This window comes from Carettochelys insculpta, chromosome 29, assembly GCF_033958435.1.
Source record: "Carettochelys insculpta isolate YL-2023 chromosome 29, ASM3395843v1, whole genome shotgun sequence".
Classification (NCBI taxonomy): Eukaryota; Metazoa; Chordata; order Testudines; family Carettochelyidae; genus Carettochelys; species Carettochelys insculpta.
This window is the reverse complement of record NC_134165.1, coordinates 152324-223327: the sequence shown is the minus strand read 5'-3', so window position 1 is coordinate 223327 and position 71004 is coordinate 152324. Positions and strand designations below refer to the sequence as shown.

At 45.1% G+C, this 71004-nt stretch overlaps 1 protein-coding gene and 1 long non-coding RNA gene across 2 annotated transcripts; one reads left to right on the top strand and one right to left on the bottom strand.

Annotated features, from left to right (window-relative positions):
* The first annotated feature begins 35483 nt into the window (after positions 1-35483).
* Positions 35484-40161, top strand: LOC142003390 (uncharacterized). The gene is made up of 2 exons (XR_012642821.1): positions 35484-36250; positions 39171-40161. It is a non-coding gene; the product is annotated as an uncharacterized LOC142003390 (long non-coding RNA).
* A 643-nt stretch (positions 40162-40804) lies between these two features.
* Positions 40805-70407, bottom strand: GMIP (GEM interacting protein). The gene is made up of 21 exons (XM_074980379.1): positions 70152-70407; positions 68903-68996; positions 66159-66234; positions 65258-65315; positions 63403-63528; positions 61311-61375; positions 58507-58617; positions 56862-56942; positions 56074-56262; positions 54251-54388; positions 53271-53461; positions 52446-52570; positions 50419-50505; positions 50121-50219; positions 49355-49494; positions 48547-48735; positions 47979-48116; positions 46454-46650; positions 44834-45122; positions 42588-42708; positions 40805-42064 (listed from the first exon to the last, which is right to left on the bottom strand). The coding sequence occupies exons 1-21, from the start codon at positions 70405-70407 to the stop codon at positions 41535-41537; spliced, it is 3300 nt and encodes a 1099-aa protein (XP_074836480.1). The 3' UTR covers positions 40805-41534.
* Positions 70408-71004: the final 597 nt, after the last annotated feature.

Sequence of the window (71004 nt, the reverse complement as noted above, 5' to 3'; positions counted from 1 at the left end):
TAACGTCTAAGTCTAGGACCAACCCAGGAAAGAAGCTAGGTCTCCTGCCTCCAGTGCCAGAATCCAAAGGCTGCTCTTCTTCCCAAAGGCTGCATTTTGAAAATCTTTCACCGTTGCCTATCATTTGGGCAAGTTGTAGTACGTACAGAACTACGGCATTTGCAGCACACACTTGAGATCCTAGTTTGCACCTCTTAAAAAAAAATGGACACAAGATCATTTCGTGCAAACCAGGCCAAGGAGATGAGAACCCCACAGATTGCACCATTTTAGTGTGATGGGTTATTCCCAATACAGTGGATCAGGGCAGTTTTTTAGCATGTTGTGTACTTTATCCCCGCAAAGCTACTCAGCGGAGAAGCACTAAGTAACCTGATCTCAGAATGGACTAAAGAAGTGATTACATTCTGCTGCTCAGCAGAGAACCGGTGGAGAAGTGTTTCCAAAAATAATAGATGTTTGTATCTATTTTATTACTCTTTCATTTTTCAAAGCAAAGTTCATTGTTTTAATAGATTTTTGCATTTTCAAACAATCTTAAAGCCAAGATTTTGTGCAACCTGCATAGTTGTGATTGTTCATGGCAAACTGCAGTTACCTATCACTGCCATCCCTCTCCTGGAATCTTAGGAATTTTGGAAATCTCCTGGAAGAAGCTCCTCCCACCTCACACACACTACAAGTAACAACTCAGCTCAAATGAAAGCTTCCAAAAGTCTGAAAGGCCCTGAGATTCCCAGCTGTAACAGGAAAGGTCCTTACCTCCCAAGAGCATCTCTCTTTGCATCACCTTCCATCTGAAAGTTTTAGAAGTCTGGTAATCACAGCAACCCCATTCATTGAAATGCAGCTACCTCTGGAGTGGAACACACCAACTATTAAACATACAATGACACTACATGGCAGTTTATGATAGGAAGTGGCAAGGAACGCTACACCCACCTGTAACCTTGTCTGAAATGAAAATGTGCTTCAGTTCCAGCAATCAGCAGCCCCCCCTTTGCTGTACTTACTCCAGAAAAAAAAATACCAAGGAAAGATGTGATTAGAAATTGTCTTCCCTGCACTTGGACTTAGCACTGCTGTAGTTGCATCAGTGGCTGGATTTTGATGGTTGAAATCAGGTCAAATTCCAGTTGTAGACAAGGCCTAAAATTCCAGGGTGGAGGGGAGAAGGAGTTATATTCAGCAGAACATGATCAGCCCAGATTGGACTTCAGTCAAGACAACCTTGTCAGAGAAATGGTTTCAAAACACACCAGGAATAAATGAGCATGAGAATGGACCAACTGGACAAGGGTGACTCAGATACAGCTTGGTAACTCAGCCAGTACCTTGTGATGTCTCTTAGGTAACTACTGTGAGAGTGATTTGAAAATGTCCAGCATTTTAATAACACTTGGCACAATTCCTGCATACCAAAGTACCAGTGCTCCCTGTAAGTTGTGCACCTCTGCAGCCTCTCAAAAGAGATTTTAAATGCCAATGGGCTGATGCACAGAACAGCCACAGGTAGATTTTGTTTCCACTGGTGGTGCACATTCACTCATGCGTGGGTGTACATAAAAATTATTCTGCGCATGAAAAGAAAAGTTTAGTGGGAACACTGCCCAGCACCCTCTCAGCAGAAAGCATTTGTGCAGCAGCAGCTGAGAGGAAACAGCCTGGAGGGAGGGAAAGAGGGTTGTTAGTGCCGTCGTTTCATTTGGAGACAGGATGGTCTGGAGCCCCTGCATCTCACCTCCTAATTCACACAGGAAGGAGAAGACAGAGTATCCTCTAAGCAGAGAGGCATGTTTGCAGGCAGGAGCAGCCTTTGGGAGTAAGAGGGCAGCTGGGTCTTTGCATGATGTCATGTATGAGAAGCCACAGTAAGGCTGAGCTCAAGTTGGTCACTGTTTATGAAACCGGTCTCAATCTCCTTTTTAACTAAAGATAATTTTCTCTGGCGCTTTGCACTATTGTCAATACAAACAAAATGAGGTGGAAGCCTCCTCCCTGCAAGCAGCATGTGGGCAGTCCAGCTCCAGCTCCTTTCACAAGTAAGCTAACCCTGCTTTGCTTGGGACTTGGCTGAGCCCTGGAAGATGAAGTCTCTCTGTTTTGTTGGCACTCGCTGGGAAGGAAGGGAACCATACAGAGATTCATGCTTTTGCCTTTGCTTTTATAGGAATGTGCTCTGAAAACCCATTTCCCCCAGGTCTCTGTTCAGTTTGGCATCAAATGCCTACAACTAATGGCTGGAGAGTCACAAAAAGCTACGTAGCTTCTGCTTAAGCCTATGAATAAAAAGCAAAATTCCCAAAGGCCTCGAGCGCAGCAGCTACACCAGAACTGCACCATTATTGCAAGTGAAGACCTCCTAACTCAAGCAAAGCTCCCAGGGAGGCCGAAAGGATCTCTGTTCAACTAATAACAGTATCTAATTCTTATATATCACTTTTCATCAGTAACTCTCAAACCACTTTACCAGGTGCTATACCCATTTTATAGAAAGGGAAACTGAGGCTCAGAGAGGCAACAGGACAGTAGCAGAGCTAGAAACAGAACCCCAGTATCCCGAGTTGGAACCTAATGCTCTAGTCCCATTAGACAACACTGCCCACTTTATAGACTTCAGGATCTGTTCCCGAAAGTGACAGTTTTCACTAGCATGTGTTAAAACATTGTACAGGGTTGCCAGCTCCATGCTGATGCCCTCTCTGTATTTAGAGGAGAGGTACATGCTGGCTGCAGCAGATTCACCACATTAGCTGCCTAGAAGCAAACGTTTCCAAAGCGGTTTAGACTCAATCTTGAACATTCTCCACAGGGGTTCTAGGGTTGCAAACTATCCAGGATTCTCCTGCAGTCTCCAGGAATAGGTTATGCCATGTGATAAAACCTCTATGAGTCTGTCCAACAAAAACTGGCAACCGTGTGGGGTCCTAATCTTGTAACTGGAGCCTCAGGACTGGGTACAGGGGTCCGCACCACCAAATCCAAATACAGAATCAGGGCTTTTTGTTTTTCACAAGACAAGATTTCCTCTAAAAGGTTCAAAACTAATAAAAGGAAATTTTTCTTCACACAGCGCACAGTCAACCTGTGGAACTCCTTGCCGGAGGAGGCTGTGAAGGCCAGGACTCTATTAGAGTTTAAAAAAGAGCTCGATAAATTTTTGCAGGTTAGGTCCATAAATGGCTATTAGCCAGGGGTAAAGTATGGTGCCCTAGCCTTCGGTACAATGGCAGGAGATGGATGGCAGGAGATAAATCACTTGATCATTGTCTTCTGTTCTCCTTCTCTGGGGCACCCGACGTTGGCCACTGTCGGCAGACGGGATACTGGGCTGGATGGACCTTTGGTCTGACCCAGTATGGCCATTCTTATGTTCTTATGTTCTCTATCATACACAGATAAAGACAGAATTGCATTAGCTTCAGTGGAGTTACTTCACAATCAACATCCCATCTTGCCCTGTGACATGTAGGGGTTTCCCATAAGAAGACAGTCTCCCTCACCTGTGCACATCTGGTTCTTTTTTGTACTAGTTTCTTAACTTCACACTCTTACAAACTACACGCTAGTCTGACAGACCCAGGTTATCAGCAGAAGGGATTGAACCACTGACTTTAGGGGCTAACGCCCTGTGCTCTACTGCATGAGCTAAAGGCCAGCTGGTCTCTGCAGTTACATATGATATGAAGTCCTTTCTCAACGGAAAACAAACAAACAATCTTAATTAAAAACATTAGACCAATGCATTTTCCTTTCCTTTAAACTGTATTTCCCCCATGACAAAGCTCTGACTTTTACCCTTAGAAACCACCAGCCTTACCCAGAACTGGGCCCTGCACTACTTCAGAGTAGGAAGTCCTCCAGTTGATTTACAGAACTCTCCTACGTCTGCTAAATTGGTTTAAAGGGCAACAAAGCTGATGGTCACTCAGTCCCTCCCTGCTCAATATCTCAAATTGACCGTTTAAGCACTGACTGAATTATAGCTCCACAAATCTTTTTTTAAAATAAATGATAGAGAAGGCAGCCAGTGCCTGAAAAGGATTCCAGCCACAGCTAATCTAAATGCCCAGATGTGCACATTTAATTTGTTCCAAATTTTCCTCTGTTGCATGCACTTGACTTGTATATATTAAGGCGTCAACGCCCATAGGCGTGTCCATACCATGGTGCAAATTAAAGGGTGGCAGCAGATTGTCACCCACTGTCTGAGCATTTAGAGAGCACAATATTTTTCTTCTTCTAATACTTGAAATATGCAAGATGTGGCAAAACGTTTGATCTTCCTATATCCAGCTAATTCATTCTCCTGATCTCTGTTGCTACAAGCACCCTTGGCTTGTAACATAAAACTTAAAGGAAACAAAAACAAGAATAGAAACCACAACATTCATTTCTGCTCTTGATGTATATTTTTGGAGGCAACAAGAAATTCAGCAAAACACTCACTTCTGCTGCATTCTCCACCCAGAAAAAAATTCCTCGTTTGGTCTGCTAACAGATTGGAACATGTTCTGTTCTAATGAATACAAAATAAAATGATAATTCAATATACTGCATTTATACAATACCCTGCAGGTTCTGATAGCTGGTTGCAAGCTAATATACAAACCATATCTAGGGATCTCTTCACCCACCATTGAAAATATACACCCATATCTGGTGTGAAGCACAGCAATAATTTTATAGGGTACAGCATGCAGTGGTGCTCCTCTGGTCTAATGGAATCCAATGGAAACTGCAACAGTAATTTAGGGAAGCAGAATGTGATTTCCTGAACTGGTATTTGCTAGACCTAAGGCAGGGGGGAGCAAACTTTTTACACTGAGCCTCACTTTTTGTCCCTGCAGTTAGCAGGGCCTGCCCAACCTGTCTAATGTAATCCAAAACAACAGAAATTTCTATTCAATTCATATGGGGGGGGCGAGCTCTCAGCACATGTAAAAGAATAAGTATGTAGAATGTACAAACTTTATTAACCAGTATATAAATACTGTATGAATACACATACCCTGAGTTAAGGACCTTAAAACCAAGGAGGCATGGTGTGTAAGGGTTGGCATCCACATTTTCTTTTAAAAGGTAAAAAGACAACTACTTACTCTTGTACTGAGGACCATATCCTGTACTTTAGTTATATCAATGTCTTATCAGGCATAATGCCACTGCCCCTTCGTTGAGCATCAAAGTGCAACATGGAGATTGAGAACTGATCCAGATCAGCTCATAAGCTTTGCAAGAATTGCACAGTAGTAATATCTTTGTGCAATCCTTTGGAAGTGCTTAGGACCTGAAATGGATTCTGCTGAATTCATGGCTGCAGCAAGAAGTCTTTTGATGTTTATTACCCAGATTTCAAACAAGGCAATAAGTATATTTAAACATCAAATAGAAAACACCTGTGTTTATGTATTTTACTGTAGAGGACATTCTACTACTTTAATAATTGTTACAGCCGCTCAGAACCCCCATTTCTTCCCTTACGCCCATAGTCTTCGTCTTTAAACTAGTGAGAATATGCACACATCTCGGATTTTGTAGGCTTTAGTCAAGAGGAGAGGATGGAAGAGGATAAAATATGGGCCAGATCAGAAGAGAAACAATCACATGAAAAAGAATCAGGAAAGGGCAGCGAAATAAATAGTGACAAGCTTTTAAACTGCTTACATAAATGCTTGAAGTCTAAATAATAAGATGGGTGAACTAGAGTGCCTTATATTCGAGGAGGATATTGATACAACAGCCCTGACAGAAACCTGGTGGAATGAGGACAATCAATGAGACACAATCATACTGGGGTATAAAATACATCGGAAGGACAGAACAGGTCGGGGGGGGGCACTATATGTGAAAGAAAATGTAGAATCAAATGAAATAATAAATTTTAAATTAATCAAAAAAGGTTCAATAGAATCTCTCTGGTTAGAAATTCCATGCTCTAATAAGAGTATAGCAGTAGGGATATACTATCAACCACCTGACCAGGACAGTGATAGCGACTATGAAATGCTAAGGGAGATTAGGGAGGTATTCAAAATAAAAAACTCAGTAATAGTAGGGGATTTCAATTATTCTCATATTGACTGTGTACGTGTCACCTCAGGATGAGATACAGAGATAAAATTTCTTGATACTTTAAATGATTGCTTCTTGGAGCAGCTAGTACAGGAACCCACAAGGGGAGAGGCAATTCTTGATTTAGTTCTGAGTGGAGTGCAGCACCTGGTCCAAGAGGTAACATAACAGGACTGCTTGGAAATAGTGAACATAATATAACAACATTTAACATCCCTGTGGTGGGAAGAACATCACCAGCAGTACAACACTATGGCATTTAATTTCAGGGAAGTGAACTATGCCAAAATGTGAATGTTAGTTAAATGGAAATTAAAAGTAACAGAGAGGTAACTGGGTTAGTCTGTATTCTAACAGAACAAAACAGCGGTCATGTAGCACTTTAAAGACTAACAAAATGATTTATTAGGTGATGAGCTTTTGTGGGACAGACCCACTTCAGTGACTATAGTAAAATCCCTGCAAGCTGCATGGAAACTTTTAAAGGACACCATAAGAGAGGCCCAAATTACATGTATACTCCTAATTAAAAAACATAGTAAAATACCCAATAAAGAACCACCAAAGCAGCGGTGAGATAAAAAGGAATCTTTTAAAAAGTAGAAGTCAAATCCTAATGAGGAAACTAGAAAGGAGCATAAAACACTGCCAAATTAAATGTAAAAATGTGATAAGGAAAGCCAAAAAGGAGTGTGAAGAACAGCTAGCCAAAAACTCAAAAAGCAATACCAAAATGTTTTTTAAAATTACATCATAAGCAGGAAGCCTGCTAAACAACCAGTAGGGCCCCTAGAAGATTGAGATACAAAAGGAGCACTCGAATAAGTCATTGCAGAGAAACTCAGTGAATTCTTTGCTTCAGTCTTCATGGCTAAGGATGTTAGGGAGATTCCCCACACCGGAGCAGTCCTTTGTTAGGGTGACCATATCTCCCGTGGCCAAATATGGAACATGGGGAATGACCCCTGTCTCAGCCAAAATGGGACAGGTGGTCACTTTCTGGGGCACCAGGAATAGGGCTGCCACCCTGCCAGCGAAATTCCTGGCTTCCCCAAGCTGCGGATGGCAGCCTGTGCCACCGCACAGGTCCAGCTCCCAGCTGGGGGAAGCCGGGCAGCTCCATCTCCAACCCCACTGCAGCCACAGGTCCCACATGCCCTGCTCAAACCCCCCGTGGCCCTGGCTCCAGCCCCCCGGCCCCGGCTCTGGCTCTGGCTCCAGCAACTCCACTGCAGCCTCCCCCTTTGGCCCTGGCTCCCGCTCCAACTTTTGCAGCCTGGCTCAATCATCACCAGCCCTGGCCCTGGCTCCAGTGGACCTGCCCCAACACTCCCCCTCCCTGGCCTGGCTCAACCCCCCACGGCTACGGCTCCAGTGGCTCCACTCAACCCCCCATGGCTCCCACTCCAATCCCAACCCCACTGAAGCCCTGGCTCACCCACCCCAACCCCAGCAGCTCCTACTCCAACCCCCCACAGCTCTGGCTCAGCTCCAGCCCCCACTGGGAGAAGCCAGGTGGCAGCTGAGCCACCGCGCAGTCTCAGTCCCAGCTCCCCCAGGTGAGGGAAGCCTGTGAATCATGTGAAACATGGGGCAATTAGCCCCTTTTGCAAAATAAATTGAGACACCGGAATGGCACGTGAAATACGGGGCTGTCCTACTGAAAATGGGACAGATGGTCACCCTAGACAAATTTGAGGAGCTGTCCAAGACTGAAGCATCGTTAGAAGAGGTTTTGTAACTGATTAATAAACAACATTAACTAGTCACCAGGACCAGATGACATTCACCCAAGAGTTCTGAAAGAACTCGGTGTGAAATTGCAGAACTGTTAACTGTGGTTTGTAACTTATCCTTTAAATCAGCTTCTGTGTCCAATGACTGGAAGGTAGCTAATATAATGCCAATATTTAAAGAGGGCTCTAGAGGTGGTCCCAGCAATTACAGACCAGTAAGTCCAGCATCAGTACTGGGCAAATTAATTGAAACCATAGTGAAGAAAAAAATTGTCAGAAACATCGAAGAACATAATTTGTTGGGTGAAAGTCAATATGGTTTCTTTAATAGACTAGTAAGACATGATTTCCCTTTGGAGTTCTTTGAAGGGGTCAAACAAACATGTGGAAAAGGGGATATATATCCAGTAGATAAAGTGTACTTTGATTTCCAGAAAGACTTTGACTAGGTCCATCACCAAAGGTTCTTAAGTAAATTAAGTTGTCATAGAGGGAAGATTCTTTCATGTACTGAGAACTGATTAAAAGGCAGGAAACAGAGGGTAGGAATAAAAGGTAAATTTTCAGAATGGAAAGGGGCAACTAGTGGTGTTCCCCAAAGGTCAGTCCTAAGACCAATCCTATTCCACTTGTTCATAAAAGATCTGGAGAAAGGGGTAAACAGTGAGGTAGCAAAGTTTGCAGACTATACTCAATTGCTCGAGATAGTTAAGACCAAAGCAAACTATGAAGAACTTCAAAAAAATCTCACAAAACTGAGTGATTGGGCAATAAAATGGCAAGTGAAATTTAATGTGGATAAACGTAAAATAATGCACAATGGAAAAAATAACCCAAACTATAATACAATATGATGGGGGATAATTTAGCTACAACTAATCAGGAAAGAGATCTTGGAATCATGCTGGATAGTTCTCTGAAAACATCCATGCAGGGTGCAGCAGCAGTCAAAAAAGCAAACAGGATGTTAGGAATCATTAAAAAAAAGCGATAGAGAATAAGACGGAGAACATCTTATTGCCTTTATATAAAACCATGGTATGCCCACATCTTGAATATTGCATACAGATGCTATCTTCTCCTCTCAAAAATTATATATTGGCATTAGAAAAGGTTCAGCAAAGGGCAACTAAAATGATTAGGGGTTTGGAATGGGTCCCATATGAAGATTAAAGAGACTAGGACTTTTCATCTTAGAAAAGAGGAGACTAAAGAGGGGATATGATAGAGGTATATAAAATCATGAGTGGTGTGGAGAAAGTGAAGAAGAAAAGATTGACTTGTTCCCGTAATATCACAACTAGAGGACACCAAATGAAATTAATTGGCAACAGGTTTAAAACAAATAAAATGAAGTTCTTCTTCACGCAGCGCACAGTCAACCTGTGGAATTCCTTGCCAGAGGAGGCTGTGAAGGCTAGGACTATAACGGTTTAAAAAAGAGCTAGATAAGTTCATGGAGGTTAGGTGCATTAATGGCTATTAGCCAGGATGGGTCAGGAATGGTGTGTCTAGCTTCTGTTTGTCAGAGGATGGAGATGAATGGCAGAAGAGAGATCACTTGATCGTTACGTGTTCAGTCAACTCCCCCTGGGGCACCCGGCATTGGCCACTGTCAGCCGACAGGACACTGGGTGGGATGGACCTTTGGTGTTACCTTTGAAGCCAGTGGGAGGTTAGCCATTTATTTCAATAGGGGTAGGATTGTTATTCCACAGCAAATAATTCAACCAGCTCCTGCATAATCATTTAGTGTAGTTAGCAACCTTCCAACAGTAGTTAGAATCAAAACGTTCCTGGAAAGATGAAAGAGTTCCTGCCATTCTAAAAGAGCGCTTGGTGGACTAGAGGTCTTATAAAGCCTTTTACAGTTCTGTTTTGTCATGACAGGAGAGGATGAATCCTTCCTTGTCAGGCTCCCTGAAGGAAGAATGGCTAGCTCTTTCTCTCTACAAAGAAACAGGGTGAATTCTGCAGCTGACACCACAGCTAAGAATCTACGATTATTTTAGCATTTAGAAGTCTCAGCCAGTCTCCGATTCCCATTGCCCATGATGGTTGGGAAAGAAATTTTTGTAATGGTGCACAACTGGTTGGAAAACCTTACTCAGTAGTTTGCAGTTCTGAGTGGGGTGCCACAAGGGGTCTGGTTCTATTCAGTATCTTTGTAAATGATTTGGATAATGGCATAGTAAGTACAGTTATAAAGTTTGCCATTAGGAAGCTAGGCGTGTATGCAAGCACTTTGGAGCATAGTTTTAGAATTCTCTCACCCCAAGAAACTAAAGCAATGATCTGTATAAAAAAAAATAGGAAGAAAATACAGTCCTTCACATTTGTCCTTATGTACTGTGCTCAGAAGGAGCAGTCAACTGCACAAGCACAAGTGGAAAGTGACTGCTTAGGAAGCAGTACTGTAGAAAAGGATGTGGGGGTTACCACTGATAATAAACTAAATAAATAGTCAATGCAACACTATTGAAAAAGAAAAAAAAGCAAACATCATTCTGGGATGTATTATCAGGACCACTGTAGGGAGGGCACAATGCAATTCTTCCACTTTATTTGGCATTGATAAGGCCTCAACTGATACATGTCCAGTTCTTCTGGGCATTGCTTTTTGGGAAAGATGTGGTCAAACTGGAGAAAATTCTAGAGGAAAGCAGCACAAATTATTAAAGAGCTAGAACACATCGTGGGTTTGTTTAATCTGGAGATGAGAAGAGGGACACGATAGCAGGCTTCAAGTACCAAAAAGGTTGTGTTAAAAAAAAAAAAAAAGACCAGATGATAGACTGTTCTCTTTAATAACTCAGCTTGAAACAAGAAGCAGTGACGAAAAGGCATAAATTGCAGCAAGGGAGAGTTAGGTTAGACATTAGGAACAACTGCCTAACTGTCAGGGTAATGAAGCTCTGGAACAAACAACTGGATATTGTGGAATCTCTGCCTCTGAAGATTTTTAAGATTAGGTTAGACAAACAGCTGTCAGGGATAATCTATATGGGGTACTCAGCCTTTTTCTTCCTAAGCCCTTCCTCTCTCCTCCTGGCCTGCTGTAAAAGCTCCACAGCCCAGCTGTGCCACAACAGCTGTTCTTCTGCCTATAAAAGCCAGGGGCAGCATGAAGGGGGTAGCAAGGAGGGCAACTGCCCAGGACCCCATGCCACAGGGGCACCATAAAGCTATTGCTCAGGCTTCAGCTTCATTCCCTCATGGTGGGGCTTAGGGGTTCTGGCTGCCGTGCAGTGGGGCTTTGGCTTTTTGCCCTGAGTCCTAGCAAGTCTGATGGCAGCCATACTTGGCAGATCCCCTGAAACCCGCTCATGGCCCCCTCAGGGGACTTGGACCCCTGGTGTAGATTGGGGTGAGCAAACTTTCTACATCAGGCTCCACTTCTTGGCACTGCAATTAGCTGGGGACCCCACAACCTCTTGAAGGACCACAGGAAGGGATGCAGCAGGGGCATGTCCAGGAAGAAGGGAGAGGACCACAGGAGGGTACCTTATCAAGCCAGGAACTTGCCGGCTTGGCCCCACCACTTGACTCAGGGCTTCTGTGCATTCTGATTGGCCCAGTGGCAGGGGGAGGCATTCCCTTGGTGACAGCAGCAGGGGAGGGCACATGAAGGAAAGCAGAAGGCTGGGGAGGTAGCAGAAGCCATGGTGGGGGCAGGAGAGCTGATCATGCTGCACCTCCCTTACTAAATGTCACACACCCCACTTTGTGCTCCCCTGGCCTAGATAATACTTAGTGCAGAGAATGAGCGTTCGTGCTAAGCTCAGCGCTTATGTATTTAGGTGAGCACCCACAGGTAGATGGTGTTGTTTCTACTGGTAGTGCACACTTGTACATGCCTCAGTGCACAACACAAAATTTATTCCACACATGGATGGGAAAGATTAGATGGACTATTGCTGGGGACTGGGTTAGATGACCTATATATACCCTACCTCCTAGCGTAACAATTCCAGACCCTGAAACTGATTAAAACCATAAATTAGTGTCAGGAAGCAAGAATCTCAGAGAAATGTAATTTCTTTAGAAAACTGGTTGCTGACATATCTGGGGTCAGGAAGGAATTTTGCCCCAGCTCAGATTACCAGAGACTTGGGGCAGTTCGTGTCTCTGCAGCATGAGACTCAAGTCACTTGCAGGTTTCAACTGCTGTAAATGGTGGATTCTCTGTATGTTGGTCTTTAAACCGTGTTCTGAGGACTTCAGTAGCTCAGCCACGTTAGGGGGGTCTCTTACAACCTGTCCTGCTGACAGCAATTCCAGACCACCAGGCACATCAGCCAATAGGCCCCCTAAAAGGATGGCTGTGGCATCCCCTACAGTTGGGCCCAGGGGAACCTTCATTTCTTTCCAGTCTCTTACTGTCTGTGTCTCTGGGGATCATTTTCTCTAATACACATTTACGAAACAGAGAGCCACAGCTCTTCCCCATGGGTATCCATCCAGCTGTCTTTCCCATCCACCTGGGACAGCACAAGTAGTGCTGATTGGTGTAGGGTGTTCCAGGATGGGGGGGCCACTACTGGCAACGTGCCACTGCCTGCCCCTTCCCCAACCCTGCCCCATCCTGTCCCTTCCCCTCCCCCATCCACTTCTTCCTCCAGAACAGTCATTCCCAAACTTTGGCATCACGCCCCGCCTCTTTTGATTTTTGAGACACCTTCATGCCTCCCCACCACCTCTTTTTTATTGCGGGCCAGCCACCCCAGCCACCTGTGAGCCATCTACCTGAGTCCCTCCCCTCCCCCAAAGCCAGGCACTGCCAGCCCCTCATCTAACCCCACCCTCTTCCTCCCCCACAACCCACACTCCCTCACCTTTGCAGGAGGCAACTAGCTCCATGTGGGCCTTCGCCAGCTGCCCACTTTTTATAGTGGCTGCAACAGGTCACCTTCGTGAAATGGCAGGGTCTGAGAGCTGGAAGCAAGGGCCAGTTATTTCTTTGGGAGTGAGGAATGACTGGGGGGGAGGCTGGGTTGCCTTGCAGACCCTGGAATTTATTCATGCCCCCCCAGGGGGACACCCCCCCCCAGTTTGGGAAACCATGCTCTAGAAGCACTGCACTGCTACTGAGGAGGGTGGGAGCAGTCTCACCCCTCCCCCACTGCTCTGAGGAAGGGGTGGGACTCTTCTTACACTCACCAGAAGTGGCACTGCACTAGGGTGCAGGCTCCTGAGCTGCTTCAGAATTTGTTTCTCATATCACCCAGGCCCTTCCCCATTACATCACCACAGGAGTTTCTTCCCCTCAGGAGTACAAGGCAGAATAAACTACAGTTTCTTTAACTGTGTCACTACATGAACTGTTTCTGAAACCTGCAGGCCACAGAGCAATGTCAACGCTGAAGAATTCCCCCTCCCCTTCCATCCAAAGTCCAGGAGTAACCTGGTGCCCTAGTAACCAGCCAAGCTCTGCCTTTTTACAAAAGGTTTTTCCAGACAACTGAACCAAAATCTAGGATGTATCAGATGTATGGTGTATGCAAACACCATAACTCAGACCCCTGTATTTATCGCACACAATTCTGCACGTATAACTATCCACATATTCAACAAAATGAAAGGCAGGCCAAACTGAGGCTCATTTAAAAATGTGCCCTTTATTCCTAAATTCAGAGAATACTTAATATAATGTTGCCTAAAGGTTAGAACCAGTGTGCTGCTCTGGCTGTCTCTCTGTGCCACTGATTAATTGGGTTTCCTTTGACAAGTCATTTAATGTCCTCATGCAAAATTGACTGCGATGTATTTCAGCTAATCCCGATCCCTCTGCTTATTTCCCACCCAGAACATGAAGGAAAATCTCAACTAAAAGTTCCAACATTAATCAATGACTGAAATAATTATTAAAATTTAAACATTAAAAAAAGTTAACCAGTTAGCAATTGGTAATTGATAAGCCTAAATCATTAATGTTATTGATTAATGGTTAACATTACTAATTACTTAAATAACAAAAAAAAAAAAAAAGCGCCCATTCTGCACTAATGGGCTTTACAAATCCAGAGCTGTAGATGTATGAACATTCTCACCACAATTCCCCCAGGCTTGTTTGTCCCCCTCTGACATGTTACTCAGGCACCAGTAGAAACATCAAACAAGAAATATTGACCTATGGCAGGGACTAGGCAAAGAAAGGGAATGCACCCCCCCCCCCCCCGAGCCCTGCATTCCAAAAGAAAGCAGTAGGATTTTGACAAGTATCAGAGAGGTAGCCGTGTTAGTCTGTAGCTTTGAGAACAACAAGACGTCTTTGTAGGAACTGTTATAACTGAAAAGGATCTATCATCCTTAAAAGCCCCTTTGGCACAGCCCATAGGCCTGCATCCTCAGAGTGGTGGTCTCAAATGCTTTGCATGGGACCTCATCTCCACAAAGAAACAGCCAAATTGGACAGACTGCTTGGGGAGCTCCATTCTTTGGAGGAAGTGACTCAGGGACAGACCTCGCGAAAGGGGGATTTGGCCCTTTACCCAAATTTTCTGCTGCACGCAGCAGTTACTAATAGAGTATTAAGTTTAAAAAGTCACTACTCGGCAGTAATCATATACAATACAAAAAAATACTGATCCCAAAATCAAACAAAAACCCAGGCGCTACCCCTATAGACTGTGGAGTTGCTTCAAAGTTATGGTGGTCTCCTCGAGAGCAGAATTTGGCCCTCTGGTGGGAAAACAGAATTAGGGCCTTATCCTAGAACCACTAGCACCAAGGAAGGGAGTCCTATTTATTCAGTGGGCATTTAATCAAGGCTGCTTATGTGGTCAGAGTCAGTGACCCCAGGAAAGGGGGAAAATTCAATTTTACAACAAGATGTGCAAAGAGGGAGAAGGGTACCACGTATCAGAGGAGTAGCTGTGTTAGTCTATATCCGCAGCAACAAGAAGTAGTCCTGTGGCACCTTATGGATTAATATACTTGGAACCATAAGCTTTGTGAGCAAAGATCTAGCAATATGGTCAATTAACTTGAGCTGAGACAGTTACTAGCTGCTTTCTGTTTCATTGAAGGATTTACATTTGCTGACTATATAAAGACATAACTGTGTAAGGGGATTTGGGGAAGGGGAAATAATACTTTAGAAAGCTCCCCACCCCCATCAGAGAAGGAATCAGTAGCCAGGAATAGGAGTCCATCATCAGGAACTAGCATCAAAGGTCAGAACTAGGTTACCTGGAACAAGCTGGAACCAGCCAGGAACAAAGACTTTGCACCAGCACCCCACTGCGCCTGCCTCTGTGTGTAAGTTGATCTCTGGGTTCCTCCCACCAATCAGGCAAGGTAACCAATCCAAGAGTCAACTACAGGCCTGTTGTGCTGGCTTAGCTTGCTGGAAACAGTGCTTCCTGATTCCTAACACGGAGTCCCAGAATTACAGTCCTTTTTTGGTTACATTTCAGTTTATAATTTTAATGGATAGTTGAGTTTTCCTAATAGGGTTCAGCTTCTTTAACCCAGTTGCTCCTTCAGAATGATAGTGTCAGGAGACGCCTAGCCATGAATCAAGGTCTCCAGCTGTGAAACCCTCTGGCCTTTAATTCATTTTGTGATAAGAGGGTTATTAAGTAGGGCTGAAACTCAGAAGTGCTGGATTAAGTGGCCATATTATCCTGAATTAATATTGACTGATGAAAAGAAGCTCAAGCAAGAGGTTTGTTTCTTGATGGTCTGGTTGATAAAATAGCAAATTTATTTAGGCATTGGCTTTTGTGGGCTGGAAGAGAACTTATGCCCAAATAAATGCTAGTCTTTAAGGTTCCAGAGGATGCCTTACTTTGGCTGATAAAAGTCTCCTTGTTAAGGTTACTAGGGTTTTACCTCCTCATGATCTACAAAAAACAAGCAGTCCTGTGGCACCTTAAAGACTAACAATTATCTAATTGTTACTTTGTAAATAAAGTGGATCTTTGCCCAAGAAAGCTTATACTCCAATCAATCAGTTAGTCTATAAGGTGTCACAGAACTACTCATTATTTTTTCTAACAAACAAAATTGTTAGTCTTTATGGTACTAACAATTTTGTTTATTAGGTAACTGTTAGTCTTTAAGGAGCTACAGACTAACATGGCTACCACTCTGAGATTATTTCTCAATGAGTAATAAACCTACAACCATGATAGTAGGAAGAACCATTTTTTATTGCGGTAAAAAAACCAGTAACTCAAAAGTCTCAATGCATGTGAATGAATGAGATAGTCCTTAATAAATAATGTAAGACCATACTTTTTGTAACGCCTATTTTAAGAACAGCACACACATGGTGATTTGTAATGGACTACATGTTTACTGTAAGACGTTCACCATTTATCAAAAATTTTTTTTTTCTTTTAACTTTGCAATTATAGCATTGGGAGCCTCAAAGAAGTCCTTAAAGACCTGCAGGTTGCAGACTCCTGACCTGTGGTACTTGGATGCTTTAGGAACCAGCTCAGAGCTTTAGGGTTAGAGAGCAGCTTCCAGGAAAAGAGCTAGGAGCAGAGAAGAAATAAGGGCAGACAGAATCTTTTGCTTATTGGCCTCTACCTGTGCTTTGAAGTGGGAACCCAGATCTGGGGACAATTCCACTTCATAGATGTATCCATGACTGAGTTACACCCTGCAATATGCACTTGAGGATCCATCTTTGAAGTGGAAAGAAGGGACCAAAGAGAGAAGTTTGGGGGCAGCACAAAGCTTCCCTGTGAGAGTCAGTTTGAGCTCTTACATTCCAACTTGCAAGAATAAAATAAACATTAAATGCATCTGAAAAAAGTCTGGAGTAGACTCCAGGCAGCCAAGTTTCCTGTCCCAGAATAATCAAGATTCAGCTGCAGCCATAGCCCCTCATGCCTTCATAATCAATCACTCCAGGTGTTAATATGGTAAGACCTCAAAATGCCTCTTCGGCCTGTATGAAAAAGACTGGGTTACTATCCGTTGCCAAATAGCCCCATGTGTTCAGTTTCAGGGTCTGTGGTTAAAACCAGTGTGTTTTTAGCAGCATCTTGTTATACCAGACTTTCCAAGCTGAGGGCAGATATTCCTAGGGATGGATCTTGCTTTAAGCTCCTTTGAAAATCCCACCCTGTCCTAGGAAAAAAAACAAAACCAACCAACCAACCAACCACCACCCTCACCACAAAGACTCTCTCTTATTTTGTTTTTTTCAGCAGCGAATCTCAAAGAGCTTTGTCACGAGAGGAATTCATGTTTGGTCTGTTCTCTGAAGTCTGGTTTCGTGTTAGTCTGATTGATTCAGCAACAAGGAGTGCAGGGGCATTTTAAAAAGCACCAAATTTATTATGACATAGGGTTTTGTGAGATACAACTAGCTTCCTCAGATGCTTAAAGTGAAAGAACCCCAGGGCCACTGTTGGGAATGGGACCTGAGTGCTAATTAAATCAGGGTGGATGTAGCTCACCTCCAAGAGTGATGAGAAGGTGAGAGTAAGAATAGTAACAGAGAGAGAGCCGTGCTAGTCTATATACTATCAAAACAAAAAGCAGTTGAGTAGCACTTTAAAGACTAGCAAAATAATTTATTAGGTGAGCTTTCATGGGACAGACCCACTTTTGCAACCAATTATTAAAGACCTACAACCTATCCTTAATCAGGATGCCACACTCCAGAAGGCCCTGGGTGACATGTCTGTTCTCTCCTACAGACAGCCTCCCCCACCTTATGAGGAGCCTCACAAACAGCCAGTCTATACCCCAGGAATACCACTTCTGGAACCTTTCCTTGCAACAAAGCCCGCTGCCAGCTTTGTCCACATATCTTCTCTGGATATGCCATCAGGTTACTCACAGAATCATGGGCACTTTCTCATGCTCCTCTACTAACATCATATATGCCAGCACGTGCCAACAATGCTCAGATGCTTTGTATATTGGACAGACTTCAAACTCCCTTAGACAAAGGGTTAATGGGCACAAGACAGACATCAAAACACTCCAGATCCACAAACCAGTTAGTCAACATTTTAATGGAATGGGGTATTCTGTTAATGACGTAAGAGTATGCCTGTTACTGAAAAAAAATTTTCACCCCACTATTCAAAGGGAAACAGCCGAGCTGTCTTATATTCAAATTCAGCACATTAACACATGGTTTGAACTGGGATGGGAATTTTCTGAGTCACTATAGGGGCTCATGTGCATACTTGGCTTAATCTAATTCTTGACCTTCCCCCCGCCCCACCCCTCCACTCTCTGATTAGCTCACCTTGATCATTTTTTTCTCATTTGTCCTCCTTGATTACTGTTTTTGGTTCTCTGTGCCTTAAATATTGAGTCTGTTCTGGTCTGGCTATGGTCTGAAGAAGTGGGTCTGTCCCACGAAAGCTCACCTAATAAATTATTTTGCGAGTGTTTAAAGTGCTACTTGACTGCTTTTTGTTTTGTTGTAATGAGAGAGCCATTCCATGGAATAAGTAATTTCCCCTTCAGGTATTCTCACCTTCTCATCACTGGCATATCCACCCTGATTTAATTAGCCCTGATGTCACACCCCTATCACTGTATTCCTGCCTTTCTTTCATGTCAGGCATCGGAGGAAATGAGCTGTTTTTCTTAGGAATGCTTATGCTCTAAGAAATTTGGTAGTCTTTAAGGTGCCACCAAACACCTTGTTGTTTTCCCTGAAGTCTGTTCATTACATTTCATATGACCCTGTGCATCCAGTAGCTGACAGCAAAGGGCATATTCCATTTTTTTTGAGGGAAGTGGCCAGGGTAGAGAAGGGAGACTATAGTAAATGCAATGGAGAGCAGGCTGCCATTGCTGTGTTATGTTACATAGTTTAAAAAAATAAAGTAGTTACTAAAGACAAAAATCTCCTTGCATTAATCAGAACTTCACCGCAGGGCTGGGAGGGGGCAGAGCTTTCCATCACCTCCCTCAGGATGCTGTTCCCTAATGAGTTCAGTCTCACTGCTAGGAAATCTGATATCTGACTCAGCCTGGATTTCCAATTGCTCAGTTTGAAAAGCGGCAGCCAAATAAGAACTATTCACAGTCCTGGCTGGGGTCCTGCAAGAGGTAAATCAAGGCAGAGGACAGGCCTAAGTCTGGCAGGAAAAGAAATCGTATGCTCTGCCTTCTTTTCCTACCTGCTGTCAGGCTGTAATAAGAACTTGACTACTGGAAAGCTAGCAGAGCGATAGCTGTGCTAGTCTATATACGATATCAAAACAATGTTGTTTTTTTTTAAACTGGAAAGCTGTGGATGATGGAAATGTATTACTTGGGCTCAGTCACCTGAGCTGGGTCAATGTCCCATGGTTGGGTCAGCAAATATCCACAGGCAAAGAGTAGTAGGCATCCTTCAGTCTGCATAGACTATGGATCGCTCCCTTTATAATTTCAATTGAGGACTTCATTTACAGCATCTACTGTGACTATGAAGACCCACACGAGAGTGACGGTCCTTGCTGCATCTCTTGCAGATGTGGTGGGTGTCTGGCAAGTCCTTAGTGTGCTTTCTGTGCGCTGGCTTCTCCTCTGCTAGCTGTCTGATCCTCATCTCGCCCTTCTGAAGGCCCTTGTGTAACCCCTGCCTCCATCTGCTGAGGTCGTCTGCTAGTTCTTCCCAGTTGTCCAGCTCGATGTCTACCTCTCTGAGGTCTCTCTTGCAGACATCTTTGTAGCGCAACTGGGGGCGTCCAGGAGGTCTTTTGCCAGAGGCTAGCTCACCATACAGGATGTCTTTTGGAATCCTTCCATAATTCATCCTGTGGACGTGGCCAAGCCAGCGGAGCTGACGCTGCCTGAGGAGGGTGTGCATGGTTGGGATTCCAGCTTGCTCAAGGATGGCGGTGTTGGTCACTCTGTCCTTCCATGATATTCCAAGGATGCGCCTGAGGCAGCGCAAGTGGAAGACGTTCAGCCTCTTTTCCTGGCGGGCATAGAGGGTCCAAGTCTCGCTGCCATAAAGGAGGGTGCTGAGGATGCAGGCTCTGTAGACTTGCATTTTTGGTGTCAGTGTACAGCTTGTTGTAATTCCACACTCTCTTGCTGAGTCTGGACAGAGTTGTGGCCACTTTTCCGATCCTCCTATTTAGCTCAGTGTCCAACGACAGGGTGTCAGTGATGGTGGACCCGAGGTAAACGAACTTGTGGACGACCTCTAACGTATAGTTGTCAATGCTGATTGATGGGGATTCAGCAACATCCTGACCGAGTACGTTTGTCTTCTTTAGGCTGATGGTAAGCCCAAAGTCCTCGCACGCTTTGGAGAACTGATCCAGCAGTTTTTGAAGCTGATCTTCTGTGTGAGACACTACAGCAGCATCGTCCACAAACAGCATGTCTCTGATGGGGACTTCCCGCACCTTAGACTTAGCTTTCAGCCTTGCAAGATTAAACAGTTTCCCATCAGATCTTGTGTGCAGCAAGATGCCTTCTGTTGAAGATCCACAGGCATGCTTCAGGAGGAGTGCGAAGAAGATCCTGACCAATGTCAGAGCAAGCACGCATCCTTGTTTGACGCCGGCTCCTGATTCTGAAAGTATCTGATAATGTGCTGTCATATTGGATGGTTCCTCTCATGTCTTCGTGGAACGACTGGATCATCTTGAGTAACTGTGGAGGACAGCCTATCTTGTGGAGCAGTTTGAACAGACCATCTCTGCTGACCAAGTCAAAGGCCTTGGTCAGGTCGATGAAGGCTATGTAGAGTGGCTTCCTCTGCTCCCTGCACTTCTCCTGCAGCTGACAGGCAAAGAGGCCTAACGGTAAAGCACAAGCATTTAGATAACACCAGGACAGGGATGGATAGATAAATTAGAAAGATTTTTGGCCCCCTCTTTCTGTCTGGGATTCTGTCCAACTGTGTGCAGCTTCTCTCAGATCCCCAGTGAGGCAGGCGGCTAAGTTTAATTAGAAAACACTTTGCTGTAGCATCATATTTAAACTGAGTGATTCATGCTCTAAGGAGGGAATAGGGAGAAAATGCCTGCATGTGGCAGTGATTACAGCTAACTGGTTTAAATTACTTGGCCTGCAGCTGGCGGTTCAGAGGGAATGCACACCATCCTTAGGCTGCCTTTGGTAACATATTCTGCTTCCTGTTTGCCCTGGGAAATCAACTGCAATTAAGGCAGGAATCTGTTGGTTTGTTAGCTTGGAGCAATGCTGTGGGGGATGGGATTGGAAGGGTCACACTTGTTCACATCCTGAAGAGAAGAGGCGAAATCCTGACTGACGCTTCTCGTTTGTCACAAGAACATCGGCATCTGGAGAGTAAAGGAATTTGGGCAGGATGTTTTTGTTTTTTTTTTCTAGGGGTGTGTGAGAGGTGGTTAATGACTTAAGATGGAAGCCTTGAATTTAGATTAAGCCTAGATAGTCTTGCAGCATCCCCAAAATATACACATTGCTGCCCCACCACCTCTCCCCCCAGCTTTTGTAGGTCATTTGCAGCTTGTTTCTTGGTTACACTGATGCTACATCTACATTACAAGATAAATTCAAATGTATTAATCCATTTTTTAAAAACTTGATTTTGAGTATCCTCACTTCCCACAGGCTCTCAACAAATTTGACACATTGCTTCCACACTGAAATCAAACATCGACTGTTGCAGCAGTGCATTGTGGGAATCTCTCTGCAGTAGGTTCTCTTTTGGCTGTATCTTTCTATACAGTTCCTCATTGGTGACCTTCTGCATCCAACCCACTCTCAGGATCTTTCTATAACAGCTCCTCTCAAAACACCAATATCTGTCTTTTCAAATCTTTCATTATCACTCATGTCTCACATCCATAAAACAAGCTGCTGAATACACACGTTTTCAAGACACTCAGCTTTGTTCCTAAGCTAATCACTTTGCTTTTCCAGATCTTATCCATCACCTTCAAACTCACTCGTTTTCACTATTCTAATCACTATTTCTTTCTTCCAATCTAGATCATACATCATGTTGCTTCCCAGATATGTGAACTTCTCTACGTTCTCTAGTTTGATCCCAGCTACTCTGATCTTCCTTCCTATAGTCTTCATTTTAATCGATGTTTATAATCAGTCCATACCACTTTCCTCGTTTAGCACCTGTACCATTTTCTCTAGCTTCTCTTCATCTTCCTCGATGATAACCATATCATCTGCAAACCTCAAGTTGTTAATTGTCATCCCATACACCGATATTTCTTCTACCTCTTCCTTGATCTTGTCCATCGCTCTCTCTAGGTGCATGATGAAGATACTTGGCAATATCAGATCTCCTTGTCTTGTACCTCTACTCATTCTAAACCAACTTCCCAACTATCTGCATGTTCTCACTGCTGCCTCCACTTTATCATTGATATCCTTCAACAACTGTATCAGTCTGCTATCCACTCCGTGTGACTCCAACACCGCCCAAGTCACTTTCTGATCTATACTGTCAAATGCCCTCTGAAAATTGAAGCAATTATCGATGTTCTTATTCTTTCGTCAAGCTTTCTCTGCTATCAATCTTAGTGCCAGTATCTGTTGTGTGTTATGTCTGTCTTTCCTGAATTCTGCTTGCTCATCTGCTAGATGTTCTTCTATCTGCGATCTCAGTCTCAGTCAGTATCATCTTCAGCACCTATCCTAGATGACTTGTTAGGGTAGTCATTCTGTAGTACTTGAACTCCAACACGCTTCTTTTCTTGTGTATTGTCACTGGCATGGCTCTTGTCCATTCCTTAGGCACCTTCCCTTCTTTCTGTGCTATATTACGTAGTCTGCGTATCTCCTGAATCATAGTTTCTCCACCACATTTGATCATGTCTCCCGTGATCTTATTTCCAGGGCTCTTGCTGTCCTTTAGTCATTTCACTGCTCTTTCTACTTCCTCCTTCATAATATCAGTCTGGCTCTTGATGCTCAGAGGTGATATCTTTCAGTTCTTCAATCAGTCCCTCTGAGACATTTGAGTTCAACTGTGATTTGTACAGATCGGTGCAATGGCTCATCCATTGCTGCACTACCTTCTCCTTATTCATGAGCACCTCATCGTTGTCATCTTTGATGGCCATCTGCTTCAGCTGCCACTTGGTATTAACATTTCTGATCATCTCATATACCACCCTGGTCTTACACTTGCTGCAATACCTCTCTATAGCTTCACACTGCTCCTCTAACCATTTCTCTTTATCCTTTCTGGCCACTCTCTTTACCTCATTGCATTTCACTCTGTATTGCTGTTCTGTCCTCTCTGAAACATCCCTTCTGATCTTTAACACTCTCTTCTCTTGGACCAACTTCAGTATCTCCTTCATAATCCACTTCTTATGGATCTTCTCTTCTTCCAGAATTGTCTGCTTAATTGCCTCTTCTATGGGTGTGGCTATCCCTTGGACTCTCTTATTTAGGTCTTTCTCTGTACCCACATTCCTGCTCTTCTCTTCAGGCGCTGCTCTATACACATTCCCTATTTTTTCCCTGCCTAGCCTCCCCATCTCTTGATTTCTTGAACTGTGTCTTATACTTTGTCTTGAATTTCCCCCTTCAATCCATGTGAATATGAGACAGACCTTAATAAATATATAAAAATAAAGTTAAACTGTATTGGAGGGAAATAGAACGCTAGGATTTTGTCAACAAAAGTTGACGAGCAGCTACACAAAATGCATTTTGTCAACAGAAGCTTTAGACCAAAAAAGCCTTATAGATGTTCCGGGGGGCCCTTTTGTTGACAGAGCAGATCAAGAGATTGCATCTACACATAAAAGTGGATCAATCTGTCGAAAGAAGTTTTTTTCGGAACATCTCTTCTGACAGTAACTTCTGTAGACAGATGCTTCTGTTGTACAGGTAGCTGAGCAGTTAAATGTTTATTGGACTCTTGGGTGTCATCTAGTGGCCACATAAGACCAGACCCTTGGCTAGCAGAGTCATAGCTCTACATAAAAGAATAAATGTAGTGCCTTGCATGTTGAATAGTACCAAAGAGGAAGCCGTGCTAGTCTATACACTATCAAAATAAAAAGCATTCAAGTAGCACTTTAAAGACTAGCAAAATGGTTTATTAGGTGAGCTTTCGTGGGACAGACCCACTTCTTCAGACCATAGCCAGACCAGAACAGACTCAATATTTAAGGCACAGAGAACCAAAAACAGTAAGCAAGGAGGACAAATCAGAAAAAAATAATCAAGGTGAGCAAATCAGAGAGTGGAGGGAAGGTCAAGAATTAGATTGAGCCAAGTATGCAGACAAGCCCCTATAGTGACTCAAAGTTCCCATCACGATTTAAACCATGTGTTAATGTGCCGAATTTGAATATAAAAGCCAGCTTGGCTGTTTCTTTTTCCAAAACGGTGTGATAATTCCTTTTCAGTAACACAAATAGCTTTAGGTCATTGACAGAATGCCCCATTCCATTAAAATGTTGACTAACTGGTTTGTGGATCTGGAGCGTTTTGATGTCTGTTTTGTGCCCATTGACCCTTTGTCTAAGGGAGTTAGAAGTCTATCCAATATACAAAGCATCTGGGCATTGTTGGCACATGATGGCATATATGATGTTAGTAGAGGAGCATGAGAAAGTGCCCGTGATTCTGAAATACCAGTCCTGGAACCTTTCCCTGCAACAAAGCCTGCTGCCAGCTTTGTCCACATATCTTCTCTGGAAATACCATCACTGGACCTAACCAGGTTACTCACAGAATCACGGGCACTTTCTCATGCTCCTCTACTAACATCATATATGCCATCATGTGCCAACAATGCCCAGACGCTTTGTATATTGGACAGACTTTTAACTACCTTTGACAAACGGTCAATGGGCACAAAACAGACATCAAAACGCTCCAGAACCACAAACCAGTTAGTCAACATTTTAATGGAATGGGGCATTCTGTCAATGACCTAAAGGTATGTGTATTACTGAAAAGGAATTATTGCACCATTTTGGAAAGAGAAACAGCTGAGCTGGCTTTTATGTTCAAATTCGGCACATTAACACATGGTTTAAACACATGGTGCTACTTGACTGCTTTTTGTTTTGATAGTGTATAGACTAGCACGGCTTCCTCTTTGTTACTATGGTTTAAATCGTGATGGGAACTTTCTGAGTCACTATAGGGTCTTGTCTGCATACTTGGCTCAATCTAATTCTTGACCTTCCCCCCCACCCCTCCACCCTCTGATTTGCTCACCTTGATTATCTTTCTCTGATTTGTCCTCCTTACTTACTGTTTTTGGTTCTCTGTGCCTTAAATATTGAGTCTGTTCTGGTCTGGCTATGGTCTGAAGAAGTGGGTCTGTCCCACGAAAGCTCACCTAATAAACCATTTTGCTAGTCTTTAAAGTGCTACTTGACTGCTTTTTATTTTGATAGTGTGTAGGACTAGCACAGCTTCATCTTTGTTACTATAAAAGAATAAGTGGACATAAATCAGACATCAGGAACGGTAATGTACAGAAACCTGTGGGCCAGCACTTCAATCTCCCTGGTCACTCAGTAGCAGATTTAAGGGTGGCAGTCCTGAAACAAAGAAATTTCAAAAATCAAATGGAGAGAGAAGTCTCTGAGCTGCAATTTATTTGCAAATTTGACTCCATTAGCAAGGATTAAACAGAGACTGGGAGTGGCTCGCACCTTACAAAAGAAGCGTCTTTGCCTGAGGTATTAACATCTCCACATTAGATTGATAATGGGCCATATCCCCACCCCACCCCAACCCTTTTATCTGACCTGTTTTTTCCCCTCTTCATATGTACTGTCCGATCGATAATCCGATAATGACATGAGAGGAACCATCCAATATGATGGCGCATTATCGGATGCTTTCAGAATCAAGAGCGGCATCAAACAAGGATGCGTGCTTGCTCCGACATTGTTCAGGATCTTCTTCGCACTCCTCCTGAAGCATGCCTTTGGATCTTCAACAGAGGGCATCTTGCTGCACACAAGATCTGATCGGAAACTGTTTAACCTTGCAAGGCTGAAAGCTAAGTGTAAGGTGCGGGAAGTCCTCATCAGAGACATGCTGTTCGTGGACGATGCTGCTGTAGTGTCTCACGCAGAAGATCAGCTTCAAAAACTGCTGGATCAGTTCTCCAAAGCGTGCAAGGACTTTGGGCTTACCATCAGCCTAAAGAAGACAAACGTACTCGGTCAGGATGTTGCTGAATCCCCATCAATCAGCATTGACAACTATACGTTAGAGGTCGTCCACGAGTTCGTGTACCTCAGGTCCACCATCACAGACACCCTGTCGTCGGACACTGAGCTAAATAGGAGGATCGGAAAAGCGGCCACAACTCTGTCCAGACTCAGCGAGAGAGTGTGGAAAAACAACAAGCTGTACACTGACACCAAAATGCAAGTCTACAGAGCCTGCATCCTCAGCACCCTCCTTTACGGCAGTGAGTCTTGGACCCTGTACGCCCGCCAGGAAAAGAGGCTGAACGTCTTCCACTTGCGCTGCCTCAGGTGCATCCTTGGAATATCATGGAAGGACAAAGTGACCAACACTGCCATCCTCGAGCAAGCTGGAATTCCAACCAGGCACACCCTCCTCAGGCAGCGTCAGCTCCGCTGGCTTGGCCACGTCCACAGGATGAATGATGGAAGAATTCCAAAAGACATCCTGTATGGCGAGCTAGCCTCTGGCAAGAGACCTCCCGGACGCCCCCAGTTGCACTACAAAGATGTCTGCAAGAGAGACCTCAGAGAGGTAGACATCAAGCTGGACAACTGGGAAGAACTAGCAGATGACCGCAGCAGATGGTGGCAGGGGTTACACAAGGGCCTTCAGAAGGGCGAGATGAGGCTCAGACAGCTAGCAGAGGAGAAGCGAGCGCACGGAAAGCACACTAAGGACTTGCCAGACACCCACCACATCTGCAAGAGAGGCAGCAAGGACTGTCACTCTCGTGTGGGTCTTCATAGTCACAGTAGATGCTGTAAATGAAGTCCTCAATTGAAACTATAAAGGGCACGATCCATAGTCTACGTAGACTGAAGGATGCCTACTACTACTATATATACTACTGATGATGGGCCTTTACCACCCAGACTGAAGAGACCTTGTCAACTCTGGCCCTCCCTTTTACTGGGACCCCACTCTTTAAATATCCCTCTGAAACCATTGCCCCACTCATGCATCTGATGAAGTGGGTCTTTGCTCACAAATGCTTATGCTCCAGAATATCTGTTAGTGTATAACGTGTCACAGGACTTCTTGTTGAGCTCTACTGAAGTCAATACAGTGATGTGAATTTATTTTGGGAGAGGATCTGTGCCACAGAATCCATGTAAAATTTACTCAGTGTCTTATTTTCTGGATTTAAAGCCTACCACGATCAAAATGGTTTAAATGTGTTTATTGTTTGATCAAAAAACTCTCTGGCCAGATTTGAGTTGCCTTGGGCCCTACTTTACTGGCATTTGACAGATTTGCAAATTACAGAATGCGTGAGATAATTGATGTCTCTGTTCATACCATGTGTTAATGTGTCTAATTTGAATGTGTAATCTGTTTTTAAATTTTTTGTTCTAGGACACAAATTCTCAGATGTTTAACAGAATGGCCTACTGCATTGAAGTGTTGTTGGAGTACAGACTAACATGACTACCTCCCTGTTACTAATAAACATTCTGTTCTACCTGCTGAATGAGAGAGTCTTCTCTGACTGCAGTTGCAGGGGTGGGGCAGGGTCCTTGACTTCACATCTTGGTGACAAGGGACTGTCTTGACTATTTGTCTTATGAAGGATTGGGGACCCTGTTGACACGTATCAAATAAAGACAAGAAGTCAACAAACATCCAGCCAGGGATTTCACAAATGTTCATTCAACAAACAAGCGGAACACAAAAAAATTGTAATAAAGCACCCTCACACTTACTACAGAAATGAATTTTATTAAAAGATAATTTAATATTCAAGAATACAAAGCAACATATTTTACCATTCAATATGAGTCTTTTGAGGTGCTTTGTGGAGTGAATGGGTGATATTTACCATTTTTTGGCCCAAGCACTACAAATGCTGGGCATAAATCCTTAGCGTTTCTTTTAGGATCTCGTTAAGAACCAGGAACAAACAAAAAGATCCTGGATGAAGCTAGAGAAAAAAGCAGGTGTACAACTTTACTAGAGGAAAGAGAAGCTAGATGCTGATCAGAATTAGAGAGCTAATACTGGCTTTAACTATTTGTCCATGGCCTCTTGGCTCAAACACTAGTGACCCAACTGTTGCTCACTGGTGCAGAAATTCACCACTAAGCAGAATGATCTTAAATCTTTGCACTGCTCTCTGCATGGGTATGAACTTCACCCTGAACATAACCAGAAACCAAGAAAGAGAGAGTCAAGAATTAGATTAAGCCAACTCCCCACCCCCTAGCTCTCTGATTTGCTCACCTTGATAATTTTTTTTTCTGATTTGTCAACCTTGACTACTATTTTTGGTTCTCTGTGCCTTAAATATTGAGTCTGTTCTGGTATGGCTATGGTCTGAAGAAGTGGGTCAGTCCCACAAAAGCTCTCCTAATAAATTATTTTGTTAGTCTTTAAAGTGCTACTTTACTGCTTTTTGTTCTGAGAGAAAGGAAGTGTTTAGTCAGATGCAATCAGGTTATTTTTTATTTTGGGTTTGTTGTGGGACTTCTCAGGCTGGCTGATCTACCTCCAACACTGTAGATTTTTAACTGAATCCCAAGCAAGTAGTTCTCTGTGCTTTAATCTACCTTCTCTTTTTTAAAAAAAGCAGTCCAGTAGCACTTTAAATACTAACAAAATAATGTATTAGGTGGCGGACTTTCCTGGGACAGACCCACTTCTTCAGACCATAACCATACCAGAACAGACTCAATATTTAAGGCACAGAGAACCAGAAATAATGATCAAGGCTGACAAATCAGAAAAATTGTAATCAAAGTGGGCAAATCAGAAGAGCAGAGGGGCGGTGGGGGCAGGGGCGTCAAGAGTCAGATAAAACAAAGTATGTAAAAGAGAGTGCCAAGCTCTCTTTTATATTCAAATTTGACACATTAACACATGGTTTGAACCAGGAGGCCAATTACCTGGGTCATTATATGGACTCTTATCAGAGAGGTAGCTGTGTTAGTCTGTAGCTTTGAGAACAACAAAAAGTCTTGTGGCACCTTACCCTATTAGTCTATAAGGTGCCACAAGACTTGTTGTATATGGACTCTTTCACATACTTTGTTTTATCTGACTCTTGACTTCCTCCCCCTCCTGCCACCTCTCTGCTCTTCTGATTTGCTCACCTTGATTACAATTTTTCTGATTTGTCAACCTCGATAACAATTTCTGGTTCTCTGTGCCTTAAATATTGAGTCTGTTCTGGGATGGCTATGGTCTGAAGAAGTGGGTCTGTGCTAGGAAAGCTCACCACCTAACCCATTATTTTGTTACTCTCTAAAGTGCTACTGGACTGCTTTTTTTTGTTTTGACAGTATGTAGACTAACAGGGCTATTTCTTTGTTACTATTCTTTTTTTAAAAGTTACTTTGTAACACCTAGCAAACAAGTATGCTTTATCACTTTAATTGTATACTTTTTGTTTTGTTACTAAATCACCTGTTTTTTTTTTTTTTTTTTTTATTCCTGTGCGTCCTATAGAAGGGTCTCTGTATATGCATGTTTAAGACTGAAAGGTCAGCCATCAGATTGCAGGTTAATTTCTTCTTCTTTGTTTTCAAGCTCTTTCCCAAGGTTAAGAACTTGGGGTTACCCCTTGGGAAGACATCCCAGGAGCATCTTCCTGAGTTTTAAGGGGGGGATTTTTCTCACTTAGGTGGTGGCAGCTACCTCCCAGGGTCAGTGAATCTGAGACTTTGGGAAGCTTTTAAGAAGCCTATAGATCAGCAGTTCCCAACTTTTCCAGAGGGGGACCCATTTTGACAATTTGACAATTCAAGATGACTTGGTGACCCAAGGCAATTCAAAAATGGGGGTGGAGAGCAGAGCCATAACTAGCTCATTTTGCACCCTGAGGCAATAGTATAAACTTGTGCCCCTTGTGCCGCTTTGCGACCGGGTGCTGGCAAACAGGGTGCGTGCTAACAGGAGGGAGTTTGGAGAGGCTCTCCTGGAGGAGGAGAAGGAAGGAGCAAACTAAAGCACCTTGGGGTAAGGGGCTGCTTATATTTGGAGGTTTTGGGCTTGTGTGTTTGTTTGGAGTTTGTTTGTTTGGAGTGCTGAGCTGAGTGTGTGTGTGTGTGTGTTTGTTTGAAAGGCCGTGTGCTCAGGCAGGCAGGCAGGCAGGCAGTTGGAAGCTGATTAGGTTTGAATTGAAACACCGTGTGCTGATTGGCTGAGCTGTAGGCAGAGGGAGGAGCTATCAGGGAGGCCGAGCACTTAAACCCTGCTAGTAAGCGACCAGGGAGCTTTGCGACCGGGTGCTGGCAAACAGGGTGCGTGCTAACAGGAGGGAGTTTTGAGAGGGGAATTTAGAGGGGGAGCTTGGAGGGAGCCAGTGACTTCTATTGCCCTTAAACTAAATCCTTTATAACAACCTCTATCTGAAACATTTAATTAACCCTCATATATAACTAGAGTAGGAAATGGAGGCAGAAGCCCAGCAGCAGAGTGGGGGCTATCCTGTTTATTGTGTCGAGTGCAGTATGTATGACTACCTACCCTGTGGGCAGGTGGCGTATGTGTGCGCTCGATGCAAGGAGCTCCTGGCCCTCAGAGACCGAGTGCGTGCTTTGGAGGCCAGGGTGGCTGAACTGGAGGAGCTAAGGAAGGCAGAGGTGTTTGTGGATGAGACTTTCCGGGACATAGTAGGGCTGTCCCACCTCCAATCTGACAGTCCTGAGGCTGTTACGGAGGATGAAAGGCTCAGGGAAGGAGAGCAGTCAAGGGGAGCAGAGGGAAACCATCCCGTAATTGGGACCCTCCTTCCAGAGGGTGATGTTGTATCCTCTCGTGCCGAGGATACTTCTCCGGGGGAGGGAGCGCCAGCTGTTAGGAAGAAGCAGGTTTTAGTAGTGGGGGATTCGATCATTAGAAATATAGATAGTTGGGTTTGTGATGACCGGGAGAACCGTATGGTGACTTGCCTGCCTGGTGCGAAGGTTGCGGATCTCTCGAGGCATCTAGACAGACTTATGGGCAGTGCTGGGGAGGAGCCGGTCGTCGTGGTACATGTTGGTACCAATGACATAGGGAAGGGTAGAAGAGATGTTCTGGAGGCCAAATTTAGGTTACTAGGAAAGAGACTGAAATCCAGAACATCTTTGGTGGCATTCTCTGAAATGCTTCCGGTTCCACGCGCAGGGCCAGATAGACAGGCAGAACTTCAGAGTCTCAATGCGTGGATGAGACGATGGTGTAGGGAAGAGGGGTTTAGATTTATTAGGAACTGGGGACACTTTTGGGGTAGGGGGAGCCTATACAGGAAGGATGGGCTCCACCTAAATCAAGGTGGATCCAGACTGCTGGCATTAAACATTAAAAAGGACATAGAGCAGTTTTTAAACTAAGAGGTGGGGGAAAGCCGATTGGTGCGGGGGAGCACCTGGATCGGACGGAGACTTCTCTTACACGAGGCTCCATAGACAGGGATTCCCTAGAAGTTAGTCAGATAGGGAACGTGGGAAATAATATATGGGCAAGATCAGATGTGAAACAATCGTGCATAAAAAAATCCACCACGTCTGTGAAAGGCGGACATATAAATAGTGGTAGTTTTCTAACGTGCTTTTACACTAATGCTAGGAGTCTGTCTAATAAGATGGGTGAACTGGAGTACCTCATATCAAAGGAGGAAGTTGACATAATAGGCATCTCAGAAACATGGTGGAATGAGGACAATCAGTGGGACACTATCATACCGGGATATAAATTATATCGGAAAGACAGAACAGGTCGTGTGGGTGGCGGAGTGGTACTATATGTGAAGGATAATATAGAATCAAATGAAGTAAAAATCCTAAAGGAATCAAAATGTTCCATAGAATCATTATGGATAACAATTCATTCCTCTAATATGAATATGGCATTAGGAATATATTACCGACCACCTAACCAGGACAGTGATAGTGATGCTGAAATGTTAAGGGAGATTAGAGAGGCTATCAAAATAAAAAACACAGTAATAATAGGAGATTTCAATTATCCCCATATTGATTGGGTGCATGTCACCTCAGGACGGGATTCAGAGATTAAATTTCTTGATGCCTTAAATGACTGCTTCTTGGAGCAGCTAGTACAGGAACCCACAAGGGGAGAGTCAATTCTCGATCTAGTCTTGACTGGAACGCAGGATCTGGTCCAAGAGGTAACTGTTACTGGACCGCTTGGAAAAAGTGACCACAATATAATAACTTTTAATATTCCTGTGTTGGGAAGAACACCGCAGCGGTCAAACACTCTGGCATTTAATTTCAAAAAGGGGAATTACACTAAAATGAGGAAGCTAGTTAAACAGAAACTAAAAGGTAGAGTAATTAAACTAAAATCCCTGGAAGCTGCATGGAAACTGTTTAAAGACACCATACTAGAGGCCCAACTTAAATGTATACCCCAAATAAAAAAACACAGTAAGAGACCTAACAAAGAACCACCATGGCTAAACAGCCATGTTAAAAAGGCAGTGAGAGAGAAAAGGGCAGCTTTTAAAAAGTGGAAGTCAAATCCTAGTGAGGAAAATAGAAAGGAACATAAACACTCCCAAATTAACTGTCATAATGTAGTAAGAAAAGCCAAAAAAGAGTTTGAGGAACAGCTAGCCAAAAATTCAAAAAACAATAGTAAAATGTTTTTTAAATACATTAGAAGCAGGAAGCCTGCTAAAAAAGCAGTGAGGCCCTTGGATGATAAAGATATAAAAGGAGCGATCAAGGAAGACAGTGCCATTGCGGAGCGATTAAATGATTTCTTTGCTTCAGTGTTCACGGCTGAAGATGTTACAGAGGTTCCTAAATCTGAGCCAGCCTTTTTAGGCGACAAATCTGAGGAACTCACTCAGATTGAAGTGACATTAGAGGAGGTTTTGGAATTAATTGATAAGCTGAATAGTAACAAGTCTCCAGGACCAGATGGCATTCACCCAAGGGTTCTGAAAGAACTCAAATGTGAAATTGCGGAGTTATTAACAGTGGTTTGTAACCTATCCTTTAAATCCACTTTGGTACCAAATGACTGGAAGACGGCCAATATAACACCAATATTTAAAAAAGGCTCTAGAGGAGATCCTGGCAATTATAGACCGATAAGTTTAACATCAGTACCAGGTAAATTAGTAGAAACACTAGTAAAGAGTAAAATTGCAAGGCACATAGAAGAGCACGAATTGTTGAGCAAAAGTCAGCATGGTTTCTGCAGAGGGAAGTCGTGTCTGTCTAATCTATTAGAATTCTTTGAAGGGGTTAATAAACATGCGGACAAGGGGCACCCAGTGGACATAATATACCTAGATTTCCAGAAAGCCTTTGACACGGTCCCACACCAAAGGCTTTTATGTAAATTAGGTGGTCATGGGATAGGAGGAAAGGTCCTTTCATGGATCGGGAATTGGTTAAAAGACAGAAAACAAAGGGTGGGAATAAATGGTAAATTTTCACAATGGAGGGGGGTAACTAGTGGTGTTCCCCAGGGCTCAGTCCTGGGACCGATCCTGTTCAACTTGTTCATCAATGATCTAGAAAATGAGGTAAGCAGTGAGGTGGCAAAGTTTGCAGATGACACCAAGTTGTTCAGGACAGTCAAAAGCAAAAGGGATTGTGAAGAACTACAAAAAGATCTCAGCAAACTGAGTGATTGGGCAGCAAAATGGCAAATGAAATTTAATGTGGGTAAGTGTAAGGTAATGCATGTTGGAAAAAATAACCCAAATTACACGTACTACATGATGGGGTCAAATTTAGCTACGACAGATCAGGAAAGGGATCTTGGAGTTATAGTGGATAGTTCTCTGAAGACATCCACGCAGTGTGCAGCGGCAGTTAGTAAGGCAAATAGGATGTTAGGAATTATTAAAAAAGGGATCGATAATAAGACAAAAGATATCATACTTCCCCTATATAAAACTATGGTACGCCCACATCTCGAGTACTGCGTGCAGATGTGGTCTCCTCACCTCAAAAAAGATATATTGGCATTAGAAAAGGTTCAGAAAAGGGCGACTAAGATGATTAGGGGCTTGGAAAGGGTCCCATATGGGGAGAGGCTAGAAGACTGGGACTTTTCAGTTTGGAAAAGAGGCGATTGAGGGGCGATATGATAGAGGTATATAAAATCATGAATGGTGTGGAGAAAGTGAATATAGAAAAATTATTTACCTTTTCCCATAATACAAGAACTAGGGGACACCAAATGAAATTGATGGGTAGTAGGTTCAAGACTAATAAAAGGAAATTTTTCTTCACACAGCGCACAGTCAACCTGTGGAACTCCTTGCCCGAGGAGGCTGTGAAGGCCAGGACTCTATTAGGGTTTAAAAAAGAGCTTGATAAATTTTTGCAGGTCAGGTCCATAAATGGCTATTAGCCAGGGATAAAGTATGGTGCCCTAGCCTTCATAACAAGGGCAGGAGATGGATGGCAGGAGATAAATCACTTGTCTTCTGTTCTCCTTCTCTGGGGCACCTGGCATTGGCCACCGTCGGCAGATGGGATGCTGGGCTTGATGGACCTTTGGTCTGACCCAGTATGGCCATTCTTATGTTCTTGTGTTTATCCATAAGTTATTGCATAGAAAAGGGGAAATATATTTCTAACAAACTACATTTACTCTATTTCGTCAGAGCTGTGGTGGTGGAAAGACACTCATCTCCAAACTGTTCCCCCTGGCTTAAACCCCAAACTCAGAAGCCGCAGGGGGTCACACTCAGGGGCTGGAGGGGGCTAGCAGAGTCACACAGAGGCTAGAGGGGGCTAGCAGAGTCACACTCTGGCTGGAGAGGTCTAGGGGAGTCACTCAGAGGCTAGGAGTCACTCAGTCTAGAGGGAGCTAGGGGATGCACAGGGACCCCCATGGCAGGAAGCTGGGGGGGCTCAGAACTTTGGCTGGCAGCACCAGCTGCAGGGACCCCATCTCCTACAGAGGCTGGAAGCCAGGGAGCTGACCAGCTCTGCCTTCCCTCCTTCCTTCCCAACCTCAGATTCAGGCCCCCACATTACCTGAGCTGGGTGCTGCTCCTCAGGTATGCAATTCTCTGCCCTGCAGATGAAATAGTTCTCAATTTAATTGATTGGCTTAGCTGCCTGACAGCTGTTAATCCAATTAAGCAGTTGAAAATGGCTTCAGGAGTGTGAATGGCTTCTTAAGAGCCACCTGTGGAGCTGCCCAGCCCAGCTGGCAACCCTTTTGAAATGTAATCACGACCCAGGATTGGTTCCCAACCCATAGGTTTGGAAACCCTGCTATAAATGAAATGTATTATAAGGTCTCTTGCACACCTCTACCTTCTGCATTCAGACTGACAGAGTAGGGATCTGCTGCAGAGTTTGGTGTTCTTACCTCTCCAGGGAGCTGTAAGAGCTGCCCAGAGTGCACCATGCGGTGCTCTGGCAGCAATTTAAAGGGCTCAGGGCTATGGGCACTGGGGCTTTGCCACAGCAGTGGCGGTGGCGGCAGCAGCAGCCAGAGCCCCCCAGGCCTCTTGGAATAATTGGGCCCCAGAGCAGTTGCCCCTTTGCCTGCCCCATTGTTGGGCCTGAAGCTCATTACATAATATTCATTTATTCATCTTAAGCCCTATTCTGAGCTCTTTGCTCAAACTGTTGGCACGGGAAACGTTATTATATTCTGATCTCATAGAGACATTGTTTTGTAAATGAATGCTTATTGATGTTCTCATAAGGTTCAATATTGAATTTAGCATTGTTAGTGAATCCTCCTTAATTTTCAGTATTGTTTTGTTAATGAGATCCTGTTCATGTTCTATACGACCGAATAACTCTACCTTCCTGTAATTTACTTTTTGTTAATAATCTATTGGTACTTGACCTCCTGCTCAATAGGGAATTACCAGAGCGGAATGGCACAAGACCAGTAAGAATTCAGTTTGAGCTGGGGGAGTGGATAAGGGAATTATGAGAAACTCTCCCCTGGTTTGTTGGGAGGGGGTGAACAAAGGAGGAGAGAGGTATAAGTATTGCACACTGCTTGTTGCAAGGTGTGCAGGCTTTGAGGAGAGATCCCCCTGCACCTTACTTGGCATGCCAAATAAAGATTCTTCTTCCACTCTCGGTGTGTTATTGGGCCAGCGTTGCATACCGGGCACGAACTGCCACTGTGCCACCTTAAGAAGGAGGCAACAGTTTTGGCGTCCCTGGGTGGGCACTCTAAATTAAAGCCTTGCCCGGCTCGCCTCTTGGCGGGGGTAGCGGGAGACGGCATCGGACTTCCAGCGCGCACCGGTAATTTTACTGGGGAACTCGGCGTCCGGGTTCCGCAGCCCCTGCTGGGGACGACACAACGGTGCAACGCAGTAACATGGAAGAGAGAGAGGAAACAGAGGGTGGAGCGGCGAGAGCCGGACCTCTGGACAGGTAAGACCCAGTCCCTTTTTGTGAAAGGGACTTCCGGGACGCCGGACGGCCAATACAGGGTTGGGGCAATAGGTTGTGATAAGGATGGGACTAGGTCAAAGTAGCCCCAAGGATAATACTCCCTTGGGTTGTGTTTTGAAACACTGGAAAATTATAGGGGGGGACCCCACGACCAAATCTAGACTAAGGAGACTGTGCACAGTAGGGTGGCCACAGTATAACTTAGAAGGGCAGGAGCAGTGGCCACCAGAGGGATCCCTAAATTATAACACCATATTGCAGCTGCTTTTGTTTTTACAACATACCGGTAAATGGGAAGAACATATGTATGGCCAATATTTTGAATATCTTAGAAATAGACAAGACCTGCAGGAAATGTGTGGATTATCATGTGCAGTACAACCAGCTGTAAATAAGCCTAATGTAAACTGTCACCAGGACCCCCCTTCGGCTTCTGCACCCACACCCCCTCCATACAGGGAAAGGGTTTCCCATGATTTAGGAATAGCCCCCTCAGTTAAATTGTATCTATTAGTGACTGAAACAGTGGTTGACAGACTGGGAGCTGCGAATCGACAGGCTACTACTATGCAGGTGTAGACCCATGTGCCCTTTAATCCGATCGATTTGGCAACTTTTAAACCCCAAGCCGGGGAGTTTTCCACGGATCCTAGCCGTTTTATTTCAATTTTCAAAGGGTGTTTAGCCAGTCACAAGCCTGATTGGAATGACTGTCAGGTCCTAATGAGAACCCTGTTGTCTGAAGTGGAGCGTAACCAGGTTGTAACAAAAGCCAGGGAGGAAGCAAGACAAAGGCATGAACTTGGCAGGAGCGAAAAAAAAAAAAAAGCTATTTGTCAAATCCCTGAGCCCAGCAATAGGAAACAACTGCGTGCCTTTTTGGGAATGGCAGGATTTTGCAGATTATGGATACCTGATTATGGGGTACTGGTTAAGCCTCTGTACGAATGTGTTAAAGAAAGTGACAGAGACTTGTTCCGTTTTACAAAAGAGGCTCAACATGCATTTAAAGCTTTAAAATTATTGTGCGTGTAATGGAAGCTCCAGCCCTAGGTCTATCAGATATTACTAAACCATTTCAGCTGTATGTGCATGAAAGGAAGGGAGTGGCCCTGGGAATATTAACTCAAAAGGTGGGAAGTTGGAAGCGACCTGTGGCTTACTTCTCTAAACAAATAGATACTGTTGCTAGAGGCTGGCCAGCGTGCCTGCGGGCGGTGGCGGCTGCAGCCATCGTCTTAGAGGAGGCAGGAAAACTCACTTTGGGAGGGGAAGTTGAGGTCAACACCCCACACGCTGTCCAAGCCCTGCTGGAGGCAAAAGGAGGGCTTTGGCTCACGCAAGCCCGACTCACAAAGTACCAAGCGTCGTTGCTAGAGAATGCAGAAGTTAAGTTGGTAACCAGTCCAACTTTGAACCCAGCCACCCTGTTACCTGAAAAGGGGACAGAGGAAATTGAGCATGACTGTTTAGAGACTATTGACACTCAATATTCGAGCCGCCCTGACCTTAAGGACCAACCACTTTTAAATGTGGACTTACAGTGGTTCACAGATGGCAGTTCCCAGGTGATAAACGGAAAAAGGAGAGCTGGATATGCGATAGTCAGCCTGCACGAAACTATTGAGGCCCGTCCTTTACCAGTGGGTACATCAGCTCAGCTAGCAGAACTTATAGCCCTCACTCGAGCCCTGGAAATGGCTAAGGATCTGCGAGTTACAATTTGGACAGACTCTAAGTATGTATTTGGGGTAGCACACGCCCATGCTGGAATTTGGAGAGAAAGGGGAATGCTCACAGCTCAAGGGGAGCCTGTCAAATATGGAGAACAAATCCAGGCCTTCCTCCAGGCTATACAGGAACCAAAGGAGGTAGCTATTGTCCATTGTCGAGCTCACCAAAGGGGGGATGGAGATGTAACAAGAGGTAATGCCCGGGCAGACCGAGAGGCCAAACGGGTAGCAAATACGGAAGATATTGCTCTTTTGCCTCTGATTCCCACTCTCCCAAATCCCCATGAGAAGCCAGAATATTCTGCCCAAGAACAGCAGTTAGCTGAGCAGTTACAGCTGAACCTGCGAGAAGGATGGTATGTAAGTGAAAAAGGACAAGTGTTGCTTCCTGGACCCTTGATAAGGCCGACGGTTATGAGTTTTCATCAAGGGACACATGCAGGTCAGGAGGCCCTGATCCAATTATTAGAGAAGCACTTTATAGGAGATGGAATAAGAAATGAAGCCAGACGGGTGGTTAGAGACTGTATGGTATGTCAGAAAAATAATCCCTGAGCAGGAAGACCCGTGGTACCCTCCCCACTACCATCAGCCCCGGGACCAGGAGTCGTGTGGCAAATTGACTTTACTGAACTACCTCGAGCCAGTGGGTTTCGGTACCTACTGGTACTTGTGGATCGTTTTACATGATGGATAAAGGCATTTCCATGTAAAAATTGTACGGCCAACACAGGCGCTAAAATCTTAAAGGAGATAGTCCCCCGGTTCGGAGTACCAGAATGGATTGAATCAGACCGAGGAACCCATTTCGCAGCTCGATGTGTGGAGAAAATAGAAGATGGACTCAAGATCCCATGGAAATACCACATTCCATATAGACCGCAGGCCAGCGGAGTGGTGGAAAGAGAGAATCAGACTTTGAAAAGACATTTGTCAAAATTGTGCCAGGAAGCTCAGCTTAAGTGGCCAGAGGCCCTCCCCTTAGCCCTCTTAAGGACCCGAATATTACCCAAAGGGAGGTTAGGATTAAGCCCATTCGAAATCTTGTTTGGGCGACCATGGCCAATGAATGGGGTGCCTGGTACAGGTATAGAATGGGGGATAGGGGAGGGGTTTTTAAGGAAATATTTGCTGTCGCTGTCGTCTGTTATGTCTTCAATCCACAGGTTTGTTCGTGACAATCAGCCCATTCCGTTGGACCAACCCCTTCACGATATTCAGCCAGGAGACAGCGTCTTGCTTCGGACGTGGAAAGAGGAGCCCCTTCAAGAGAAGTGGAAAGGACCCCACCTCGTTTTATTGACCACAAAAACTGCTGCTAAACTAGAAGGAGTCAAACTGTGGTTCCATTTCACTTGATTAAAGAAGGTCGAACCGGCTGAGGAAAAGGAGTGGACTATGAGCCATGTCACCCCAGAAGCTGAAAAGGATTTAGGACTGAAATTGTTGTTTAAGCGAAAGTAATTCTGTATGCTGTAGCAAAATGCGTTATTTGCTAATATGTAACTGTTTGTTAGGATTCAAGTAGGTTTGCCATTATTTAAAGGGTGTGTTGACTTTTTCCACCAATCAGTGGGAATGCATGTATTAAAAAATAACAAAATGGGAATGCTACCTATGAATCAGGTTTTAAGTAAGAAATATGAGAAGACTCAATATGGGACATCTTGAGTGTTCTCAAAGGGGGGAAATGTTGGCACGGGAAACGTTATTATATTCTGATCTCATAGAGACATTGTTTTGTAAATGAATGCTTATTGATGTTCTCATAAGGTTCAATATTGAATTTAGCATTGTTAGTGAATCCTCCTTAATTTTCAGTATTGTTTTGTTAATGAGATCCTGTTCATGTTCTATACGACCGAATAACTCTACCTTCCTGTAATTTACTTTTTGTTAATAATCTATTGGTACTTGACCTCCTGCTCAATAGGGAATTACCAGAGCGGAATGGCACAAGACCAGTAAGAATTCAGTTTGAGCTGGGGGAGTGGATAAGGGAATTATGAGAAACTCTCCCCTGGTTTGTTGGGAGGGGGTGAACAAAGGAGGAGAGAGGTATAAGTATTGCACACTGCTTGTTGCAAGGTGTGCAGGCTTTGAGGAGAGATCCCCCTGCACCTTACTTGGCATGCCAAATAAAGATTCTTCTTCCACTCTCGGTGTGTTATTGGGCCAGCGTTGCATACCGGGCACGAACTGCCACTGTGCCACCTTAAGAAGGAGGCAACAAAACAAAAGTCCCATGGACATAGTTTGATTCTGACACCACTAGACTAGGGCAGGGGTGAGCAAACTTTTTAAGGTCACACCCCACGTTTTGGCCCTGCAATTAGCTGGGGCTCCTCCAACCTGTGGGAGGACCACAGGAAGGGATGTGGACGGAGGGGTCTCAGAAAGGGGGTGGGATGCTCCAGAAGAAGGTGCTAGGAGGCTGCAGGGACTGCCCCAAAGGGGAGGAGTGCTCGTGGGTAGGATCATCATCAAGCTGGGAACTGCCCAGCTGCCCCCACTGCTTGTCCAGGGCCTCTGTGCACTCTGATTGGCCCAGCAGCAGGGTATGAGTGGGGGATGGTTGCTTGGCAAAGCAGAGGGGGAGGGTAAGGAGGCAGCAGAAGCTGCAGGAGGGAAGCCGACTGCAAAGTACCCCCACTTACAAAATGTCGTGCCCCTCACTTTGCACAGCCCTGGGCTAGGGCTCTATGGTGAATGATCGCTATGCATGAGAGGGGAGGCTTGGTGTGGTCCTAAAATGGAAGATGCCGAGAACCACTGAAACAAAGACCAGCCTAGCTTTGGATTAGTGAAAATGAAACCTTCGTTAATGGGTTCAAGGGACTGTGGTTTTGACCGAATAGCTGCTCAAGAGATGCTACAGATTGTTAGAAAAGCAGAGAGAGAGATGGACAAAGTAACACACTGAGGCTGCTCTCAGGGTGGCACAATCTCGTCTTTCTAAAACAACTTATGTTTTTTCTGTGTTTATAGAAAACAGAAATTGCAGCAGTGGAAGCCGCAGGACCCCAAGACCATGTCAACACCCTATACGTCATAAGATTTATGCTGAAACATGAGGGATGCTGTGATTTAAACAAATCTTGGGGCTCCAAGACATCTGTGATTGTGTCCTCTTCAGCTTCCTGATAGGATCATAGTCACTTCCTCTGTGCCTAGGTAGCAGCACCCATGTGATCTGTGCTTTCTCCTTTCTGCCTAGACTAAGCATCATGCTGTGCTGAGCTGGGTATCACCCTGAATCCATGCCTTGCAGAAAAATGCCTGGCACCAGTTGCAGATGTTTCTGAAAGGTCTCTTGGAGTTTGCTAAACAGTAAAAATGCAAAGTCTGGGCTGCCCCACTGCCTGCCTGATGAGTAATAGCAGAGGTGTTTCCTGCAGTCTGCACCACTAAAAGAGGTAGTGGGATTGAGTTCTCATCTCCTCCTTTCCTTCCTTCCTTCGTCCCCACCAATCAGCAGGTAGCCCCTTTTGGCAGTGCAGCTCTTATCACACTTTCCAACAGCACCCTTCTCACTGTTCACAAAGGTTTCCCTGGGATGGTGTCCCCAGGTCAAAGTCTGGTTTGAGTTCAGTGCAGTTTGTGCTTGTCCTTTCCAAGGAAGCCTGAGGGGACTCCATAGCAGGGATACTGGTTTGAAACTTGGAGACAATCCTGGCAGTTTCCTGGGTGATCTCAAAATGTCTGAGCTGTTGTTTTCCTCCAGAACATCGCTGCAGTGTGCTGGTCTCTGGAGAGCTACTCCTGCTGCTGTCTTTCTTCTCGAAGATCTCCTTTGTCACAGGGATACAGCCTGCAGGACTACCTTGTGCAGCAGCCTCCATCCCAGGGCTATCGAGAACAGCAGCCATCAAGGACAAACTGGAAGGTCTGGGAATGAATGGCCTCATTTTGGCCTGTGCTGGTCGAGGATACTTCACAGGCTGCCGGCTGAAGTGGCCCCTGGGTTGTGGCCCTAGAATTGAGTCAGAATCTGGGTCTGGCTTTTCATGCATTGATTCCTCAGGGTCCTCCAGCTCAGAACTGCCATTTCTGCTTAAATCTGAAAAATAAATGAGAAAGAGCTATTTTAAAATGAGGTTTCCCCTCAGCCTAAAGTTCGTGGCCTAGTAAATGTTACACACTGGACAAGTACAAATCCCTGTGCAAACACACAAGTGTAGGCCATTCCCTTGTCATGTGCTGGGAACTGAGCCTCCTCTCTTAATCCTGACATAAATCAGGAGTCATTTCAGAGACATAAATGGTGTGGAAATGGGTGAAAATAAAGGAAGAATCAGGTTCTTTGTTCTCAAGGCTGTGAACTCTGCCTAGAGCACCTCAGAGACTCTACTCTAGCAGCCGGGCTGGTGCAGAGTGAAAGAAAACCCCTTTCTGGAAGGGCTCATCATATTCTGAAGCCTGATGGCTAGCTAGACAGCAAAAAGCATCCAGGTTGTGCCACACCTTATCTCATACACAGAGACACATGCAGAAACAGGCAGACTCCTGTGAAAGCTCAGTAAACACAGATGAAGCCAACCCCAAACCTGCCCCAGGAACACGTGCCCCTGCTTGGCATTTACCTAGGGGGTCTGTGCTCAGGGGACTGTGGGTTCCCTCCATTGTCAGCTCATTGATGGCTTCACTGGAAGATGACTTATCAGACACGTAGCCCTCACTTGAATCATGCTTGAAGGAGAAACTCTGTTGGAAAAAGCCAGGGCTGTGAACCTATTTAGACAGGGCCCTCCTTTCAGATTAATTACAATATATAGTCCCTGAATGCAGCAGTGTAGTGAAGAGAAGAAAGATCATTGGCTAAAGGCAACTATATCTTCAGCTCCATTTCAGCTTGCCAAATGCAAAACCTGAGAGCTGCATGTGGCAGTCTCAGCAAGAGAGGGAGAGGCATCTCAGAGCTGACATTAGGACCCTGATTTATTTGGGTGCTACACAGACACAGAACACCAGAGAGCTCTGCCTTGAAGATCCTAACCAGAGATAGGGTTTGAGGTGAAGCAGTGGGGAGGCATTTTGCCTATGATCCACGCAACTGGTCAGAACTGATGACAGAACCCAAGTGCCAATTCAGGGCTCTGCCCATTGAACCATATTGCCTGCCACAACAGGCACCTCTGTGCAGTGGTTGCTTTCTGGCAGGGGGCCTGTTGTGAGACTTACATCTTCACATCCAACATACTACTAAAACAGACCATTTTAGAATGCACAGGCTGTAATTCTGCCTCGGAGTTGTGTTGAGACATTAGTGTCACTTTCAGAACACTTTGCACGGAAGTTCACTCTCATAAGCTAAAGCCACTAGTCCTTTTTGTGCAATGCAAATCAGGAACAAGAGAATTAAAAGCTTGTTGAAGGACTGATTAAGAAAATGGTATTAAATTTATGTCATCTTCCTAGTTCCCTCTGGATAGGTCATACTGTGCAACTTTAATTGGCAGCAGCCACATTATCTGTCATGCTGCAGCCTTGCTTAGTGATCTCTTTGCCTGTCCTTGTGCAGATGGAGAAAGTGGGGGGAAGCAACAGAAACATCAGCATTAATTACAACAAAGTAATTACTGTTAGACTGAAACATACAAGAGCCTGAGATGTCTGTTCAATGGGTCTTGAACATCATAGCTCTTATGGGCCCAATTCCCCATGGAAGTCAGTGGGTGTTTGTACAGAGATTAACCAAAATTTGAGCAGGGACTTCATTATTGTACAGAGAACTTAACTCCTATAGACCTTGATTCCACCCCCCCCATAATTTTGACCTTTCCTATAGAATTTAATAGCCATCCCTGCAATAGAATTATATATGATGGCTTAAAGAAAACCCTGAACAATGGAAAGGGGCTAATTCCCTATTATATTCAGTAAGTTTTTATAACGCCCTCTTAGTTTCATCCCTACTAAATTATATTGGGTGTTTTCATATAGGATATGGCTGCCAGGTGCACTGTCAGATTAAGAGCTGCTTTCATCTCGGATCACATTCAGTATCACACCCTTATGACCCAGTGGCTGGAAACCCCAGGGAAAGCATGATCACTGACCACCAGACATGAATGTGACTATTAAGAAAAGGAAGCAAGGTGTGTGCGCGTGCGCATGCGCACACGCACACCCCACCCCCCCAGCGACCTGAACAGGACTGAGAGGGGCATGTGCGTGCGCGCACACACACACCAGGCAGATACTGATCATTCAGGCTTTGCCTCCCTCTGTGACCTCTGGAGAATCACTTTTACTCTATCTACCTCTGTTAACTCTGCTGTGAAATATGGGTAACATCCCGACATACCTCCCAGGAGGTGGTCCCAATTACCTCAAGTTTTAAAGTGCTTTCAAGAGGAAAGTTGCTAGGTATTCTTGTGAGGGAAGAGAGAGGGCCTTAGCACTCGGCAGCACAGAAACACAGCTAAACTATGTCTCAGAGGGAGGCAAGTCCAGGAGAGCCACATCCATCTGTGCTGGGGATCCTGGTGTATCGTTCACTATTTATATAACCAGCCATTCCACGAGCTGTAAAACTATTTATCTACTGAGAGACACAGCAAAATCCTGATGTATTTTCTGTAGGAATTGGACTCTTAAAAATGTGTGGAAAAACAACCTCCAGAGCTGCCTGAGGAGCTGCTGAGGGATCTGCAGCTTGGAATTTCTTCCCATTCCACAGGAGTCACCCATCTGCTCTCTGCTCTCTGAATAATCCCCAGATGCCAAGTGGCTTCACTTTCTGTAAAATCCCATTTTGTTTGCTAATCCAACTTCCCTGTGACTGTAACAGGGCCCCTGTGCCCATCTCTGTGTCTCTGCATTGTACCTCTGTGGTCACACCCTTGGCTTTCTCAGGGCTCTGCTGCTCCTCTTTGTTCTTCTCTACCAAGGTCTCTTGTGAAGTGTTTTCATACAAGGACACAGGCAAGTCATCCATCCCAAAGACCCTCTCATAGTTCAGAATGAGAAACTCCACAATCTGGGCCTGGTACCCAGAGTCTACAAGGCACGCCATGGAGACATCACACCCTGAGCCAGGCCGGATCAGTGTCGGACCGAAGATTATCCCCAAGTTGTTGGGGGACATCTTGTTCTCTTCATATCTCTGGGCCACCCTGGGAAAAGGAAACATCACTATTAAGGGTCTCCCTAGCTTCAGCCACACTACAGCAAGTGGGAGAGATGGCATGGGCTGGGAATGGGGAAACTGATGGCACCGTTTTCTGGCAGAGATATACATCCCAACCCTGGCAGGACCTATCAACCAGCCTGAGAAGTCCCACATGGAATCCAAAATAAAAATAACCTGATCATGTCTAACTAAACATTTCCTTTCTAATTACATATTTATGCTCTGATTATGATGTGGCCAGGAAATTTACTGGATTCATCAGCATTTTTGGTCTCTCCCTGCTCCAGTCACAGAACCAAGATCCCTTAGCCTGCAATTGTTCCCATTGAAAAAGGGATCCCTCTATCCCCAGTGGCTTACCTGACCGCTCCCTATAGGGACCCCTGCCCTCTGGATTTAACTCTTTACAAGTATTCATGACAGTGCCCAACACAACATCTGGCTATGGTGGCGTAAGCAGCTGTGCAAAAGGCAAGAAAGGCTAGCTATCCTAGCCCACCACCCTTGGGCACCTGGCCAGTATTTCCTGCAAGCTATGCACTTGTGCAATCGCTTGGGAGAGATTCAAATGCTGCCCAGCTGATTAGTAAAGCTCGCACAGCTATGTTTTATGTTTCCATTGGTGATGCACATTTGCAAATGCCTCAGTGCACATAAAAATTATTCTGCACATGGACTGAAAAAAATCCACACAGAGGAACAAGGTAAGAGGGAACATGGTACCTGGCCCCTCCTACTATTTGCACTGCTGTGGTCACCTCCTATTTTTAGCATGCTACTTGAGCTCGTTTTCACAAACTGGAAATTATACTACCATTCCAAGTGTAGACATGCTCTAAGAGTCTCTTCTGGTATTGACATGCCCCTGTGCCATATGCTCATCTGGGGAGCCAGATCATAGAAACTCGGTTTGGAAAAAAAAACCTCAGGAGGTCACTCAATCCAATCCCCAGGTCAAAGCTGGACTGAGCACAACTAAATCATCTCTGCAGCAATCTCTTTGCTGTACCAGCTTCCAACAGACACTATCCTCATCCATCAAAACAAAAAGCAGTCAAGTAGCACTTTAAAGACTAGCAAAATGGTTTATTAGGTGAGCTTTCGTGGGACGGACCCACTTCTTCAGACCATAGCCAGACCTGAATAAGTGGGTCTGTCCCACGAAAGCTCACCTAATAAACCATTTTGCTAGTCTTTAAAGTGCTACTTGACTGCTTTTTGTTTTGATAGTGTATAGACTAGCACAGCTTCCTCTTTTTTACTGTCCTCATCCATGTGACACTAATCAGCAAGTCAGCCACTTGGCCCCATCACCTGTATAAATGTGCAATGAGGTGTCGCAGGGTGTTGTAGTTAGTCCCAGGCAGTTTGCTCAGCAAGTCCTTCATGCTTTGGATGAGATCTGCTGAGAACTCTGAGCTGTCTCGTTTCCCTTCCCCAGGTCTCTGCATCTCCTTGGCAAGAGTGATGAATTCATCATACAGCTGAGACAGGAGCACTGGCCCAGAGAGCTGTGGTGAGGGAGATTATGTTACTGCAGTTCTGCCTGTTTGATGTGCTGAGGAAAGTCCCATGAAGGACTTAGAACATAAGAATGACCATACTGAGTCAGACCAAAGGTCCATCTAGCCCACTATTCTGTCTTCTGACAGAAAGCAATACCAGATGCCCCAGAGAGAGTAAACAGAACAAATACTCAAATGAACCCTCTTCTGTTATTCATTTCCAGCCTCTGAGAGAGGTTAGATATACCATTCCTACCCATCCTGGCTTATAGCCTAACCTCCATCAATTTATCCAGTGTTACTTTTTAAGCTTTTCCTGGTGTCACTGGCTCTGCAGTCCTGGCCCACTTCAGCCTCATGTTCCCAGGCTCATGCTGATTCTTATCTCCAGCATGTACAGACTAGTGATTGGCTCCCTGATTTCTCTTAACATTTAAGGCCTGCAGAGAATGCCTAGGAGACCCCAGAATTGCCATTCACAGAGAAATAATCCAGGCCTGTTAATGTTCAGGGAAGCATTGGGTCTTGTTTGCTCTTCATCTCTGCAAGCCATGAACTTTGGTGGGGTCAGGAGACTTCACAACAACCTTCTTAGACAGTCACTCTCATGGCATCAGTGAAAAAGAATGTAAGAAGGTCAGCACTGAGAATTAATCCCCCTGATTCTACAGTAAACAGAAAGACATCAACATACCCAGTGCCTCAGAAAACCAAGCCAAGAGCAAGCCAGGAACATAAGCTGTCTGACATGCTACCAGAGATGCACCCAGAATGAAAGTAAAATTAATTTCTTTTTGCGGGGGAGGGGCAGCACACTCACTAGGAAGACACATGACCTCGCCTTGTGACCCCACACATGACTTTGCCTCGAGCCCAGGCCTGGGGCCCCTACGTTCATCCTCTCTCCTCCCCATCTCATGTTAGCTGAGGGCATTACCGGAGCTGCCAACAGGTCTGCTACTTCCCAAAGTAGCCCCTGCGGTGGAGCAAAATCCATCCATGGAGCTGCATCCACCCAACTGGAGACAGCAGCAGCCCAGCCAGAGGACAGGACTGGGGATTCTGCTCTATTCCCCATTGCGAGTGGGAGCAGGGAACGGAGCGGAAAACCAGCAGCTCCTCCCACTGCAGTACTGCTCCCAGCTCGCCTTCAGCCCTGTTCTCCTGCAGGGAGGGGTGGTGTCTATAAACAGCTGGAAGGGAATACCAGACTTTTCAGGCCACTTTATTGCCAGTACAGAGCACCTGGCCATACCAGTTTATGCTCATCAAAAGCCTGCAAGTGGCCCAGACCAGAGATTGAACCTGGCTCCTCTGAGCAATTTGCTACCCACCTCTTTCAGGAAATGCTTTAAGACGCCAGTGATGTCATGTGGAGAATGTTCCGAGAGCTCCACCAGATCCCTCCCATTTTCAAATGCCTGGCAGAGCTTCTCCACACGGGCCTTGGCCCCACTTATGCGATAGATCCCCTGCATCGTTGAAACAGGGAAAGGTTCAGGGACGCTGGTCAGATAATGTGAAAAGAGGGGAAGAGAGTGTACAGGGCCAGGCACTAAGGGGGCAGCTTAATTTCTGCAGCTGAAGCCAAGAAGGGATGTGACTGTCTCTTTCCTTCTGTGGCAAGGCATCAAAGAATGAAATACAATGACGTGGCACCCAGATACCTTCACGGTGGGATGTTACAAAAAACCAGAGCTAGAGGCAACCAGAGAGAATTTTTAATTAGTCTATCTTGGAGCCTGTTTACCAGGGGAAACCCGCCCTTTACCTAGCGCCTGGAGACAAAAGTCACCAAACGAGGGCCTGATGTGCTTCCTGTCAAACCAAAGAAAGTGTAACCCAGGTCCCCAGCAAGAGCAGGAGTGGGTCAATACTAGATGCTACCCCAGGGCTGCTCACCTGCACGCCAAGGGCACGCGCCTCAATCTCTGCAGTGCATTTCACAACTAGGAATGGAACCTCCTCTGGGAAATCCCGAGGGACCTGTGTGAAGTCGATGCCAAAGAGGGTCACTCGGCTAGGCAGCTTCTTGTGGCCACAGGTGATGAGGAGGCTCTCCAAGCACTTCCTGTGGCAGGTCAGATAGCACTGCAATGGCAGGACCATTCTGAGTTAGGCCCTAATTACAGTTCAACAAGGACCAGTCCAAAAGCTGCAGAAAGCATCTCCCTTTGGAACACATCACAGGCTTGTCCTCATCCTGTTTCCTCTACTCACTGAATGGGGCCCATTCACACAGTTTTACAGGGGGACATAGCTGCAGCGAGATAACCAGCTCTCTTGGGCTCCCATACAAGGGACCTACAATCCAGGGCAGTGGTGGGCAACCTGCAGCCTTAGGACTGTGGACCTCATGATATTTTGTTTACCGATGCCAGATTCCCCTGGTTTCTATCCATGTATTTTTTATCATATCTGTATTACTAATGTGACAAGCATGTGACGTGATGTGCTTGCTGATTGTACACAACATTGACCATGAGAGCTGTGCACTCCCTCTGCAGCCAATCAAAGTACTGGTATAGTTCAATTGTCACACCCTGTAAATTCTAGGTATGCAAGTACAGTTAGCAAAGCTGCCTAATCCAAGAAGACTGTCTCTGTCACTACAATCTTGCAGCCCACTGAGATGAAGAAGGGCCACTCATGCAACTCACTCACTAGCCTAGCTTGCTATCTCTGCTCCAGGGTGTTTGAGCTTTCTCACCTCTTCACACTCAGTGCCACTGACCATAAAGGTTTCACACTCCCTGCACTTGGATGGACCCCGCAACTTCCGTAGCCGGTGGGTCTGTGCTGCACTCGACAGAGAGATGTTCTTAAACTGATATGGGGATGATCCATTTTCTGCTTCAGCAACCATGTAAATATAACAAGGAGATATTAAAAGAAGCTGTTCATGCCAGCTAGAAATGTGAAAGGATTTGCAGGCCCTTTCTCTAGGCAACTGGGCAGATCCTTTGTAGCACTGTCTATTTTGGGTGCTTGGTATAATGACTAGGGGTTATTGGATGAACTGGAGGAGTCTGAGACAGTATTTGGGAAATTGCTGCCAGCCATAAGCGAGCAGCAGTAGCTCAACTAGAACGATGTACATGGCTGGAATTCCATGTGAGGTCATGGATTGGAAGGGACACCAACAGTGCTGCTGTGGGAAGCTCAGGTTTAGAATAGCAGCATCCTATGGTTTGGGGTTGAAGAGCACCAGCAGAGTTGTGTATGTTGGCTGGGGAGCCTAGAACTGGAATAGCAGTGGGGGGCTGGAGGGCCAAACTGAGGGGCATCAGCAGAGTTCTGGGGAGTCCAGAAATGGAATAACATAGGCAGTACAGATTGGGAGTTCAGATGCATTGTTAGTGTGGTTTATGGAAAGTTCCCTTTCATAAGCATACCAGAATGGGGAAGCACTAGGGGCACTGGGTGTTTTTCTACTGTTCCTCTTTATCAGTCATGGAGGTTTCTTTATTGCTCACCATTTTCATATGTTTGAGATGAATCTCTCTCTTCAAAATCATCCGAAGAGGACATGGTGCCTGTGGAAGAAGCTTTGAGCAGCTTCCTACTTTGGTGCCCTGGAGACAAGGAGGAAGGTTTTACATTATACAAAATACAAGGTGTATGGACCTTTGGTCTCACCCAGTATGGCCATTCTTATGTTCTTATATATTTATATTTAATATAAAGAACAAAAAAAGCTCCAAAAGGACATTTAATGTCCGTTGAAGTTTTTTGTTAGTATGAGTATTAAGAAGAAAGTGCCATTTTCCTCACCTGGACTGGAGGTCGGAGAGTCCAGGGACCTGGATTCGCAGCTCCCACCCAGACTTTCTGTGTCACTGTAGAAGGATTTGTTTGCATCTGTAAAAGGCAAAGTAGATGAGACAGATCACCTCAATACACTGACTTAGGTCTCAGCAGCATTTGCTAAAGGAATCTGAACACATCTGCCAGGGTCTTTACCCTTACTGACAATGTCTCAGAACAACAGATCCATCTGCTAATATCTTTTAAAATAGAATGAGATGCAACATGAGAAGCCTGATGAACCAAAGAGAAATCTGGAGGCCTTTTTGCTTTTAAGAGACCTTGAGGAAATGTCCTTTTGTGCTAGAAAGGCACATTTTACTACAATTATTTTCATAGAGTCATAGAATCATAGAATAGTAGGACTGGAAGGGACCTCGAGAGGCCATCGAGTCCAGCCCCCTGCCCCCACAGCAGGACCAAGCACTTTCTAGACCATCCCTGAAAGCCATCTATCTAACCTCTTCTTAAATAGCTCCAGTGATGGAGATTCTACCACCTCCCTTGGCAATTCGTTCCAGAGTTTGATCACCCTGACAGTTAGGAATTTTTTCCTAATGTCCAACCTGAACCTCCCCTGCTGCAATTTCAGTCCATTGCCTCTTGTTCTATCCTCAGAGGCAAGGAAGAACAAGTTCCCTCCCTCTGCCTTATGACACCCTTTTAGATACCTGAAAACTGCTATCATGTCCCCCCTCAATCTTCTCTTTTCCAAACTAAACAAGCCCAGTTCTCTCAGCCTTCCTTCATAGGTCATGTTCTCTAGACCTTTGATCATTCTCGTTGCTCTCCTCTGGACCCTCTCCAATTTCTCCACATCCTTCCTGAACTGCGGTGCCCAGAACTGGACACAATACTCCAGCTGAGGCCTAACCAGAGCAGAGTAGAGTGGGAGAATGACTTCTCATGTTTTGTTCACAACACACCTGTTTATGCATCCTAGAATCATGTTTGCTTTTTCTGCAACAGCATCACGCTGTTGATTCATATTTAACTTGTGGTCCACTATAACCCCTAGATCCCTTTCTGCTGTACTCATTCCTAGGCAGTCCTTTCCCAGTCTGTATGTATGACATTGATTGTTCCTTCCTAAGTGGAGCACTTTGCATTTGTCCTTATTAAACTTCATCCTGTTTACCTCAGCCCATTTCTCCAGTTTATCCAGATCCTTTTGAATTATGACCCTATCCTCCAAAGAAGTTGCAGCCCCTCCCAGCTTGGTATCATCTGCAAACTTAATACCATAGTGAGATGATTTCTAAAATGTCTGTGAGAGAAACTGTAAAATAGTGAAAGGAAGTGTTAAATCTGCAATGAAATATGATGATCTGGGGGAGTAGAGTGTATGACTTGAGAATACAGCATACCCCCTGAACCAGCCCATCACAGCCACTCGAAGGTGGCCTGCACAGAAGGTAGTCAAGCGTGAATCAAATGTGGCATTATAAAACTGATATTGCAAGTAAAGGGGCCTGATGGCAAACAGGATGTGCCCATTCCCCAATCTGCCAGTAAAAGCGTACATGAATGAATAAAACCTGACACTTTGTGAGTTAAAAGTAAATTTTTTGATTCAATCAGGGAATACATTTGCATGAATCTCAATCTCTTTCCATAAAATTGCAGCAGCCAAAACACACACAGTTTCAATCTGGAGAAAGCCCTGAGCTTCAACTAGTGAAATTAATAATTTTTCCTATCGTTTACAAATAACAGCAATCACGTGGCACCTCAGAGACTAACCCATTTATTAGGTCATGAGCTTTTGTGGGTAAATCCCAATTCTTGAGAATAAGAGTGTTTTACCCACAAAAACTCGACCTAATAAGTGCATTAATTTCTAAGGTGCCAGAGGACTGCTTATTATTTGTGAAACTAGATACTAACATCCCTACCCCTCTGAGACTTCTAATCTATCCTTGGCTACAAACATTTATGAATCAAGCAGCAGTAACACAAAAGAGAGTTAATTTTTTATTTTTAAATAAACCTACTTTGTTCACTGTTTGTGGAAAACTGCTTTCCTAATGCATCTTCTGTTGAGATGCTCAGATCGTTTGCAGAGGATGAGATGCAGGAGTATGGCACAGCATTCTTTTTTCTGACACTAGGAGGAGACCTAAGAATGAAATACATGGGGTAACAAAGTAGGTGAGGGAATATCTTTTACTGGACCAACTTCTGTTTGTGCAAGAGACAACCTTTTGAGCTACATACACTTAACTCAGATCTCGGAGCAACATGACAACAATGCTTCAGACGAAATACACAAGCGGGGCTGTTTTCTGTTTTGTTTTTTAAAATGTCTTTCATTAGTTAGGAATAAAACAATACTAACAAATGGTATTGCACTACAGATGTACATGATGCTTCAGAGCAGTGGTGGGGAACCTAAGGCCTGGCCCACGGTTTCTCTTGATTGGACTCACAAAGCTTGAGGCTTGCCAGTGCTGGTGCTCCAGCAGTGGGAGAGTTCTGTGGCTGGAGCCCCAGGGCTGCTCCCTGTAGCATCTGACTTGGGGCAGACAGCTGGGTTGATACCCTTGTGTATGCTCCAAGACTTACTGATCAAAACAAGGAACCCAAATAATCCATGGGAGGCTGTTCTCAGCTAGTATTAATAGAAGCTATGCAGAGACCTCAAGGGGAGAACAGATCCTTCTGGATTTTAGCTTGTTGTACTTCTCAAAAAGTCTTCTCAGAATTAATAACCCTCAAGTGACTTTACAGCCTAAAATGTTTTAAATGAGCCTTTTTAGTCATCTTATTATACATGCCAAGCCATGGAGCCACCAGCTCTGGTTCTACATTTTTTTTACCTCCTCCCTGCAGGAACAAATGCTTCAAATTCAAACATCTCCATGGGGACCTCTTTCTTCTGCAGCTTCTGAATGAATTCCAGATATTTCTCACCCACTTTGTAGGGCTTGCAGTACTCGGTCAAGTTCTCGTACCCCACTGGAATCTTCTCGGCCTTACTTTGCTGCAACTTGAACATCCTCAAGGTGACCTTATGGAAATTTCAAAAAGCATGAAACACCCCTCACCCTAAGTGACCTTCCCTTTCCCTGGTGTATCCCCTAGGCCCTCAACTCAGTTTGTGAGCAAGGCTCCTGCACAGCCCCTGCAGTTACCTGCTGTTTCCTATTTACTGATATATCTGCATAGCATTTTAGTTTCACTTTGTTAACGAAATTATTCAAAGAATTACAATTAATTTAAATAAATCTGCATACAAGCCAATTTGCTAGTCAAAACACAGGCTCCTTTTCCCATAGCCAGCAGCTGCAGGAACTGACTCATGCATCTGATGAAGGGGGTCTTTGCCCATGAAAGCTTATCCTCCAAAATATCTGTTAATCTATAAGGTGCCACAAGACTTTTTGTTGTACTTTAGTCATAATCATTGGTGAAGCTGGAGAGAACTTCTCTGGGTAAGCCAAGAGGGCTTCACCCGCTCTATGCTAAATTGTTTACAGGATGAACTTAGCCCACCGGCTCAGAGCCTGATTCTAGCCTCTCTTTCTATCTCCACCATTATCTCTCACCAGAGTCAGCCTTGTCCCACAGACTCCACGATGCAGTAGGAAGATTGTGGTTACTACAGCTATGTAAGTGACCACTGATCCTTGCAAAATTAGCACTACAGCAATGCTCAGGGTATGAGCTGTGTTCTGATACTGCTACAAACCCACCACATGTAGGATAATTATCTGTCAGGTATAGAAGAATCAGTTGGCCTGTCCTGAATGCTGACTACCAGTGACTCTGGCAATTGGCACAGCAATGTCATACTCACGCGTGTCAGCACTTCGTCCCCTTGGTAAATGAGTTTACGAATATGGGAGACAATCCTCTCCCTCACTTTCTCCAGCTCCTGCCGACGAGAGTTGGCATCACTGATGCACATCTTGTAAGAAATCTCTGTTTCCTGAACCTGGGTACAGCAAAATAAAAAATGAAGCAGCAGCAGTCCCAGGGTGTATACCCTGGAAATGATGGGCAGGAGACCACAGTGCAGCCACAAATGAAGGCGACGTGTGATGATGCAGAACACAACAAGAGATTAGCCGTGTGGGGCTTTATGATTGCACCCTCAGCAAGTTTGAGGATGACACTAAGCTAGGGGGAGAGGTAGATACACTGGAGGGTAGGGACAGGGTCCAGAGTGACTTAGACAAATTGGAAGACTGGGCTGCAAGAAATCTGATGAGGTTCAATAAGGACAAGTGCAGAGTCCTACACTTGGGCCTGAAGAATCCCAAGCATTGTTATAGGCTGGGGTTTGATGGGCTTAGTAGTAGTTTTGCAGAAAAGGACCTGGGAACTGCAGTGGAGGAGAAGCTGGACATGAGTCAACAGTGTGCCATTGTAGCCAAGAAGGCTAATGGCATATTAGGTTGCATCAAGAGGAGCGTTGCCAGTAGATCACAGAATCACAGATCCAGAGAAGTGATTATTCCTCTTTATTTGGCTTTGGTGAGGCCACATCTGGACTACTGTGTCCAGTTCGGGGTCCCCAGTTATGGGAAGGATGTGGACACACTGGAGAGGGTCCAGCGGAGGGTGACCAAAATAATTAGGGGGCTGGAGCATATGACCTATCAATAAAGGTTGAGAGAATTGGGTCTGTTTAGTCTGCAGAAGAGAAGACTGAGGGGGGATTTGATAACAGCCTTCAGCTTACTGAAGGGAGGTTGCAATGGAGAGAGGCTGTTCACAGTGGTCACAGATGGCAGAACATGGAACAATGGTCTCAAGCTGTGGTTGGGAAGGTCCAGGTTGAACATTAGGAAAATCTTTTTCACTAGGAGAGTGGTGAAGCATTGGAATGGTCTACCCAGGGAAGTAGTGGAGTCTCCATCCCTGGAGGTGTTTAAGTTTCGGCTTGACCAAGCCCTGGCTGGGCCGATCTGATGGGGTTTGGTCCTGCCTTGGGTAGGGGGCTGGATTTGATGGCTTCCTAGGTCTCGTCCAGCTGTATTGTTCTATGATTCTATGATTGTATGATGCATTTATATTAAGTCCTAGTGCTGATTTTCAATACTTCTGTTGATATAATTTAAAAAAATCCTAGATAGGAAAATATTTTTGTGGAAAATTAAAAATTTCAGCAATATCAATTTGTCATGAAAAAGTTTGTTTTGGAAAAAAGGCCGTTTTTAGACAAAACAAAACTTTGCATTCAAAAAATTGTGGTCATATGTAATTAACAGGTTACAAACTCTTCATAAGGCTAGTGAATTCAAACTCATCAGTGTCACTGAAGCATTCTGCATTGCTCTGCGGCACATTCAGTTCGGGGCATTCAGCCTACAGGGGTGTTTAGCCCAGCATGACAAAGCCACTGAGCACTGAATGTTCCTCTTTACACAAGCTACCTCAGGGATACAAACTCTTCTGGGTACAGGTACCTTCGTGGGTGCCAAAAATGGGAAAGAGCAGAGGGTATTCAGAATGATGAAAGGCTGAAAACTCAAGACCTAAGCCTGCTCAATCTCACATTCCAGCAGCAAAGGATGAACCCAGTAGTCTCATAATATTTCACTGAGTGCCCAATATTACAAGTGGCTCCTAAGTTTGTTGAGTCTGTTTCCCAGCTCTGCAGTACACGCCCATCACCTTCACTTGTGCCTCCTCCTGAGAGCGGCGCCGTTTCTCCAGCTGCTTGTTGGCACTGCCAGGGTGGGTTGCTGCTAAGCTCTGGTACTCCTCCTCTGCCTTAGCACTCAGCACCTTAGCTTTCTCCAGCTCCTCGCAGCGCTGTATGTAGTGCAGGCGGGATTTACGCAAGGACGACAGTGAATCATTCTGGAATCAGAGAAGGAGGGTGTTTAGGGAACATCATCAGACTAGAAAGAGAGTAGGACCAGAAGTCATAAAAGCATCTGCTTCTTGGGTGCCAACGTTCACTTCTTATAGAGCAGACTCTATGCAAACTTCACTTACAATACCAAGGAGCAAGCTTAGAATTCAGAAGCACCTGACTCCCAGCCCTGGGCTTATGCTACTTATCACGCTGCCCTGAATTTCACCAGCTTCACTGCACACCTCCAACTAATTATTTTGATATTAATGATGATTGTCACTAGGCTTTAGAGCAGGTACCCCCTTGAGATGAATGAGTATGTCTACGCTGCAATTAGACACCTGTGGTTGGCCCATAACAGCTGACCAAGGATCATGGGGCTCAGAATAAGGGGATGTTTAATTGTAGTGTAGATGCTAAGGCTTAGGCTGCAGCCCAAGCTCTGGGACCCTCCCACCTTGCAGAGCAGTGTAGGGCAGGATGAAGGATTCCCCAGTAAGGCTGCTGTTAGCACTTGTCCCTGCATGGTCTTAAAGGTCCCCTTTTCTCAATGTTCTGGGCCTGCAGCTGCCACTGGCTTTGCTCTCTCTTGGGTTCTTACCATTCTTTTCTGTTCCTTTAGCCACTGATCTTTGAACTCCTTCCGCCACTTCTCAATTTCATTCCTCTTGGCTGAGAGTGGCTGCAAGGGAACAATGGTGAAGGTGAAAACAGCTGAGCTCAGTTGCAAGCCCTATGGCGTATGTGGGACAGGAAGTCACATGGTATGGCCACAATGGCTCTTCTACCTTAAAATTTATTAACCTTGAACATGACCCTTCACTTTGTCTCACAGATGTTGGAGCTGTTTAAGGGTAAGTGTCAGGGTACTAAGCATACCCCTTTATTCCTGCAGCCTCTTTTCATACCTACACCTGTAAAGGATTCAGTCAAACCAAGTCACTTCATGTCATCGAGCTCACTAAAAAGGCAAATCTGCAGCACCTGCCCTGCCTTGGCCAGAGTTACTGAGCAAACTACTGGGAAGGCAGGAAAAACTCCTTCCAGGTCACTTAGCGTATGTCTACACTAGAATTAGACACCCATGGCTGACCTGAGCCATCTGACATGAGCTTCTGGGACTTGGGCTGTGGGGCAGTTTCATTATGGCAGATGTTCTGGTTGGTGCTCCAGCCTGAGCATGGACATCTACATTGCAATGAAACAGCCCCACAGCCTAAACCCCACAAGCCCAAGTCAGTGGCCATGGGCTAGCTGTGTGTATTTATCTAAAGTGCAGACATACCCAAAGCTACTCAGCAGCTGCCACTGTAGTCTGAAGCTAGAATAGGTCCCTGACTATGGGCTGGTCTACACTTGAAAATAAATTAGACCTAAGATAGCCAACTCCAGCTACAAGAACTGCATAGCTGAAGTCGACCTTAGATGGCATTTCCATTGTAGAGTCACTGCAGGAGGTCGACGGGAGAACTGGTTTCTGGGTCCAGTAGCCCTTCCCACTAGGCTGGGCAGGGCGGGCGGGGCTTAGCAGTTTCCAGCATCCAAATAGTACTCTTATGACAGCAAGGAGTACTGCAGTTGATGGGGACACACTCAGATTTTGATTTAGCACGTCCCCTTAGTGCAGACATCCCCTATGTATGGGTCTCTCTCCCTTGCTCACACATGCACAGTATAGAGAGAAACAGTGGAGGAGGTAAAGACAAATATGCCTGGGACCTCTGCAGAGTGACGCTCCAAGTTACAGACTGCTTGATCCCCCTGCATAGGCCTGGGTATCTTGCCAGTTCAACTGAGCAGAAACACTCTTCTCATAGCTAGAAGAATGGGCAGGATGAGCTAAAGCAAGGTTCTGCTCTAGAAATGGCCTGTGAAAAGGCCCTTCTTTATTGCCTCCCAGCTACTCCAGATCAAATCCATGTGGTTATCTAATAAAAAGGGACTGCAGATTGCACCTGGCCCCTGAGAGGCCAGCTGAGGTCTTTCTAGCTCTCTCTCATTGTCACTGTTGATCTGAGACAGCTGAAGTGCCATATGAGTGCTGGCCATAGGAAGGTGAAGAGGGACACAGTTTGGAGGTGAGGCTGTGAACTCAGAAACCAAAGCTTCCGAGGTCCTCTTTTTCCAAAGCTGAGTGTGAACTTCCTTCCCATTACTCGGTAAAAGCAGAGCATCTAGCTCTCAAAAGGCTGCCCTGAGCTAACCAGTGAGATTAAAGCATCTGACCTAAACAGGAAATACAGTACCTGATAGTATTCTCTCAGCTGCAAAGCCCCTGCAGTCTCAATTGCTAAATTCCCAACCTGTATGTCATGTTCCAGGACCATGGCATAGAGCAGCTGGAGTGGCATACAGACCTGGAGAGACAGAGAGTCTACATCAGAAATACTAGGGAGTCACTGCAGTTTCTCTGTTTTAAAGAGCTTATTTACAGAAAAAAGGAGGAAAGTAGCACTTTAAAGACTAACAAAATAATTTATTAGTTGAGCTTTTGTGGGACAGACCCACTTCTTCAGAGCATGGCCAGACCAGAACAGACTCAATATTTAAGGCACAGAGAACCAAAAATAGTAATCGAGGTTGACAAATCAGAAAAAAAAAAAAGAAAAATTTGCTCTGATTTGCTCACCTTGATAATTTTTTTTCTGAGTTGTCAACCTCGATTACTATTTTTGGTTCTCTATGCCTTAAATATTGAGTCTGTTCTGGTATGGCTATGCTCTGAAGAAGTGGGTCTGTCCCATGAAAGCTCACCTAATAAATTATTTTGTTAGTCTTTAAAGTGCTACTTGACTGCTTTTTTTTTTTGATATTTACAGAAACGGTTGCCCATGTTGATTAAAGAAGTATGGATTGGATAAATGGACTGTAGGATGGCTAGAAAGCTGTCTAGATGGTTGGGCTCAATAGGTAGTGATCAATAGCTCAATGTCTGGCTGGCATTTGGTTTCAAGTGGGAAGCCCCAGGGATCAGTTCTGGATCCAGTATTGTTCAACATCTTTATTAATGATCTGGATGAAGAGATGGCTTGCACCCTCAGCAAATTTCCAGATGACACTAAGCTACGAGGACAGGTAGATATGTTGGAGTGTAGGGATAGGGTCCAGAGTGACCTAGATAAACTGGAGGATTGGGCCAAAACTAATTTGATGAGGTTCAACAAGGTCAGGTGCAGAGTCCTGCACTTGGGATGGAAGAATCCCAAGCATCGTTACCAGGTGGATGCCGACTGGCTACATAGCAGTGCAGCAGAAAAGGACCTGGGGATTACAGTGGATGAGAAGCTGGATATGAGTCAACAGTGTGCCCTTGTAGTCAAGAAGGCTAATGGCACATTGGGGTGCATTAGGAGGAGTACAGCCAGCAGATCTAGAGCAGTTATTCCTCTCTATTCAGCACCGGTGAGGCCACATCTGGAGTACTCAGTTCAGTTCTGGGCCCCCCAGTATAGAAAGGATGTGGATGCATTGGAGCAGGTCCAGCAGAGGGCAATGAAAATGATTAGGGGGCTGGAACATATGACCTATGAGGAGAGGCTGAGGGATATGGACTTATTTAGTTTGCAGAAGAGAAGAGTGAGGGACAATTTGCTAGCAGCCTTCAACTTCCTGAAGGGTGGGGCTCTAAACAGGATGGTGAGAGGCTGTTCTCAATAGAGATGGATGGTAGAACAAGGATCAATGGTCTAAAGTTACAAGGAGTGAGGTGTAGGTTGGATATTAGGAAAAACTATTTCACCAGGAGAGTGATGAAGCACTGGAATGCGTTACCTAGAGAGGTGGTGGAATCTCCACCCCTAGAGGTTTTTAAGCCCTAACTTGACAAAGTCCTGGCTGGAATGACGCAGTTAGAGTTGATCCTGCTTTTGGCAGGGGGCTAGACGCAACGACCTCCTGAGGTCCCTTCCATCTCTAGGATTCTATTATTCTATGATTACACTAATAGCAAACATACGCTGCTCATCACAAAGAAGCAGCAAAGGGAGTTTTTATTTTTTGTTCTGCTCCTTTGACATATTACAAATGCATCCCCTTGTCACCTGCACAAAACACTCTTTCTTCCCTTTGGGGCCACTAACAGCAGATAAGCAAAGGGTGCAGCTGTCCAGGGGCTCAGTGATTTATAAGGGTCCAGAGCTCTTGGCTGTTACCACCACTACTGCAGCCACAACAATGGCCAGAGCTCCAAGCCCTTTTAAACTGTGGTCAGAGCCCCTGGCTGCATGCACTGGGCAGCACAGAAGTGGATTGTAATGGGGCCAGAGCTGTCCTCCACAGCTTTCCCAGGGGCTCAGAATTTTTGTTTTCAGCCCTGGTTCCCTTAATAACCTTATGGAAGGAAAAAGGAATTGTCCCAGCTCTGAGGGCTTTATTAACTATGACAGTTAATGCTGGAAAGGACTGTTGGAAGGACTATAAAATCTCTGGCTTCGGGACTTAAACTAATCTTTAACTATTAGGAGAGAAGATGACATTTCATAGAGAACTTAGCTGCCTGATTAGCTGCCTATTGTGGGGTTTCTTGCAACTTTCTCTGAGGCTTCTTGTGTTGCCCACTGGCGGAAACAGGATACTGGGCTAGATGAATAATGGGTCCAATCCAATCTGGCAATTCCCACTGTCTTAGGTGGGCATTTAGAACGTCCCTAATGCCCTTGCTCATAACTGTACACAGCAATTTGCTGAACTTTGTAGCACTTCAAAGCCCAACAAAATAATTTGTTAGGTGATGAGCTTTTGTGGGGCAGATGCACTTCTTCTGAAGAAGTGTCTGCCCCGCAAAAGCTCATCACCTAATAAATTATTTTGTTGGGCTTTAAAGTGCTACGTGACTGCTTTTTTTATATGTTTGTTTGTTTCTTTAGAATACAGACTGATAAAGCTACCTCTTTGTTACTTTGCAGCATTTGTGTTTTTAAGGAATGGGATATCATGTCCTATAGGCCTCAGCAAAATTCAAACAAAGCCAGCATGGCTCCATGAGTGATGTGTACACAGTGGCACAATAAGTGAAAGCAATCCAAGAAAAACAATCCCAAAGAAATTATACCTGTTGGTTAATGGCAAACCGGCCTGATTCTGCTATCTTCACCATATTTTTGGCAAAATCTATTTCTGTGAAAGGGAAGAATAGGTTAATCTCTAGCTCTGCAGTGGCAAGAACAGAGGTGTTCCCCAGCCCATATGTCAATTAGCATTACCCTAGAGCAGGGATTCCCAGCCTATGGGTCCCCATTAGATTTTCTAAGTGTCAGGAGCTGGGCTGCTCTGAACCACATGTGGCTCTTTAACCAGCCATGTTGCAGCTCCTGCTGCTCACTCCCCCAGATCCCAGTCCCTGCCCTTCCACAGGGAAATGGAATTCAGTTTAATTGGTTTAATGGCTGGCAGGAAGGAACTGGCTGTTAAACCAATTAAACTAAGTCCTATTTCAGCACGGCAGGGCAAGGAACTTCCTGTGCTGCAGGTGGGGGAAGAAGTAGGAGGGGTGGGGGAAGCCACATTGAGGAGGCAGCAGTGGCCTGGCAAAGGAGCAGTGGGGGAACCGCAGTGGTGCTTGTGTGAGGTAGGCGAGGGCTTGTTTTGGGGCTGCGAGGGGTTTAAGGCCTGGGGGTGGGTGGGCAGTTTGGGGCTGCAAGGGTTTAAGCCTGTGGACAGGGGCAGTTTGGGGCTGTGCAGGGTTCAAGACTGGGGGCGGAGGGGGAGGAAATCAAGATTTATATTATTTTTTTCCCCAGGAAAGAACCTCTCCCCTCCATCCCCCGTTTTGAATTGCCTTGGGTCACAAGATCTTACTGAATTGTCGGAATGCGTCACCATCTCAAAAAGGTTGGGAACCACAGCCCTACAGGTAGGAACGCCATTTCAGATTTTGGAGGGTGAAGGCACAAGATTCCTGGGGCTATTTTCTACAGTCAATGGTCCACAGTAACTTAAAAACTAGCCCCAAAGTAGCCCAATCTATTTATTTAAACATTTTTAATTAACACTGTGGTCTATACCTTTCAAAAGAATTATTACACAGAACAGGGGTGGAGAGCTTATCCCACTCAGAGGATGCGGGGAGCCTTGAGCCTTGCAAGCCAGGTCAAGGCAAGCCATGGTCAACATCCCCCCCAAGGGCTCTGTCAGGCAGAGAAGAAGTAGTGGCTCTGTGTGCTGCTATCCCACCTGTCTGTGGCTGTGGAAAAAGCACAGCAGGGAAGCTCTGCCCCTGTGCTTGCCTGCAGACTCCTCCCTCATCGCTCCCTCTGGTCAGGAGTCACAGCCAATGGGAGCAATGGAAGGTGACCGCTGTGAGCACAAGGTGGTGTGGCACCACCTGTGCCACCCGGGAACTGGGCCAGATAGGCACCCCAATTCTATATGCCCTCCTCCACGCTCCCTTGCTGCCCAGATCCTGCCTTGGCAGCCTGGTCCTGCACTCTTCCTCCCCCAACACCCTCAGTCTGATCTTGCACCCTCCATACTGCCCAGATCCTGCACCCTCAGGACACTTCTGTACCCTTCCACCCAGACCCTGTGCTCCTAACCCTTTCCTGCACCCTCCTCCCTCCTGTACCCTCAACCTGATCCTGCACCCAGACCCTCTCCCCACCACCACCCTCATCCCCAGCCTGCTTCTGCACCCCACTTCCTGTTCAGGCACTGCACCCCAACCCACTCCTTCACCTTCTCTTCCACCCGGACCCTGCACTCCCAGCCTGATCCTGCACCCTCCCTCATGCCAAAAGCCTCCCATCAACACCCTCAGCCTACTTCTGCACCTTACCTTCTGTCTAGGCACTGTGTCCCCAAGCAACTCCTGCACCCTCCCACCCAGATCCACCCTCAACCTGCTCCTGCATCCTACCACCTAAACAGACCCCCCATATCGCTACTGCCAATCTGCTCCTGCACCACTCTGCATTTTAATATGAGTTCAAACCCAAGTTAGAAAGCAATCTTTCACCTGCTCCTTGTTACCTTATTTGAACCTATTACTGCCTGCCATAACCCTCCTGATGGCTCTGCAGAGAAACCCCAAGCTTGGAGAATACAAAGACTTACATCTGGCCCTATTTTACCCTTGTGCAATGATAGAATTTGGTATCATACATGGAAGCTGAGGAAAGATTATGGATTCCACTAGCAGGCCTCACCATAATTCAAGCGTTTTTCAATCCAGCTGAGCAGTTCTTTGACATATTTACACCAAGTTTTGGCATATTCAAGGGCTGCATCAACACCACCTTCACATTTTATCAGCATCTCATCAGCCTCTTCAACTGCGAAAATAAATCCAGATTCAGAAGGGCTTCAGAAGACAAACAGACAGAGGGTCCTGCAGTGTGAATCTCCCTGGTACCTTGGCTTGTGCCATCTTCAGATTATACCAGGTCATAAAAAAGACCTTTCATGGAGCAGCAGTGCTATAGTAGCTTATTTCACAGCGATCTCACCCTACCTCCCCAGTACAGCCATATGAGTTGAAGGCATTTTAGATGCATTTGGTCCCAATAAAATGCTTTTAAAATAGAATCGTCATTCATTTTTTTAAATTATAGGCCAGAGCCCATTGTGTAGCGATGATAAGAGTGGTGAACTGCAGTTATGTTCCCTCACTGCTCTCGAAGGATGTTGAGAAAGACAAACACAATGGTGATGGTGATCAACAGCAGCATTTCAAATACCATAACTGATTTTAATTATTGAGCAAATAAATTTTGTACTACAAATTGACAGATAGCAATAGTAATATAGTGAATTAACATCTTGGTGCTCTAAAGTCAAAGTCAGTATAAAATGTAGGATATTAGTGAGATAACAGGTGAAAATGTAAACGAGGCTCAGAGGCAATATGAGGGTAGCCACCTCACATTTACCCTGAAAGATTAACATAGATTGAGAGTGGAGGCTAATTAACACAACAGGCCACACCTGAGGGGAAATAGGTGGCTAAATAATCCCCTGACTCTGTGAGGGAGTCATTGGAGGAGGAAGGAACAGAACTGGGTCTATAAAGACCAGTAAATCCACAGTTGCTCCCTGAGAATAGGCTGTTAGGAGGATGGCAAACTCAGAGAGAAGAGTTAAGAGAGCGTTCAAGGAAAGGTAGTAAGGTCTAAAAGGGAACAGACCTTCACTGCTGATTTGAGGGTTCCTAAGATGGAACCCAGAGAAAAGGATGTGCCTGTTTTCCCTACCAACCACTGAGGGAGTGGCACCAGGGGCAGTGAAAGGGAAGACTGACACTGATGGTGACGATGAACTTTGATATACAGGCCCGAAAGGGACTAGCTGGAGGACTGAGTCATGAAGGGGGAACTGCAGAGAGAGGATAGAGAGATGGTGTGCAAGTGCAGGAAGATATGTTAGCCTTGCAGTGCTAAATCCCAGAGTAGTCAAGAGGAGGTACCATCCTGGTGATGAGTAGAGTACTTCATCACAAGGGGTTACAGTTAGGGATATTGAGAGTTAACCAGTAAGCCTCACCCTATATGGATGAGACTTACTGGTTATGGTTAACCATTGTGGGCTGGAGCAGCCTGCCAGCTGCCATGGGCAGGGGCTGCTCTAGTGGGGCCTGCTGATGGTGAGGAGCACTCCAACCTGGCCAGAGCAGCCTAGATGCACAATGGCCCTGGGAGCACTGCTAGCCAGGGGAGCTCCAACCTGGATGGAGCAGCCCTGGTTTGTGGTGGCTGCAGGGAGAGGGTGCTTCAGACTGGCCAGCCGTCAATGCGACTGTTTAATCAGTTATCAATTAAACTTAACATTCAACTGGTTAACTAATTAAATTTTTACATCCCTAGTTATAGAGAGCAGTGTGAATACTGAACTGTAAAACCCCAGAGAGTCATTTTTGATTACAGTTAAATCTACTGCAGTTTGCCCGTGGCAACCGGGTGACTTCTGAACTATACATTTGTGTTACTAGATGGGGCACAAGAGCCAATGATCGAAATGGATCAACTGTTCTTGAGTCATGTATATATTTCACTTCTCTTAAGTTACCTGTGATGTTTGTCTGCATCTGCCCCTCCAAACTGCTTTTGCAGAAATTTTCATCCACCTGCGAAATGAAGAGTAAAAATATATCCAGATGTTTAGAGGATTTTACTGACAGATGGTTTTGGGGTCTTCTTCTTGCCTGGGAAGTTTTATGTAGTGAGGAGGATGGCTCAAGACCTGACTGGGACTAGTGGCATCATATAAAACTCCACAATTTACAGGAATGTGAGGGACAGATAAGCTTCTAGCCCTCTTAGCTCAGGAAAAAAAGCCTAAAAGATAACATGAGTCCAAAACCTGAAACCAAATACAAAGAACTCCAAATCTACTATTTTTAACAAATCTCATGCTTTTTCATACATTTGTTGAAATTAGGGCTAGACGGAATCATTAGCTCACCTACTCTGACCATCTGTATATCATTAAATTTCACTGAGACAATAGTTTGTGTTGACTAAAGCAATTCTTCTGAGCTTTTAAACAAATCTCACGTTTTATTTTTGCTAGCTGATTCATGATTTTTGAACACTTTGGGTTACCACTTTACCATCTTGTCAGACTTTTTGCACAGCACAGGCCCTGAAATTTACTCAATGATTCCTGACATAGAAAAAATTACTTTTTCTTCTAATCTGCAAGAGTGAATGCAAACAGCATGAATCTGAAAATTTCCATGAAGTTTGTCTCTTCTTTAGCTGCCAAAGTAAAGATAGCCAAGCTAACTTTTTCATTTTCTATTCTACATGCGTTCTTATGACACTATAACTGTACTTGTTCACCTAGCACCTCTCTCCCCCCCCACCATCCCCATTGTAAGAATCCTAACCAAAACAAGTTAATATTTCTTGTTAGAATAAATGCTAATTACGAACTCTATTGAAAAAGATTCTGTCTCTTGACTTACTGGAAGCATCTCATTCTCTGGGGTCAGGTCTGTGGTGTCAGTGCTTTCTGTGTTACCAATGAACATGTCAGCTGTCCTGTAAAGTAAATACACTGATTAAATAATATAACAACATCAGAGTGTGCATGGATTAAAGCTGAAGGACAAGATTTTGGAGCAGAGACTGTCACTAGCACTGTACAGCACCTAACACAATGGGACTTTGAATCAGATTGCTAGTATATGTCTAGGTGCTAGTATAATACACATCTTAAATAATGACAACAATAACAATAATGGGCCAGATTCTGCTCTGTGTCACTTGCATAAACCTCTGAAAACATCCTCTCTCTAATAAGATGCTGCAAAATTCAGAGGACGAGAAGGTGATTCACCAGCTTAGGAAAAAAAAGTTATTAACCAGTCATAACTGTTGTTATTTGAGATGTGCTGTTCACATCCATTCCAATTTAGTGTGCACGCACCATGTGCATATAGGTTGGAAACCACAAAGTTAGCCAGGGAGCTCCCTGGAGTGGCATTTTTGTATGGGTCCCTGAAGAGGGACAGAGGAGGGAATGGGAGAGTGGGGGAAGTGGAATTGGATCACATAGCCCATGTGCAGGACCTATCAGTCTAGAGATTGCAGAACTGCGCTGCCTACAGCAGCGTCATTCTGGGCTTGCTGATCAATGGCATCAAGGTTGTGTAGCAATCCTGGTGTGCCAGGCTGGTGCTAGCAGGACCACCCTGGCCCCATCCCAGCAGAACTTGAGAATGACCTTGTGGATTAAGGAGAATGGGGGAAGGGTATACATTAGCCGATCCTTCCAGGACAGCATGAACTTGTCTGCAAGGGATCCTGGCTTGTGACCACAGAATGAGAAGAAGAAAAGGCATTTATTTTTCTCTGATGTGAACAGATTAACTTGGGGTGCTCCCCAGCAATGCAGGATGGATTAGAGAGCATCACCCCTCACTGACCATTTGTGGTTGTGCAACGACCTGATGAAGTGGGCTAAAACTACATTCCTGACTCTGGAGAGCTAAGAAGCCCCAGCAGTATGGATTATGGAGTGGGCTATGCAGAAGTTCCAGCGGAGGAGCACCTCCTGGCGCAGTGTGGATGACCTTGTCCTGCCCTGCTTGTTGATATAAAACATTGTGGTGGTATTGCCTGTCAGAACTGTCACATTGTAAACTGTGCTGCCTGGCTTAGACCTAGCCCTCACTAGGTGTCATGGCTGCTCTGTAAGTTGCTGGTGCTGTGGAATGCTACTGCACTTGTGAGCCTGGGGAGAAGAGGTGCTGGCACTGGGTATGTGGTGAAGCTGAGGTGTCAAGTGTCAGTGCCAGGGGGCAGTGCTGCTCACTTCTCCATGCTAGCAAGAACCGAATTTCCCTTGCTAGTGTCATGGCAGGGCACAGCTCCTGTTGAGTAACTGACGGCTAAGCATCTTGAGCCAGTAGTGAGCACAAGTGCGACCCCATGTCGGAGATTGATGCTGGGTTCTGGCGAGAACCAGTGTGGGGCACAGTGATGGTCCAGAGATGGAGAATGCCTCATCAGCGACATGGCTTGCCTCTTGAGATGGGGTGTTTCTGTGGTGCACAGGGTTTCAGCACCTTTCCATGGTTGCGGTTCCACAAACTGGATAAGCCTCATGCATCGACTGCACAACTAGATCCATCACTTCACAATTGATGGGGGGTGCCTAGTACTGGGCTCAATGGTGCCTTGCCTACTGGAGCCAGTGGTGTAGATGTCCTTTGTCTTAACATTGGGAGGCCTGAGGTGGGCTTAGCTGATCTAAGAGGGAAACACCCTCTATCACACACCTTGTGCCTCTTGGGCATCTGAACGTTGGAGCAGTGCCACAGCCAGGATTCTCACTGCTTTGCCATGTTGTTACAGTGCCAGGGCTCTTTAGTCACGCCCTTTGCTGTATCCTGCACTGACACAGGGGTGCTGTACACCAAGGAGCTCTGGCCACTGTGCTTGGATACCACTGGCCAACAATGGGTGAAAACAAAAGTCCATTTCTTTCTTGGTCCATGGCTTAAATGCTTATAGATCCAACAGTGATCTGCCTAACAGGATTCCCCTAGAGAACAGAGGCAGAATTTAGGAGGGTCACTGTTGGGCCTCGAATCCACAGGACCTGAAGCTTTGGTTTTGTGACATAGCCCACCACCCCAGGCAGAAGGTAGAGAACTACCTACCATCCAAATTAATGCTTAACTAATAACAACATTGAAGTAACTCTAAGAACTGGGTAACTAACTTTTGAAGACAAAGCTAGGGTTTAATGCACTTGCTGAACAAGCAAGTAACATTCCAATGCCACCACAAAGGATAAGAAGGAAATAATATACTGGTACTATCATATACTGGTAGTACACGCGGAAGCTCCCTGGCTGACCCTACAGAGGCTGCTCGGGAAAAGTTCCTGACATCCATGCACATGGTGCCTGCACACCTAAATTGGAACTGACATGAGCAATCACTTGAAAAAGAACCTGGAAGATAGTAGTTAGTAAAATAAATCCAAATTATAGGCAGAAAATCTCTAACTTAGAGAAATAGAACAAGGGAGAGGACTTTTCCTAATTTTTCCTAACATGAAAAGGCTATTAATAAGCAGTGGAGGTAATGATTCTCAAAAGATTACATACAGAAAATGCTGCAAGAAAAGGAAAAGGGAAAAGCAGATATGAACGGTTAAAGCCCCACAGAACAAGTCCCATTCTGGTTTTGTACATACGTATTTCCAAGTGAGATTTCTAAGGCATCCAGACTCCGGAAAATCTCACTGTACCGCTTCCTGTTTTCAGTCCCTCTCACTTGGCGGTTGAGATCTGGAGGTAAATATGAAAGAGAAACAGTTGTTCTAAGAAATCCCATTTGGCCTGATCCAATGTCACTGAGGTCACTAGGAGCTCTGTGCATTGCAGTGAGCTATGGTTCAGGTCCAATATACAGAGCACAAGCTGAAACAAATCAGAATGGCAAAGAAATTGGTAAACCATGGTGGAAATGAGATTATGGGAGGCCACAGGAGAGAGGAGCTATTTTCCAAAGGTGCTTGGGTGACCAAGCCCCAAAGAAATAAATAGCCATATCCACAGCCCACTAATATAAATAGGAAACTTTCCACCAGATCCAATGATCTTGGGAACAGACCCAAGATCAGAAGTAAATTAGCAAATTAGTAAATTAGTAAATTTTGGGAACAGGCTTTGAAATGAAATATAAGGAGCATTGGGGGTCAGTGTATGAGAGCACTGTGCACTGGAAGCTTGCGTATAGTGCCTATCTGCACTACACGTGGATCAAGGGCTCATGCATTATGCAGTGGTGATATGGTTTGGAATGTACTTTGGCAGAACTGTGACTCTGTGTAGCACTGCAGAATGGGATTAAGATGCATGGGCAGGGCTGAGTTGTGGAAACTGTACATTGCTTGAACAACACATGCTACCCTGTGTTGCAATGTATTGCGTGTAGTAACCATTTCTTAATACCATACATGCTTATTTCTGATGATACTTTAGCTTAAGAGTGACACAGAGATAGCCATGTTAATTTGTATTCTATCAAAACAAAATAGCAGCCAAGTATCACTTTAAAGACTAGCAAAATAATTTATTAGGTGATGAGCTTTTGTGGGACAGACCCACTTCTTCAGATCTGTTCTGGTATGGCTATGATCCAAAGAAGTGGGTCTGTCCCACGAAAGCTCATCACCTAATAAATTATTTTGCTAGTCTTTAAAGTGATACTTGACTGCTTTTTTGTTTTTTTAGCTGAAGAAATATTGTACAGATTGCATCTCCCTCATCCGGCACCCTTGGGAACTGACTGGTCCTGAACAAGGGAATTTGCTGGATGAAGGGATGTCCCATCTCTCCAGCCCCCCAGCCTACTTCCCCACCCTGCCACTGGCTCTGCACCCTTCTAGCACCCTTGCCTCTGCCACCCCCACCTCTAGCCCCAAAGCCCTACTCCCTTACCTCTGGCCCCTGCTGAGCTGATGCTAGCCCTGGCTGCTGGGTCTAACCTTAGACACGGCTGGGCTGCTAGATTCAGCCCCATCCACTGGTCCCAGTGAAGCCAGCGCCAGCCCTGGCTAGGCAGCTGGATGTGGCCCAGCCCCATGGCCACCAGCATCAGGGAAACCAGCTCAACCAGGCTCCCCTGCACAGGGCCACTGGCCCTCTTGTCATCGGGCTCCCACTCAGCAGGGTTCCAGCCATCGGCCCTCCCCATGGCCCTGGGACCTCTGGTCCAGTAACATCCATGGTCCTGCCAAACCATGGATGTTGATGGACCAGAGAATCCCACTTTTGGGAGGTGCAACCTGCATCTGCTTCATTCCATGACAAGCATTCTTAACACAGGAATAAATTCCTGCCGTTAATCTTTCATTAGGGTGAGTATATTCAACCAAAAACTGCACAAACACAATGGTGGTGGTGAGCACATGTTTTAAGCAGGATGTACAATATGCCAACTTTTGCTTTCTACTCAGCTACATTCAGTTATGACTACAGACAGAAACAAGAACTATCTCACTGCAGAAAGACAAGGGCAGTTTTAAAACAGAAAACGATGCATATTTGTTATAAACAGAAGTAAACTTAACTCTTTTTATTTTTTGTCCCCCGGACATTCTGGGAAACAGGATGTGGTTGACCTAAATCAAGAGTTGCCTCACTTGTAGCTAAGAGGCTCAGTCAGTGAGCAAGCACTTGCAAATGTCACTTAATGGTGCCTGATGGAAAAGTTGTCATGTCTTGTTAATCTCTGACTACAACAGGTCTGTTGTGTCCCAGCTGAAATATGCAGATTTTCAAGTCATGTTTT

Bases quoted from the DNA above. Each gene is read 5' to 3' on its own strand.
- GMIP (XM_074980379.1), bottom strand. From the start codon at position 70,407: ATGGGGAGGGCCGATGGCTGGAACCCTGCTGAGTGGGAGCCCGATGAC. The intron at 50,506-52,445 runs GTAGGTTTATTT...TGCCTTTTACAG, and splicing joins TTCCACAAACAGTGAACAAA to ATGCAAACAAATCCTTCTAC. The intron at 48,117-48,546 runs GTGAGCAGCCCT...TCAACGATGCAG, and splicing joins CGCGTGCCCTTGGCGTGCAG to GGGATCTATCGCATAAGTGG.